Genomic DNA, 72,089 nt, shown 5'->3' with positions numbered 1-72,089 from the left:
GAAGCATAGGCCACCACCTTCCTCTCCTGCATCAAGACACACCCAAGGCCCTGATGAGAAGCATCACAGTAGACCTCAAAGGGTTTACTCACATCTGGGATTACCAACACTGGAGCACTCGTCAGCCTCTGCTTAAGCTCCCTGAAGCTCTCCTCACACCTATCAGTCCATGCAAACGGTTGGTCCTTCCTGGTTAGCTATGTCAGGGGTGCCGCTATCTTGGAGAACCCCTCTATAAACCTCCTGTAGTAGCCAGCTAAACCCATGAAGCTCCAAATCTCCGTCACTGACTTGGGACATTTCCACTGTATCACGGCCTCCACCTTAGCTGGATCCATAGCTATGCCCTGAGTTGATATCACGTGCCCCAAGAACTGCACCTCTCTCATCCAAAAGTCACACTTTGACAACTTGGCAAACAACTGCCTCTCCCTCAAGATACCAAGCACTATCCTCAGATGCTCGGCATGTTCCTCGTGCGTCCTGGAGTAGATGAGAATGTCGTCTATAAAGACCACGACAAACTTATCTAGAAACGGGCGGAAGATCCTGTTCATGTAGTCCATGAACAAAGCTGGAGCATTGGTCACACCAAACGGTACAACCACGTACTCGTAGTGCCCGTATCTGGATCTGAAAGCAGTCTTCTCTACATCTTCCGCCTTCACCGGAATCTGATGATAACCTGACTAGAGATCAATCTTGGAGAACACCGACGCCCCATGTAGCTGATCCATCAAATCATCTATTCTTGGAAAGGGGTACTTGTTTTTGATAGTCAGCTTGTTCAACTGCCTATAATCCACACACAATCTCGAGCCGTCATCCTTCTTCTTTACCAACAAGACAGGCGCTCCCCACGGCGAAGCACTCGGTCGTATAAACTGTTCCTCCAGCAATCCCTCTATCTGCTTCTTTAGCTCCACCAACTCTGCTGGGGCCATATGGTAGGGAGCTATCGACACGGGGCCAGCTCCTGGTACCAAGTCTATGGAGAACTCAACTTCTCTTCTCGGGGGCAAACCTGGTACCTCTTCGGGAAACACATCCTCAAAGTCCCTTACCATTGGTATCACGGTGATCCTCTCCTCCTTCTCAACCTCTATCCTAGCAAAGACCATAAAACACTGTGTGCCGCTATGAATTTCCTTCATAACCCCATGGGAAGACAACAACTCAGGCTCCTCTAAGTTGGAGAACAACAGCTTTTTCTCCCGACAGTCTATGAGAACATGATTGGCAGAGAGCCAATCCATTCCCAAGATCACATCTAGCCCTTACAGAGGGAGGCATATGAGACTGACTTTGTATACTCGTCCCTTTATCTCAACTGGACATCTAGCACACACCAAAGAAGTCCTAACCAACCCAAATGCCAGGGTAGATACCATGAGGTCAAACGGTAGCTCACACACTGACAGACCTAACTCCCGTACGCAAGACTCTAACACAAATGAGTCTGTCGCTCCAGAATCAAAAAGCACGCAACAAGACTTGCCGGATATCACACAACAACCAATCACAAGGTTACCTGAACTTGCCGCCTCTGACCCGGTCATCGTAAAAACTCTGCCTGTAGCCTAAGGCCTGCTACCTCCTCTCCTCTGCTGAGTCTGACCAGACGTCTGGCTCGGAGTCTGTGGTGAGGGTCGTGCCACAGTCCTCCTCAGGGTGGGACAATCTCTACCAAAGTGGCCATCCCTGCCACAATGGTTGCACCTACGGAAACATGATAGCTGCGGGCAAAAATTCTTCCCATGCGGCCCTCCGCAATGATAGCACTGGATCCTGCTGGGCGGGGAAGAAAAACCTCTAGACCCCTGTGGCTGTGGGTAAGGTCTAGCATATGGCTTCCTCTTCTCTTCAACTCGTGGCTTGGACCCAGATGGTCCGCTAACTCTCTGTTGTGGCTGCTGTTGGGCTTCCACCTCTACCTTCATACGCTCCATGACCTTGGCCTTTTCCACTAAGGTTGCAAAGTCCTTGATGGACAGCGGGGCCACCATCAAGCGGATGTCTCCTCTGAGACCATTCTCAAACTTCCTGCAGCGCCAACCCTCATCGAGCGGGATGGTGTAGAAACGCCCCAGATGCTTGAATCTCTCGGCGTACTCTGCTACTGATTTGTTCCCCTGTGTCAGCTGGAGGAACTCTACCTCCTTAGCGTACCTCACGCTATCAGGGAAATACTCTGAAAGAAACCTCCTCCTGAAGGCTTCCCATGTGATATCCTCATGCTTCTCTTCCATCACTAGCCTCATGCTGGCCCACCAATGCTCAGCCTCTCCTGTGAGCATGTAGATAGTGAAAGCAAGCTTGCTTTCATCGGGGCACCTCTTGGCATCAAAGATGCGCTCCATATCCTTCATCCACTGGTCCGCCTGATCGGGACTCGTCTTGCCATCAAACTTGGCGGGGTGGTGCTTCAAGAAGTCTTCCAAACTCCATTCAAGGGGTGAAGGTTGGGGATGAGGACCATACATCTGAGCACCAGCAGCATTCTCCCCTAACTGACGTAGAGCATCCACGTGCTGCCTCTATGCATCCTCAGCAGCCTGCCTAGCAGCATCCATCTGCTGCATCATAAAGTTCTGTTGCTCAAGAGAGGCTTCCTGGCGCTACATCGTCGCCTCGTGTTGCTGCAACATGGCATTGCTTTGTTAGGTCAAAGCAGCAGCCATTGCCTCGATTGCCCTAGCCAGATCTTGCCCATCGCCCTGAAGTGTTGGAGGAGGAGCTATACGCGGGGGTGCCATAACACTAGACACACAGAAAGAACCATCAGAACTCGGTTAGACTGGAAACTCATCTAAACACGACAAGAAAGACACAACGAAAGCTAAGCAAACACATAGCCCACAGACACATAGGAACGAAGGCTCTAATACCATAAAAATGTAACATCCTATTTGAATAGATAAAATCTACTAAATAAAACATCACACAGTCATAATAAAGAGCAGTCAGATTTGGAACAACATACATAAGGAACCCAACTGTTACAGTCATCCAAGAATGTACTTGCAAGGGTTTCTAGGCATATAACCATGCCATAGCCAAAACAGAAACAACAAGATTCACAGATAAACAAAAGAACTCCTAGAGCGAGAAATTACAATGGGCACTAGGGCCATAGAATACTCCTGAGAGGCACGCAAATAGGTCCCCTAAGCTGCACCACTGCTACCACCAGGCCTACTCCCAGAATTTCCTCCATCTGCTCCCACCAAGGGTGATCATCGCGAAAGAGAAAACGTAACAGAAACATAACAAAATGCAAGGGTAAGCTAATGTAATATAAATTTTATCGGGGTATAGCATACGAATATTTAAACAGTTCAATCATGCAGCACAGTAAGCACAGAGAATCTAATTGTAGCCAACACACTGGACACTATGACTCAATTATCCGGATACATATACTAAGATCGGATTCACTGCACGCTTGCATTCGTGGTGGCCTCTACTGCTCTGCAGAGCCATTGCCAATGGGTTTCACCCTACCACGCACAAGGTTAACCTTCAAGCATCTAAGGCCATTACCCTGCCAAAGACTAAGGCCTTCCGCCACTCTCACCACTTGGGTCAGATTGCTCTACCTGAGACTCACTGACCCTTTAGAGTTTCGGGATGCGATCCTTACTTGAATCCATATCTTAATATATACACTACACGCCACTATGAAGTCTCCCCACGAGACTCATTGAATTACGCCTATCACATACAGTTTTCATGTCTCTCATGCCACAACCACCACTTATCATCTCAACATTTAATTCTCATGCATGTTCTCAACCAACCAAATAGAATTCCACATATTACTCATGCTAACATACAACTTTCAGTGTACACAACTTATACAACTCATACAAACACACTGAAATCATGCACGTTTGAGATAAATAACCATACTCAAGGGAAATAGAAATATAACATATAAATTTGCGCTATTCTCGCCTAGGCTAGAAATCCTCGCTTAAGCCACTGCAACTCTCTCGCTTAGGCTAGGCCTTCTCGCCTAGGCGAGACCTGTAACAGTGGCACCCAACGAGCATCTCGCTTGGGCGAGACTAGCTCGCCTGGGCGAGATCGCCCTTCGCTCAAGAACAAATCCTTCACCTGAACAAGGACGCGAAGTACACCAGGTTCTCCTTCGAGAACTCGCTTGGGAGAGTCACCCTCGCTTGAGAGAGACAGCGTGTCGCTCAAAACAAGAGCCCTCCGCCTAGGCGAGATGCTCGAACAGAACCTGGGCAAGTCTCAACTATTCTCGCCTAGGCGAGACGAGCTCGCTTAGGCGAGAATAACAGTACTCATCTACTGTTACGCGCATGCAGCAGAGATACAACTCAAAAACAACATACCAAAACGCAAACAAGCCAGTTCATACCATCCAAAACATCAATCACGCATAAATTCATGGTATAGACCAAAAGCATGCAGAAATGGTTCTTAAAAACTCAAAATATAGCTTCCCTTACCTCTGTTTAAGTACTAAAAGCAAGCAGACCCTAACTAAGGGGGTATTACAGTTCCAGGAACTCGAGTAGAGTTGAAACATGAAGATCCAAACAAAACGACGTTAGAAATCTTAACCCTAACTTGACCAACGTGCTCAACAGCGAAAAATGGTGAAGAAATGGACGAAAACTCTATAGCTTGACTTACCAGGAGGTACAAAATGAGTTTGCTAGCTTGGAGGCGGGAGGAGATCGGGCGCCCTAGCAGAGCTCCTGTTTTCTTAGACTGTTTCTGAAAAGGGAACAAGAGATAATGAGAAGGCTGAGTGGGGTATTGGGTTCCTACTGTAGGGCTGGCCTTGAACCTATGAAGAGGCCAGGCCCAACACATAAAACTGAAAATGGGGCTTACACTTTTAATAACAATAAGAATCCTTTAATGTTTTTTACTCTGAAATTAAGTGTTTATTATATTAATAGTTTATTACAGTACACTAAACATCAAGTTAGTATAAAAAAAGTAAAAAGCGATAAACAGAAAGTAATTATTAGTATGAGTTTAAATATCTAGGCCAAATCACTAGTGTTATGGCTTCTTATGATATTGCTTTCACTAATCATTTTTAAAATATTAAAATACCAACAAGTCCATAATTTTTTTTTCAAATTTATCCTTTAGATATATATTTTTTAAATTAAAATGATTATTTTACTATTTCTTTAAATTTAAATATTTGTTTTAGTTTAACTGTTTTTTAGTTATAAAAAATCCTATGAAATAAATAAAATAAATTTATATAAAATATTTATTTTTAATTTTATAATTACAATAATAACAACAACAATAATAATTTACTTCTTTAATATATACTTATATAGAGGGATTAACTTCTATGGTGTCTATATATATTTTCCAAATTTATCTTTCAAATAATTGTTTTAAATTAAAATAATTATTTTAGCAATTTTACCGTTTTTTAATTGAACTATTTTTTCCAGTTTGAAACTTTTTTAAACTTAACTATTTTTTTAATTATAAAACAATCTATAAAATAAATAAAAAACTATTTAAAAAAGATAACACACTAGTATATTTAGAGGGCTTTAGAAATAATTGAAGACTTAACGAATACCTAATGTTTAGGTTCAGTAGTATTATAACTGCTTAATTTGATTACAAAATGACAAAGATTCGTGAAACGTGTCTATTTTCAAAACGAACAAGATACAGATATGTATTTTATTTTTTTATACAACATGCTTTGGTTACAAACAGACAAAATACTCTACGGAGTAGTTGTGATTTTATATTTTATACATTATAACATTATGAATGATGAATTGTAAAGTTGCGTAAGCAATGTAACATTAATGTTTTGTTTTGTATACAGATACTTCAAACACATTTTATTAATAAAAGCTAAATATTTTAATTTTTTAAGAACTGCTTAAGTGTACTGATTAACCGCTTATATTAGAAAAATTAATCGTATACAATTGTTTTATATTTTGTTTGTATAATCCATTTTATACAACGACGTTTAAATTACTCAGGAGATAGGAGAAAGTTTATAGACTCAACTTTAGGTATCACCTTTTTTACCGAAACAACTTTTTATTACTTTTTTAAAATTATATTTAATTTTACTGTATGTCTAATATCGATTAAAAATATGATCAATTTAAAATATGATCAATTTAAAATATATAAGTGAAATTTAAAATATATAAGTGAATGTAAATTTTATTTTACAAAATGATTTTGTAAAATTGAATTAGGTTTGATATTTTTTTCTTAACAAATTTTGTTTTCTGTTGGAAAAATAAATGTATTAATTTATAATTAATATCAAGTACTTATAATGATAGATTCTAATATTTTATGTTAAGTTATATGTCATATTAAGTAGAAATAACGATAGATAATATATATGTAACAAAAATACCACTAACTTATTTTCTTAAATCTTTTGGTTAGATATAGTGTTTTAGGATTAACACTCATGAATATTTTTTAAATTATTTTCTTACAAAAGCTTGCCAGTAAAACATGAAAACACGGGAATAGTTGGAGAGGAAAAATGCTTTTAACAATAATTTGAGTGAAACAAATAGTATAATGGAGAATTATTATATTTGGTGAAGACGATAAATAAAGATGAAAGGGAGACCATAGAATAGAATAACAATGTGCGTGATGATAAAGTGGGAAATTGAAATGAAGCAAATTGGACCATTAATCTTTAATGATACATGACAATTCAATGGGAGCTATATGACATTTAAAACATCCAAAGTATTAGACAACAATTAACATTAATATAAAATAGAAAGCAACTGAGACAGTGCGTGTCATTTTCCCAGTCATGTAAATTGTTGATATATGTTTCAACCGTTGAGGCTGTGATCATTTCCTTATCACCAATTTTCATCATGTGGAGTAACTTTCAAGATTTCTTTTTCGTATATTTTAGTCATCTTTAACTTCTAAACCAAGGGAACCTAAATTTTCTTCATTCATTGTGTTCTTCTCTTTTCGTACATTCTCTAATGTTAAATGTGTTCTAGGTTAGGATCTATGGCCTCAAAAGTATGTAAGTTTTTCTAACCTTTTTTTCTTATCTTCTTATATCACTCTTTCAAATCACTCACTTGGATTTGGTGTCCCTCCATTGAAAGATACTATAGTATGACAAAGAAACACTTATGGAATTAATATATTTGGTCTTACATATTTTGACTTTTTCTCTCTTTAGTTCATATATTTATATTCTCTTTAGTTCTATACAAATCGTAGAAATCATAATTCTAATAATTTTGTTTTTCAAGATTCAATTCCTATATGTTGTGTGTGTTATCTAATAAAGTAGTGTTAAATATGTTTTTGGTTCCCTAAGTTTCAGTGAAATTTGGAATTAGTTTTTCTTCAAAATTTTTGACCAATTTAGTCTTTCATCTTAAAAAATGCGTGAATTTAGTCATTTTAACCAAATTTTGTTAAGTTTATCTGATGGTTCAAAAGCATTCCATGATAGTATTTGAATTGTTTACACCGTTTCACACATTTTCGTTTCAATGTTAACTCAAATATTATCATAAAATGCGTTTAAAATATCAAATAAACTTAACAAAATTTGGTAAGAAAAACTAAATTCACACATTTCTAAAGATGAAGGACTAAATTGTTATAAAGTTTCAAAGAGGAACTAATTTCAAAATTCACTAAAACTTGAAGGATCAAAAACATATTTAACCCAATAAAATAACATATGATATTTCACAATAATTAAAATATTTTTTAAATAATGTTCATTTTATGATGTAACATACATGTCACAGAGTGTAAGAAGGAAAGAGATGTCTTTTTTTTTTTGAAGGTGTAATGTCAAATAAAAAGGACGCAAATTTGTTAAAACTTGGTTGATAGTATATATATTTAATGATGGAGATGTACACATGCATAACATCAATTTGTTACTTACTACGTCCTTTTTTTTTTGTTTCTCCTATTTGATCTTTATCTACTTGTATTGATATATTTATAAAGTATTGAATTGACATTATTGAATGCCCACAAAGGACCTTATCATTATGTGATCTCACACCATTTCAAAAAAAGTTTAAATACAATTTTTTTCTATTTAATGAGTGATAAAATAAGACCAAAAAGTTTTATTGAGATAGACTCCGATATTTTCAATAAAAAGTAAATTTAAATTTAACTTATTTTCGTAAAATCAAGTTATTTCCAGTTATATTTTATAAATTGATTATATTTTTAATGGAATATATCCGACACTTTGTTGATTTTTTTTTTCTTTTGTTCTCTTAAATTAATTGTGAGAAAAATGAAAATAATAAAGGGAACTGAATTTTGCATGGTGAAGTTGAGGTGGTCCGTTTTAAAAGTGGTCCATGGCAAGTTGCAGAGAATAGAAAGGGTGAAACTGGTCCTGTAATCGTAACTTAAAATTTCAGCATCATGTTTTTATTATATAGTTGTAATTTAAAGGAATCGAATATTTGAGGATTACATAAACTCTCATGCGAATGTCACTCTGCACGGTTTCATATACCTGTAATTATTGTCGTTTTCTCTCTCATTTCTTTTCTTTTCTTTCTTTATTTATTTAATATTTTAGACTAGGATAGGATCACATAATCAATCATATTCGAATTCACAAGACCAATTACCTCTGCTGGTTAACAAATAAATCAATAAATATCTACGTATTAATTAAATAAATGATTAAAGATTTGGGATTAAAGATCGAGTATTGTTGGATAAGTTTTGAAAAAAAGTAAATACTTTTTTAAGCTAATGAACTCCTTCAATGTTCTAGTCATCAACTTCAAATATTGAATGAAAGTTTACATGTTGAAAACTTTCTACATTCAAGTCAATAAGAATTTTATAATAATAATAATATGAGTAAAAAGAATTTAGTGTATATATTTTCTAAACTAATTGTGTGTGTATTATTGTTTTGTGCCTCCATGAATGATCTTATTGTTAGGTCTAGAATACTAGATTGGGTTTTGATCACCATGATAATAGTAATTAATGCTACGCTTATATGAGTATCTTGGAAGTTGAATAAGTATTATATATAGTTAGTTCTCCTTTATAAGGATGAACAAGTTTGTTTCATGAGGTTGGCTTTTTACAATTGCAATTAGTTTTTTTTTTATTATTAAACGATTTTGTTTTAGTTATATTATTCAATATGTTTGAATATAAGAATTTTACCTGACCAAGTGCACAAAAAATCTTTGAATTTATGAATAAATATTATAAAAAATGTCTTTTAATTGTAGTTTTTATGAGCAATCATGCGAAGAAAAGCACATGCTCATTAATGGGTATCGACAATCCCAAAATATCACAACATTTGGTTAGTAACATTTATATATATATATATATATATATATATATATATATATATATATATATATATATATATCTTTTTGCGTGACATGTATTCAATGTTTAGTATTGTGATGAGATTATTCTTAATCTCAATAAATTTTGATCTAAGATTTGAATATAACTCATAATATCGATGAAATTATATGAACAAATATGATAAAAAAATGAGATATAAAGAATGAGACTATTAATGGTTGTCCCTTAAACTTGTAGAGTTGTAAACTATAAATAATGGCTTGGAGAATTGCATTTAGAAAAAAAAAACATAAAAATAATTCCCGTAAAAAATGAAGTTTTATAAACTTTAAAAATCGTCACAAGATATAAAAAATTCTTGATAAAATCAAAATGGTTAAAGGAAAAATTCTATGAGAAAACTTCTTTCACTTCAAATGATGACAATATTTTGTCTATTCCCTTCATTCCCAAATAATTTATACTTTTTTTCTACTGAAGAAAAGAAACAACATAAATAAGTCTTCCAGGTCTTTTATTTAGAGTCTAAAATTTGGATCTTCTATTTTCATTCCAAACAAACAATACATGTGAGCAACTTCTCCCTCATGTGGGCTTCAACATGTTTGGCCACATCATGTTTTTGCACTCCATTAGATTAATCACCATCTTTTGTAAAGTTTCGTGGGCCAATTTAGTTCTTCCTCTTGTCATAGACCCTCTTAAGTCTTGTATTGGGTCTTGGATTTCTATTTGATCTTGAGTATGAACTTCATGTATGTTAAGAGCTTTAGCCTTGTCAATGATGTCCACATCATCCTCCTTTCTTCAAAGGGTTTTGTTCTCAAATTCGATCAATCATCACCTACGTGAAAAGAACAAAGATAAAGCACATTAAAAGTATTACTTACACCATACCCACCCGACAAATCTAGTTTATAGGCATTATTATTGAAAAGGGTAATCCTCTCTTGCCATAAGCTTAGATTTTCTTTGTGATGTGAACCGTTCTTTTCTGAAATGCACCATACCCAGTCACCTAGTTTAAATGTGACCTTTTTTCCTTCCTTTGTTTGCATATTTTGCACACCTTTCCATTTTATTCTCAGTTTAGGCCTGAAATTTCTCATTTAAATTTTGGACATAATTTTATTTATCTTGTTCATGTTGGTCCTTATATTGTTAAATGTTAAGTAATGGTAACAAATTCAGAGGAGTTAAACAATTAAAAACAAACAATTTCAAATTGTCACAATTGAGTAGTATTATGTAAAACCCTATTGTAAGCAAATTTAACATGTCATAAAAACTTTCCATGTTCTAAGATTTTTCTTAATTAGAGCTCTAAGAAAAGTAGAAAGTGTTTTATTGATCACCACCTCAGTTTGTCCATTTGTCTAAGGGTGAAAACAACAATTTAGTTTCAATCTTACCCGTACAAATTATTTTAGAAGTTGGTCAGAAATTTAGAATCTCGATCACTTACAATAGTTTTAGGAAAGTCATGCAAGCTTACCACTTCTTTGAAAAATAAGTCAGCAACATGACATGCATCATCTAATTTGTTGCAAGTTATAAAATGAGTCATCTTAGAAAATCTATCAACCACCACAAAATCAAATATTTTCCTCCCTTGGACTGAGGCAAACCTAAAGCAAAGTCCATAGAAATATCAATCCAAGGATGTCCTAGAATGTGTAATGGAGTGTACAAACCACGTGGCACAACTTTAGATTTAGCTTTCGTGCAAATATAATTATCACAAAATGTATGCACATCATGTTTCATATGAGGCCAATAAAATGTTCATGCAAGATTTCATATGTCTTGTGCACCTCAAAATAACCCATTAATCCTACTTCATGTGCCTCTTTAACAAAAATTCTCCTAATTAGACCATTGGGAATGCATAGTCACTTCTCCGTAATCAAATACCAATCATGTTTAAAATATTCCTTAGATGCAATATGAGAACATATATGATAAATATGAGAGAAATCATCATCATGTTCATATAATTCCTTAATGCACTCAAAGCTAAGAAATTTATTTTCAAGAGTAGATAATAAAGCATACTTGTATGATAAAGCATTAACAACCTATGGAAAACCTCTAGTCAAGAGACCAACCACCAGGGCAATGATTAAAAGGATTTAAGATAGGGCCTTAGTTGAGCCTGTAACTTGTAGAGTTGGAAAGTATAAATTCTAACCTGTAGAACTGCACTTAGACAAAGAGACAAAAAATAGGGGCTACAAGCAATGAGGTTTGATAAACCTTGAAGATTTCATAAGATATAGAAAATTCTTGAGAAGATCAAAATGGTTTAGGAAAGAACCCTAACAGAGAACTTCTTTCATTTTAAATGATAACTAAACATTTTGTCTATTCCCTTCGTTCCCAAATAAGATTTTGGGTTTCCATTTGATCTTGAGTATGGACTTTATGATTCTTAAGAGTTCAGCCTTGTCAATGATCTCCACGTAACATTGTGCCTTTTTCCTTTTCTAATTCTTTTTTTGCCATTAATAAGTTCTTACTATCAATTGGTTTTCTTAAATAAGCTTATAGTATGGTCTTTTATTTCCATCTACACCTATTTTTTAAAAAAATTGAAAATTTTTTAGAGTGAAATCATTAACAAAGGATGTAAAAGGGAATGTTCATTCAAAAAAAACACCTCAATTTCCTATCTATTAGCAAATGCCAAATAAATTTAAATATATATCCAAGTCACTATTATGAGTTGAGAAAAGGTTAGATATAAAGTTAATTAAAAAGCTTCCTCATCTTATAAATAGTCAAGATCTCCTTGACATTCCAAATGTTAATAATCCAATATCTTGATTTTTGGATACACATTTTTTTGAGTACTTTAACTTGTTTATGCTTGTTTTATTTGCTTTTCACATTTTCAATATCATGTGAAAAGGATTTTAAGTATATATTCGTAGAAAGGTCGATGCATTTTAAAAAAAATCAATTACCTTATATCTGGATGAGAAATTTCAACAATTCCAAGAAATTGAAATACCTAGTAATTGAATTACTTGCAATGGAATTTTCTTCATTTCTTAAATAACTAGTTTGGATGAAGTAATTGAAATATTTTAAATTTCAATTTTCTTGTTTGGATAAAACAATTTAATTTCTTTTCGAACTCAACTCTACCTTTGAATCTATCTTAACTTAGCCCGATCTTCAATTTGGTGCACTTGACTTTTGGTTCAAGTCGACCTAAGACTCGACTTAGCCTTCAGCACGGGCGGATTGACTCGACTTTGGCCCAACCCGACCTGACTCGACCTGTAGCAAGACTGCCCCTACTTGACCTTCGGCCCTACTCGACCATCAGCCCAAGTCATGTCGGTTCAGCCTCCGGCTTAGGTTGGCCCGACTCGACCTTTGGCCTGGCTCGAACTGGATCGATCCAACTCGACCTTTGGCCCGACCTGGGCCGGGTTGCTTCGATCTTTGGCACGATCCGAGCTGACCCACTGAAGCGCGACCCCAGAGGTCTCACTTAGAGACCCCAAGGAATTTATACGCTGACACGGACCAACATTCATAGCTCAGCAATAAACGAACATAAAATCATATTTACATTTCCATACCAACCCCTAAGATTAATTCCTCATACGCATCATATTTCGAATCCATACCTCTGATCATCACCACCCCATGAATCTAGGGCCTCATCTCATATTAATCACGTGTTCCTTTAGTTCCAAACCACTCATTCATTTCACATGCCAATATCATACCCAACCCGTCATACGCAATTCATGAATCATGCCAAACATACCTCATGTTCCATTATATACATATCACTCATCATACAATCATACTCAACCAAAACAGATCATTCAAGAACATATAGACATCCAATCGCAGCACGGTCTCGCCCAGCACCTCGCTCAGGTTGAGGGGTCTCGCTCAGGCGAGCCACCCCCTCCGCCTATGCGAGGGCACAAGAACAAGAGCATGAGCAACGAGGGATCTCGCTTAGGCGAGATCCCTCTCGCCTGGGCGAGTTGCCTGCTCGCTCAAATGCACAGCAGGTCGCCTGGGCGACCATTCGTGGAGAAAAAGGCTTAGGCGAGCCTCTATTAATCTTGCCTAGGCGAGACTAGCTCGCTTGGGCGAGTTTATCAGTGCCCGCCACTGTTTTCACCTGCAACAGACGCAAATACGTACCACAAGCAACAATCCCACCGTATCATACATCCATATCAACAGGCAAACACAAGGAGATCACCAACCACATAAAATAGCAAACTCGTACCAAACAAACTGAAGGGTCCTAGCTTCCCTTACCTGGAAATGGGTTTGCACGGGACTTCTACACTGAAACAGGGAGCACAGCAGCTCTAGAACCCAACTCGCAAACTGGAACAACAAGCTAAACGAGTCATTATAGAGTTTCCCACTGTGACTACGAAACTACACTAGACAGAGGCGATAAGGTGAAAGAGTACTTACGTGAGCAGAACAATGGCCAAGATGGAACGTGAATCGAAAGAACGTCGAAACCCTAGCAGAGGTAGAAGACGGCTGCGGCTCTAACGCAAGGATAACGATTCTCTGAAATGCCAAGAAGTGAAGAGTTTAGGGCAGACTCTAAGACTTTATCTGTTGGGCCGGCCTTAGGCCCACTTACAAGGGCAGCCCACTAACTTTTAGGGCAGAAAATAAAAAGGGGGCCTTACATTCTCCCCAATAAGAAAATTTTTGACCTCGAAAATAAAGACTCACCAGGTAAACAGATGTGGATGTGATTTTCTCATGTCCTCCTCTAACTCCCAAGTCGAGTCACCCGTCCTCCGATCCCAGATCACCTTAACAAGACTAATGGTCTTCCCACGACGTTCCTCAACCTTGTTATCCTCCAGAGCTATGGGTGGTACTTCCACTGTGAGATCCTCCTTGATCTGTATATCCTCAGCTTCCAACACGTGGGCTGGATCGAATACATACTTCCTCAGTTGCAACACATGAAACACTGGATGAAGGTTTGCCAACTGCGGGGGTAAAGCTATCTCATAGGCCACCGGTCCGATCCTCCTCGTGATCTGATATGGGCCAAGGAACTTGGGTGAAAGCTTCCTTGAGCGGAGAGCCCTCCCCACGCCCGTGGTTCGGGTCACCCTCAAGAATACATAATCTCCCGCCGCAAACTCCAAAGGCCTCCTCCTACGATCTGCATAGGCCTTCTGCCTACTCTGAGAAGCCAACATCCTATTTCTCACCATCCTCACCTTCTCGGTGGTCTGCTTTAACAACTCGGGTCCAAACAACACTGCCTCTCCGTCCTGATACCAACAGAGAGGAGTCCTACACCTCCTGCCATAAAGTGCCTCGTATGGCGCCATGCTAATGCTCGCATGAAAGCTATTGTTGTAGGTGAACTCTATCAAAGGCAATACCTCGTCCCAAGCACCCAAATGATCCAATATGCAGGTTCTCAACAAATCTTCTAACGACTGGATCGTCCTCTCAGACTGGCCATCGGTCTGAGGGTGATAAGCTGAGCTCATAGTTAACTTGGTTCCCAAAGCCTCCTGTAAGGTTTGCCAAAACCTGGATGTAAACCGTGGGTCTCTGTCGGAGACTATGCTCGAAGGTACCCCATGCAATCTCACAACCTCTTTGACGTACAGCTGGGCCAACTTGGCCATGGACATCCTCGAGTTCATCGCCAAAAAGTGTGCACTCTTGGTCAACCGATCCACTATCACCCAGATGGTGTCATGTCCTCTAAAAGTCCGTGGAAGATGAGTCACAAAGTCCATGGAGATGTTGTCCCATTTCCACACCGGTATCTCTAAAGGCTGTAGGATTCCCCCGGGTCTCTGGTGCTCCACCTTCGCCTTCTGACAAGTCAGACAGGCGGATACAAACTGTGCCACATCCTTCTTCATCCCCTGCCACCAGAAAGTTTCCTTGAGGTCCTGGTACATCTTAGTCATGCCAGGATGCAAGTTAAGACGACTCTTGTGTCCTTCCTCAAGGATTAACTTCCTCACCTCCGCATCATCAGGTACGCATACCCTACCCTAAAACCGCAGTATACCATCATCACCCAGAGCAAAATCTCTAGCCTCATCTGACCCAATCTGTTCTCTAACTCTGTTCAGGCTGACATCCAATAACTGCCTCTCTCTGAGTCCAAGAAGTCACTCGATATAGTAAGGGTACTACACCTAATGGACTCGGACCCCAACTCCACCTGTATCCTCATGTCTCTGAACTTCTCTAGTAGCTCTACCTCTTTTATCATGAGATGTGCTGTATGTACCATCTTTCTACTCAGAGCATCTGCCACCACATTTGCCTTCCCCGGATGATATAGAAGTTCGAAGTCATAATCCTTTAGGAATTCCATCCACCTCCTCTGCCTCATGTTCAGCTCCTTCTGGTCAAACAAGTACTTTAAACTCTTGTGGTCGCTGAACACCCGAAACTGAGCACCATACAAATAGTGCCTCCAGATCTTCAAGGCAAAAACTATGGCCGCCAATTCCAGGTCATGAGTGGGATAGTTACGCTCATGTACCTTAAGCTGTCGTGAAGCATACGCCACTGCCTTCTTTTCTTGCATCAAGACGCAGCCAAGTCCCAGATGAGACGCGTCGCAGTAGACCTCAAACGGTTTCCCCACATCCGGATTTACCAATATAGGAGCACTCGTCAATCTCCTCTTTAGCTCTTGGAAGCTCTCCTCACATTTATCCATCCAAGTGAAAGGTTGGTCCTTCTGAGTAAGCAAAGTTAGAGGCGCCACTATCTTGGAGAATCCCTCTATGAATCTCCTATAGTAGCCCGCTAACCCCACAAAGCTCCTGATCTCTGTGACTGATTTAGGACTTTCCCACTTTACCACTGCAACGACCTTTGCTGGGTCCACTGCAATTCCCCAGGCGGATATCACATGCCCCAAAAACTGAACTTCGTCCATCCAGAACTCACACTTGGACAACTTGGCATACAGCTGCTTCTCTCTCAAAACACCAAGCACCAACCTCAGGTGTTCTGTATGTTCTTCCTGAGTCCTGGAATAGATAAGGATGTCGTCTATGAAGACTACGACAAACTTATCTAGGAAAGGGCGGAAGATCCTGTTCATGTAGTCCATGAACACTGTTGGAGCGTTGGTCACACCAAACGGCATAACCACGTACTCATAGTGGCCATACCTCGACCTGAAGGCTGTCTTCTATACATCATCAGCCTTTACCAAAATCTGATGATAACCCGATCACAGATCTATCTTCGAGAACACTGATGACCCATGCAACTGATCCATCAAGTCATCAATCCTCGGGAGTGGATACTTGTTCTTGATAGTCACCTTGTTCAGCTGCCTGTAGTCCACACACAGACGTGAACTCCCGTCCTTCTTCTTTACCAACAACACTGGTGCTCCCCAAGGCGAAGTGCTGGGTTGGATGAACTGTTTCTCCATTAGATCTTCTATTTGTTTCTTGAGCTCTACCAACTCTGCCGGAGCCATGCGATACGGGGCCATCGAGACAGGGCCTATTCCTGGGACTAGATCAATAGAGAACTCTACCTCTCTACTGGAAGGCAACCCTGGTACCTCCTCCGGAAACACATCCACAAAATCCTGGACAACTGGTATCAAAGACGTCGCCTCTCCTCTCTCCACCTCCATATGCGTGAAGATCATGTAGCACAGCGCACCGTCATGTAGTTCCCTCATAACACCTTGGGAAGACACCAACTCAGGCTCCTCTGAGTCGGGAAACAACAACTTCTTCTCCTGACAGTCTATCAGAATGCGATTGGCAGAGAGCCAATCCATTCCTAAGATCACCTCCAACTCCTGTAGAGGTGGGCAGATTAAGTTCATCCTGTACCTGCGCCCCTCTACTTCCACTGGAAGCCTAGCACACAAGGACGACGTCTTGACCAAACCCGACGCCGGAGTAGACACCGCAAGTTCACATTGCAGCTCGCGCACCGGCAGACCCAACCGTTCCACACATGCATTTGACACAAAAGAGTGTGTCGCTCCAGAATCATATAACACATAACATCTCATCCCAGAAATCACACAATAACTCATAACAAGGTTACCTGAACCTGCAGCCTCAGCTCCGGTCATGGCATAGACTCTGCCCGTCTCCTGAGGCCTGTTGCCTCTATCTCTCCCCTAATGCTGATGGGGTGTCTGAACTGGAGGGCGGGTCGCTGCCCTAGAAAGGTTGGGACAATCCCTCCCAAAGTGGCCTTCTTGCCACAGTTGTTGCACCTACGATAGCCCTCCCTAAGTGGACAGGCGTACCTCGGGTGGGGTCCTCCACATGTGTAACACCGAACTCGGCCCTGCTGCGGAGGAAAGCTCCTAGACTCCTGAGGCTGATGGTGTGGTCTATCATATGGTCTCCTTCGCTCCTCGTGTCTGGGCCTGGACCCAGATGGTCCACCTATCCTCTAAGGTGGTTGTGGCTGTTGTGGGCGCTGGCCTTCCACCTCGCGCTTCATCTTCTCCATCACCCTGGCCTTCTCTACCAGAGCGGCAAAATCCTTAATGGACAAGGGTGCCACCATCAAGCGAATATCACCGCGAAGCCCATTCTCGAATTTCATGCATTGCCACTCCTCATCGAGTGGTAGGGTGTAGAAACGGCTGAGGTGTTTGAACCTCTCAGCATACTCTTCTACTGTTTTCCCTCCTTGGGTCAACTGGAGGAATTCCACCTTCTTGGCGTACCGGATGCTGTCGGGAAAGTACTCTGATAGGAATCTCTCCCTGAAAGTCTCCCATGACACTGGCTCATCCTTCTCCTCCAGGATAGATCGGGTGCTGCTCCACCAATGCTCCGCCTCCCCCGTCAGCATGTACACAGAGAACGCCAACCTGTTCTCTGCAGGGCACATCTTCGCATCATAAATGCACTCCAGGTCCTTCAGCCATTGGTCTGCGGCGTCAGGACTAGTCTTCCCGTCAAACTTCGTCGGGTGGTGCTTCAGAAAATCCTCTAGGCTCCACTCCCTGACTGCAGGTCATGGTTCAGGACCCAACACAGGGGCAGCCGCCCTGTTCTCCTCCAGCTGGCGGAGGGCCTCCATATGCTGCCGATGAGCATCCTCAGAAGCTACCCTCGCAGCCTCCATCTGCTGCATCACTGCCTGTTACTGCTTAAGCGACGCCGCCTGTCGCTGCATGGATGCCTCATGTTGCTGCATCATCGCAGCACTCTGCTGTGCCATCGCTGCTACTATCGCCTCTATGGTTCTGGCGATATCGGGTGCGTCCCCTGGGATGATTGAGAAGCTCGACGAGGAGGTGCCATAGTCCACTGGCACACAGAAAATCACTTGGTTAGACTTGATAAAGGCAAGAATTTTAACGGAATACTCAGAGACAGACAGAGAAAGCTAAGCGGACAACCCAAGTCCATAGACCTAAGGAATGACCGCTCTGATACCATAAATGTAACACCCTATTTAATTAAGCACGTGAAATTAAAGGAATGTCACAGTAAAAATAACATAAAAACGCGGTCTAGGATCAACTCCATACAATCCATGGCATACCACGATGCCTAAAAGAAACTAGAGGAAAAGTTAACCAGAATGCATAAACTACGGACGAACAGATACATGGGTCGCAACCCTAAATGAACTCATACAAGAATAACAACCAGTCCACACACGGACTATGCAGCAGAATCTCCACTTCCTTGCTGAGTCCTGGAACCTCGCCCATCTGCTCCCATCAATTAGATTGATGATCATCGCAAGAAAGAAGTACCACATACAAGACAATCATACAACAAACAGGGTAAGCTAGAGCCAACACATTTTCATCATACAGTCAAACACATTATCATCATCCCATATCCATATAACAACCAAACATGTCATGACTCTTCATTCAATATACTACGACTCAACTCAACTCATCCGGATACGTATAACTTAGTCGGATTCAGCGGATGCTTGCACTTGTGGTGGGTACCCCTGCTCGACCCTGAGCTGCTCAACTCCGAGCTATGTGTTACAAGTGTTACGATGAATCAAATCTCCCTCACAACAAAGTTAGCCTTAATGAATTTCAGGCCTCCTACTACTCTCACCACAGGAGTCAGTCCGCTCTAAGTGAGACTAATTGGCCCCTTAGAGTGTTAGGATGCAGTCCTTACCTTGAATCCTTACCTAGTTATACAGATGGGGCACCACCATGGACACCCACTAACAGGGGTCATGGAATTACGTCTCGACCACTGAAGCGCGACCCCAGAGGTCTCACCTAGAGACCCCAAGGAATTTATACGCTGACACGGACCAACATTCATAGCTCAGCAATAAACGAACATAAAATCATATTTACATTTCCATACCAACCCCTGAGATTAATTCCTCATACGCATCATATTTCGAATCCATACCTCTGATCATCACCACCCCATGAATCTAGGGCCTCATCTCATATTAATCACGTGTTCCTTTAGTTCCAAACCACTCATTCATTTCACATGCCAATATCATACCCAACCCGTCATACGCAATTCATGAATCATGCCAAACATACCTCATGTTCCATTATATACATATCACTCATCATACAATCATACTCAACCAAAACAGATCATTCAGGAACATACAGACATCCAATCGCAGCACGGTCAGCACCTCGCTCAGGCTGAGGGGTCTCGCTAAAGCGAGCCACCCCCTCCGCCTAGGCGAGGGCACAAGAACAAGAGCATGAGCAACGCGGGATCTCGCTTAGGCGAGATCCCTCTCGCCTGGGCGAGTTGCCTGCTCGCTCAAAAGCCACAGCGGGTCGCCTGGGCGACCATTCGTGGAGAAAAAGGCTTAGGTGAGCCTCTGTTAATCTCGCCTAGGCGAGACTAGCTCGCTTGGGCGAGTTTATCAGTGCCCGCCACTGTTTTCACCTGCAACAGACGCAAATACGTACCACAAGCAACAATCCCACCATATCATACATCCATATCAACAGGCAAACACAAGGAGATCACCAACCACATAAAATAGCAAACTCGTACCAAACAAACCGAAGGGTCCTAGCTTCCCTTACTTGGAAATGGGTTTGCACGGGACTTCTACACTGAAACAGGGAGCACAACAGCTCTAGAACCCAACTCGCAAACTGGAACAGCAAGCTAAACGAGTCATTATAAAGTTTCCCACTGTGACTACGAAACTACACTAGACAGAGGCGATAAGGTGAAAGAGTACTTACGTGAGCAGAACAATGGCCAAGATGGAACGTGAATCGGAAGAACGTCGAAACCCTAGCAGGGGTAGAAGACGGCTGCGGCTCTAACGCAAGGATAATGATTCTCTGAAATGCCAAGAAGTGAAGAGTTTAGGGCAGACTCTAAGACTTTATCTGTTGGGCCGACCTTAGGCCCACTTACAAGGGCAGCCCACTAACTTTTAGGGCAGAAAATAAAAATGGGGCCTTACATCAACCACAACTCCCACCAACAACAACATTCAAGAACGTGTACTTCACAATAGTATAAACAACAATAATAACAAAATACATGGTATAAAATAAAAATTAAAAATTAAAAATAGTTTTTCTTGAAATAGAAAAAAAGATCACCAGTACTAATACTAGTGTTGTGATGTTGGCCGTGATCTCATCAAAATATCTCGATTTCTTTTTAATGAAATTAGTTATAATAATGTTTTTATTGTGAGTAAAAATTAAACTTACCAAAAAAGAAGGTAACATTAGCTCTATATATGTTTCAATCTTGTCATAGTTATAAATCCTTCTAAATATTTCACTACTAATTCTTGTTTTAAGAAATGCTAAATAATGATTTTTTAATATGTTTTTTAGAACATTAATAGAGAAAAAAAGCAAAGAAGTTAAAGTATTGTTCATTATTGAGAAACTTAACGACACTTCTTTTAATATTATTTTTTATTTAAAGTTTTTAATTGATATTCATTCCTTAACCATTAATGCAAACTCCATAATGAAGTCATGGTGAGAATCACTAAATTTATACAGGTGCTTAAATCGTTTCCTTTAACCTTCGGAATTACAATAGTTCTTCATTTATTTCTTTGACATATTTCATTATAAACTTTTACTCTGACAATCCCCAACAAATATCTTTTAGTGTGTCCCTTCAAATATTTACGTTTGTTGTTTTATGAATTTTGGCAAAATTTTGTAACTAAATATGTCTAGTTACCATTTCACTTTTAATATATAAAACTACAAATTCATTTAATAATTTCCTTAACTTAAAAAAAATGTAATGATTGTTAGAATTATGGTGCTTGATTTAGTCCCACATTGCTTAGAATAGTGAGATGTGGTTCTCCATTTTACTATATAAGAGACTCTGTGTAAAGCTTTAAGATACACCAAAAATACAAATACTTCCTAGTGTAGTCGTGGACGTAGGCATACACATTGTAGCCGAACCACGTTAAATTCTCTGTGTCTATTTTTCTCTCCTTTATTCTTTCCTTTATTGCCTTGTTCCTAACAATTGGTATTAAGAGCCATTTTTCTTAGTATGCTCTGTGGTTGCAGCATTGTCTGATCTTCCACATCAGAAAAGATTTGGTTTCTATTTTTTTTCTTCTTGGGGATCTCAGTTTAGAGAAGTAGTGGGAGCTTTGGTCAAAGGCAACAGAAGCTTTGGTCAAAGGCAGCAGGAGCTTTGGTCAAAGGCAGCAGGAGCTTTGGTCAAAAGCCGCAGCAGGAGCTTTGGTCAAAAGCCGCAGCAGGAGCTTTGGTCAAAAGCAGCAGGAGCTTTCGTCAAAGCAGCAAGAGCAATGGCATTGGAAGAAGGGAAGGTGAGGATTGAGAAGTTTGATGGCAGTGACTTCGGGTTCTGGAAGATGCAGATAGAGGACTACCTGTATCAGAAGAAGTTGTATCTACCCTTAACAGGGCAGAAGCCAACTGACATGGAGCAGGCGGAATGGGATTTGTTAGATCGGCAGACACTCGGTGTGATCCGATTGACATTAGCCAAGAATGTTGCGTTCAACATCATGAACGAGAACACAACCGTAGATTTGATGAAGGCATTGTCAAATATGTATGAGAAGCCATCTGCAGCCAATAAAGTGTATTTGATTCGCAGACTAGTCAACCTAAAAATGGGTGAAGGTAACTCGATTACTAATCATATTAGTGAATTCAATACAATTATGCGCAGTTGACATCAGTGCAGATAACATTTGATGATGAGGTGAAAGCATTAATTTTATTATCATCTCTTCCGGAAAGTTGGAGTGCAACTGTTACTGCAGTTAGTAATTCTGCAAGTAATAGTAAGTTGAAGCTTGATAACATCCGTGACTTGATCTTAAGCGAAGATGTTCGCAGGAAAAGTTCAGGGGAATCTTCCAGTTCTAGTTCCGGTTCAGCATTGAGTACTGAAACTAGAGGAAGAAGTAGCCAGAAAGGTCGTAATCAAGGCCGAGGCAGATCAAAGTCTAGAGAGAAATCAAAACCAAAATTCCGGAATGATATCACTTGTTGGAATTGTCAGAAAAGGGGTCACTTTACAAATCAATGTAGGGCTCCAAGGAAGAACAACAACAACAAGAGGCAAGATAGTGATCAATCAGCAAATGCAGCAACTGATGAAATTGAAGATGCACTATTATGTAGTCTAGATTGTTCTATTGATTCATGGATTATGGACTCAGGTGCGTCATTTCATACTACACCTTCTTTAGAACTATTATCTAACTATGTTCCAGAAAAGTTTGGGAAGGTCTACCTTGCAGATGGGAAATCTCTTGATATTATAGGAAGAGGTGATATCAATATCAGAACCTCTAATGGAAGTGTGTGGACTTTGAAGAATGTCAGACATATTCCAGCCTTAAAGAGAAACTTAATATCTATAGGGCAGTTGGATGATGAGGGGCATTACACCACCTTTGGAGATGGACACTGGAAAGTAATGAAAGGTAATCTTGTTGTTGCTCGTGGGAAGAAGCGAGGATCTCTTTACATGATTGCAGATGAGGATATGATATCAGTTGCAGAAGTTGGCAACAGTTCCTCTTTGTGGCATCAGAGACTTGGGCATATGAGTGAGAAAGGAATGAAGCTCATGGTCTCAAAAGGTAAAATACCTAACTTGAAGCATGTTGACGTTGGACCTTGCGAACATTGTATCTTTGGAAAGCAGAAAAAGGTTAGCTTCTCCAAAACAAGTAAGTCATCTAAAGTTGAAAGACTAGCACTAGTGCATACAGATGTTTGGGGGCCAGCTCCAGTGAAATCTCTTGGAGGTTCACAGTATTACGTAACCTTCATTGATGACTCTACAAGAAAGGTATGGGTTTATTTTCTTAAAAATAAATCTGATGTGTTTTCTGTGTTTAAAAGGTGGAAACAGGAGGTTGAGACTCAAACAGGTTTAAAGATTAAATGTTTGAAGTCTGATAATGGTGAAGAATATGACAGTAATCAATTCAGGGAGTTTTGTTCAGAGAATGGGATCAGAATGATCAAGACGATTCCAGGAACACCAGAACAAAACGGTGTGGCAGAAAGAATGAACAGAACCTTGAATGAGAGAGCAAGATGTATGAGAATCCAGTCAGGATTACCCAAGGTATTTTGGGCAGATGTAATAAGCACAGCAGCCTATCTCATAAATAGAGGACCATCAGTTCCTTTAGGCTATCAGTTACCTGAAGAAGTATGGTCTGGAAATGAGGTAAACCTTTCACATCTGAAAGTTTTTGGTTGTGCTTCATATATTTTGTTGAACTCTAATAGTAGAGATAAATTGGACCCTAAGGCAAAGCGATGCTATTTCATTGGCTATGGATCTGACATGTATGGCTACAGGTTTTGGGATGACCAAAACAAGAAAATTATCAGAAGTAGAAATGTTACTTTTAATGAAAACATGTTCTATAAGGACAGGACTGCAGAATTTGCAAATGCAAATAAAAAGCCAGAGCAGGTATCATTAGAAGAAGTTTCAGAAAGTGATGTAGCCAACAGAAGGTAGAATACAGATGTAGAGCCTGAGTCAGAGCCCGAGTCAGAGTTTGGGTCAGAACCTGAACAGATAGTAGAGTCAGTAACTCCTGAATTACCGACTAGAAGGTCTAGCAGAACCATTGTAGCACCACAAAGGTACTCCCCTTCATTGCATTACTTGTTGACTGATGCTGGTGAGCCAAAGCATTTTGCTGAGGCTATGCAGGGAGGTGAATCTATTAAGTGGGAGCTAGCAATGGAAGATGAGATAAAGTCTCTTCAGAAGAATAAGACATGGTCTTTAACCAAGCTTCCAGAAGGAAAGAAGGTTTTGCAAAACAGGTGGGTCTATCGGTTAAAAGAAGAACCAGATGGCAGCAAACGATATAAGGCCAGACTCGTAGTGAAAGGGTTCCAACAGAGACAAGGAATTGACTTCACAGAAATTTTCTCTCCTGTTGTCAAGATGACTACCATCAGAGTTATCTTGAGTATAGTAGCTGCAGAAAATCTTCATCTGGAGCAGTTAGATGTGAAAACTGCATTCCTACATGGAGATCTTGAGGAAGAAATCTTTATGGCACAACCAAAAGGTTTTGAAGTACAAGGCAAAGAGAATCTTGTATGCAAGCTTCATAAAAGTTTGTATGGGTTGAAACAAGCACCGCGACAATGGTATAAGAAGTTTAATGAGTTTATGAGAAACTCAGGATTTCACAGATGTGAAGAAGATCATTGTTGTTACGTGAAGAAATATGTTGATAGTTATATCATTCTTGCCTTGTATGTTGATGACATGTTGATTGCTGGTGCTAATATGACAGAAATTGACAAGTTGAAGAAACAATTGTCAGAAAATTTTGAAATGAAGGATCTTGGTCCAGCCAAGCAAATTCTTGGTATGAGAATTTCCAGGGATAGATCTAAAGGTATTCTAAATTTATCTCAGGAAAAATATATAGAAAAGTTGCTTAGCAGGTTCAATGTTGGAAATGCTAAAACCAAGAATACACCTTTGGGAACTCACTTAAAGTTCTCAAAAAGGCAATCTTCTCAGACAGAGGAAGAAGAAAATCACATGTCTAAAGTGCCATATGCATCTGCAGTAGGGAGCTTGATGTATGCTATGGTTTGCACCAGACCTGATATAGCACATGCGGTAGGAGTTGTGAGCAGGTTTCTATCCAATCCCGGAAAGGAGCATTGGGAAGGCGTGAAGTGGATATTGAGATATTTGAAGGGCACTTCAAATATGCATTTGTCCTTTAAAAGAAGTAATCTCACTTTACAGGGGTTTTCTGATGCAGATTTGGGAGGTGATTTGGATGGTAGAAAGAGCACAACAGGTTATATTTTTACGTTGGGTGGCACAGCTATCAGTTGGAAGTCCAAACTTCAAGGAAGAGTCTCCCTTTCAACCACTGAAGCTGAATATATAGCTATCTCAGAAACAGCAAAAGAGATGATATGGTTGAAGAATCTTCTAAAAGAATTAGGAAAAGGGCAAGATGAACCTTCATTGTTCAGTGACAGTCAAAGTGCCATTTGTCTTGCTAAAAATCCAATTCTTCACTCCAGATGCAAACACATTGAATTGAAGTATCATTTTATCAGAAACTTGATAAATGATGGAGATTTGATTTTGTTGAAGATTCCAGGTGCAGAGAATCCAGCTGATATGTTAACCAAGACTGTCACAACAACTAAGTTGAGGCTTTGCATTGCCTCGACTGGCCTTCGAGAAAATTGATGATGAAGGCACTACACTAGGTGGTAATGTAAATCAAACCCCAAGTAGGAGAATTGTTAGAATTATGGTGCTTGATTTAGTCCCACATCGCTTAGAATAGTGAGATGTGGTTCTCTATTTTACTATATAAGAGACTCTGTGTAAAGCTTTAAGATACACCAAAAATACAAATACTTCCTAGTGTAGTCGTGGACGTAGGCATACACATTGTAGCCGAACCACGTTAAATTCTCTGTGTCTATTTTTCTCTCCTTTATTCTTTCCTTTATTGCCTTGTTCCTAACAATGATAACATAATGCAAGTCTTATTATGAAGTTGTGCTAATAAAAATAATTTATTTTTAATCATATCGCAACATTTTTTGAATTTTTTATATAAATTATTTTTGAATTTCTTAATTCTTTTAAAGTGTACCAAAATTATTCATAGAGTTAAAATTCACATTTTACTTAAAAGAATTGAGAAAAATTCACAGAAATTTATTAAATAGCATGTGTTATAGTGATCTAACTTTTGTGACAAAAGAAGTGATGTGAGAGTAATAGGACAAAAAAAATTGATGTGGACTTGTGGAGATGTTTTTGGAGGAGAAAGGGTGAATATAATGTACTACCGTACAGTGTGATTGAAGCAACACTCTTCATTTTCACGCCTGAAAACAAACTTTGACAGAAACATGTATAATCAAATTTTCTCAGTTTTTCTTTTTCAAACTCTCCATTCATAGCACTCAAAATTCAATGCTCTCTCTCTCTCTCCTCCTTTATTTCCTTTTTGTGTCTCCAAAATCATGTTTTGAAATTGGTAAGAGGAGATTCAAGTTAAATGAACATAAGAACTGTAAAAATGCATCATCATTTTCTAATGTTAACTTCAGTACTTCAAAACTTTCTTAAAATTCAGATAAATTTTAGTGACAGATTTACACACGAGTTAATCACACTAAAAATACAGGTTAAAAATACAAGATTACAAGTTAAAAGAAATTAATCGCAATTAAAATTATAAAATTGTGATTATTTAACTTATTTACTCTTACAAGTATTAAAAACAAAATAAAATCAGTTAATTGAACAACCGAATAATGTTAAAAAAGAGATAAGTTAATAGAATAACCAAATAATGTAAAAATAAATAAATTACATCAGTTGTTTAGCAACTACATCAACCTTTATAATAACAAGATATTTAGTCGCTTACCACCTAATATTAACAGAAATACTAGTGAAAAATTAAAAACTCATAGTACACGAATATTTTTATGTGTGTTCGTATAAGATGATTTACAAAATTGTCTAGTCTTAAATTTAAATATTTTAAATTAGATTTTTTTTACAACTCTTTCATAGTGTATCTTTTTAGATCAAACAACAATAGTAATAACATTTAATTACTAATTTGAACTTTATATTTAGTCATTTAATTTGTTCTAATTTTTCTACTTGTTTGTTTACTTAATTAAGTTATAAAAAAATATAATAGGATCTCTGTAATATCGTTTGAAAGTATCATGTATTAAAATATTAATTTATCATGTGTCAAAATATGGATAATTTTTTATTTTTATACTCCCTCTAATTTTGACACGTGACACTTTTTACAAATAGAAGACATATATTTTAATACATGACCCTTTGAAACAATGTTAATGCCAATTTAATGAAAGGAATTAGATTAAATTTTTTCTTTTAGAAAAAATAATGATTCAATTGAGTCTTTCTTATAAAAAATAATAATTTAGTTGAATCAAAATAATATATAAGAACCAAAATAAATTAAATTAAAGACGTAAGTACATGAAATGAACCTAATTTCTAATACCATGAAATGAACCTAATCTCAAAAAATGTTTGACAACTTAAGTTAGGTGTTCCTAGCTCAAGTACCTTAATGGTTCACTTCAATGTAATGTATGTGACTGTGTCGCAATGTACTTTTGTCCGTATGTATCTTTTGTATTTACTTCACATGAATATTACTTTATTGTTTCATATTACATCATTTTGTATATAGAGTCATCATCATTCTTGTCTTTCCCATTTCCTTTTCACAAAGCTAGATCCCTATATAAAACTTTATCTACAAAAAAGGAAAAAAAAAAACTTAGTTGGGGCTCGAATGTCTATTTTTAGACTTGTTAATATAATAAAATTTAATATTAAATATGTTTTTATTTCTTAATTTTTTTTTTAAATTGAAATTATTTTTCCTTAAAATTTTGATTTAATTTATTTCTCTATTTTTTTCTTATAGATACGGAAGTTTAATTATTTTAATCAAAATTTAAATATTTTTCGACTTTAATATTAATTAAAAAAGTACGTTTGAAATTTGAAATAAATTTAATAAAACTTGAAGTTAAAAAAACTAAATTAACGTATTTTTAAAAACGAGAGATTATATAAATCTAAAATTTTAAATATACATTAATTTTAATTAAAAGATAAAAGATAAAAACCATATTTAACCTGAAAATTTATATTTAAATCTATCTCAAATAGAAATGCTAATTCGTGAAATAAGAATATTTATCGTTTATGGATTATAAATTTCAATTTACAACACAAAATATTAAATAAACATTAAAGCACATTACGTCATAGAAAAATAAATTAAAAATACTGGAATATAGTGATTTATCAAACAAACATAACAGAATTTAAGAATTTTTATAAATAATTAGTTTAATAACATTTTTCAATCAAATAACTTATTTTTAGATGTTTTTATTTCCGATTGATAGAGGGAACTATTTCTTAATATGATACGAACTTTAGGTTTTACCTTCATTTTTGTATTAAAATACTTACTATATAATCTCGTATGAAAAATAAAGTAATAAAATTATAATTTATTAAAACTTAATCTAATATATATATATATATATATATATATATATTTATATTTATTTATTTATATCTATATATTAATAAATTATAATTGCATAAAATTTAAAATAAACAAAATTAAAAATGAACACGATAAGATAATAAATAAACACACACACACTGAATTAAATAAATAGTATTCAAATCATAAAATATAAACAGAAAATATAAATGTTACTACGAAATATGTAATCATACTAATTAATCAGTTAAAAATCATAAATTTTCTGACCCATTCTAGTGTCTCTTTTGAAAAATCTAACCGACAATTTTTTTTCTTAGTAAAATTCTTTTCTTCCGTCATATTCTTTTAATTTATAAGTTATTTTGACAGATTTATCCACAAAGTTTAAACGAGAAACTTTACTTTAAAAAAATGAATAAACCTATTGATTATAAAAGAGCTAAAGTTTAAATCTTGGGTATATTATTCCATTAAAATGCTTTTGTAATTTTATCACTTCAATCAAGATTTTCTTCTATTTAATTTTTTTAATTTCTTGAAAAGAAAAGAAACAGTATAATATCTTAGGGAGAGCAGTGAAGAATATAGTGACATTTACCTAATTTGATTTAGTTAGCACTATTATTCCACGTGACACATCTTATGTGTTACCCTCATCATGAATATAAAAATAATCGATGTTGGAGTACCTTTGATGCTGCTCTTGCTCCATAATTTTGCCATTTATTCTTCTGTGATATCTTTCCTTTTGTGGAATATAAGGTGCATCCTATGCAATGCATATGTTATATGAATCATTTTCCTAATTATTATTATCATTACTCTTTTTTTGACATGGCTTTTGCGAATTCAACATTTTCCTCTGCTGATGAGGTGATGATTACGTGCATGGTGGGATATGATAAGATCACTGAATCATTGTTTGTTTGGAGCATCCACACTTCAGTAAATCCAACCTTGTCAATGTATCTGTCTCTGTCTTGCCATAGTTACTGCATAGGATTTTGTTAACTCACTTTTTAACTTTTGTTTTCTTTAACAATAATATTATGACTATTAAATTTTAATAATATTTTTTTTATAATCTAAAGTGTCATTTTATAATTAATTTGAAAATATAAAAAAATAATAAAAAATAAATAATCACTTAAAAAATATCACTTCATGTTATAAAAAAAGTTATCAAAATTTAGTTCTCCTACGTTAATTTTTCTTTGTTTTTTGTTTTTTCCTTTTTCCTTTTTCCTCGCTGTTAAATTTGCGTTTGCAGAAAGGAGAAAGCAACTTTTGAGCACACGTGCATGAAAACAATGACTTAAGTTTTACGGTGTTTGTTATATTATAATTTTTTCTTATTTATATTTAATCTTTTTCTTGACTGGATTCCAATGGACCAATGTATACCTTTATGAATTAAGGAATAAATAAAATTAAAGATCCTGCAATTTATATGACAGTATATCTTAACTAGTGAGAGATCAGGTTGTATAGAATACAGGAAGTGATAGTTCAACAAATTCTATAAAGTTCACAAAAGTAAAATAAGACAAGAATAAAGTATATTTTAGTATGTAACATTTTTTTTCATTGATTTGTTAATGGCTAAAAAAAGATAACGTTTGAATTCATGATCCTTTGTTCTGATGTTCTTCAACCACGAGGTATACAAGTTGCATAAATATTTATATGACTTAAAGCAAGCACCAAAAAATGGTTCAAATCATATAGATCCCCACCTCATGAAGGAAAAAGATTTTAAAAAAAAATGCCCAAATGAGCAAAATTCGTCCATTAAAAGAAACATTGGAGGTAACTATTAATTATTAATGTTAATGATTTGATTTATGTTAATGATGATAATGGCATGCTGATTGAGTTTAAAAAGTCCATGATGCAAGCTCTTAACATAATTGAAGTAGGGAAGATGAAATTCTTACTTGAAATTAAAGTTTTGCAAAAATCGAAAGAAATTTGCACGTGTAAAATATGTGATTGATATATGGAAGAAGGCTTGAATATTTGACAGCAAACATGTAAAAAATTCAATTGTTTGAAATTTTAAGATTAACAAAGATGTTGATGGTTCAGTTGTGGAAGACACTTATTTTAAGCTAATTGTTAAAATTTTGATGTATCTTACGAGGTAAAAGTTGGGGCATTATAAGAACTACTTCAAGAAACAAACATCACATGTAGTGAGAACCAAAGTGAGACCATGAGCAGAAGAGGAGACAGCACCAAATAACACAGTTTCCTTTTATTCTATGTTTTGAAATCATAACACATCGCAATAATGGCTTTCAAGAAGCTTGTGTCTCCTACTGGGGTCTATTTTTTGTCATTGCTTCTTCTAGGGTTCCCTTTTCGTTCTCCATATTATCCAAGATATATAGGGTTAATCCACAAAAACCAAAGATAGAATAATTATTATTAGATCAAGATTTTTTATTTTTGGTTTTAATACATAAATTATGTTTTCTTAGTTTAGGTTTTTAGTAAAAAAATATTTTTTATGAAAATAATAAGGTTAGGCTTAATATATTTTTCAAAGAATACGAAGCTAAAAGTTGTTTTTTTTTTTAGTAAGAACTCATGTTTCCTTGTACCAGTTATGTGCTTAATTGTAAGTAACAGATAAAGTGGGGTTACGTAAATCTTAGGTGAATCCAGGATTTCTTGTCGTTTTGATCCCTGTTGTCATCATTTATTTGTTTTGCTAATTTGTTCCTGCTAAATCCTATCTGCAAAACTAAATAAAATAGCTTTTTATATAAAGGTGCATATATATATATATATATATATATATATATATATATATATATATATATATATATATATATATATATATATATATATATATATATATATATATATATATATATATATATTAAAGCATCATATCATAGAAATATTCCGTTAGAATAATTAGAATAAAAGAAAGTTTATTTTACGCCTTTCGTTTCTTAAAAATAGTCTCTTATTTTATTTTTTTCGTATTTTTGTTCTGTCTAAAGTGATATATAGTTTACTTTTAACATATGATATTAATTTGGATGATTAAGTGAAATAGTGTAAAATAGAACTTTCTATGACATTTACTTGTAAAAAAAAAAAGTTGACGTAGCCTAATTAACCAATGTATCATTTTGTTATTAATGTAACTCGCTTGTCTTCTCCTTCAACTTTCACATCACGGGACCTTCATTTTCCACTTATATAAATGTCAATATTAAAATATGCTAGGATTAGTATTGAATTTGCAAGCATATAATTAACTATTGTCACTATTGAAGTTAAGTTATTATGTATTGCAATTTTTCTTGGACCGAGTCATTTAACTCTAATAACTCTGACAGATCGATTTAATATGTGGACAATTTTTATGATATAATGCTTTCTGTGTTTAAGTTGTCAAGTAAGCATGAAAAGGATTTCCATGTCTAAAATAATGAGCTCTTCATCAGTGATTTTGCACACTTCTTTGGTTACCCCATAACAACCAAGAGAACATAGTCTCAGGAGCGCAACGAACTATGCATACCTGGTTTTGTATTCACTTTCTGTGTAATCTTGTAGACTGGCCAGGGAAGGTGCAATATGGGTGGCTAATCTTAAAGATTCCTACCCAGCTTGACATTGGGAAGGCATAGCTCTAGCATTGAAAGTTCAGTTTAATTGTTCTGCCAGATTATTGTAGAAGCATAGTTTTGGAGATGCAATGCATCTTTCTCTTATCTTTTTGTAAATGGGTTAGAGCACCCCTCAAATGCTCTATTATTAATTTAATTTAATTCTTTGCCGATAAAAAAAAATGAGGACAATCTTTATTGACTTTTACAACACATTACATTTATTGATATATCACTAATTTGTTTTTACACAATAATTTTGTGTGTTTTATTATATTGACAATTTTCATTTATTTATATTATTTGTTATAATACTATGAGACGTTTTGTATTAATGAATGTTTTCGTTATCCTTAAATGAATCTTATAGCATGATTAGAAATGGCATTTAAACCATTATTTTTAAAATTGTAGTATTTGAATGAATTGCACTCTAATATAGGTTTATTTTATTTGAGAAAACCATATGAAACAGAAGTTGTATTTAAAAAAAAAATGTAGAAAAGATAATTGTCTATCATAACAGTTATCATGTTGTCTCTTTTTTTAACAATAAATATTATTTAATTTTAAACCATCTTGAGAAGGTGAAATGTATGACAATTGTAGAAGTGTCATCTTGTCTTAAATATATTACAAATGATTATTTATCATCATTTGTGACCTAAAATCAACTCTAAAAGAAATAGATTCCATGATAGATAAGGTTGTGCAGAGTGGGTTAATAATTTTTTGATCGCAAGTTCGACAATGACGATAAGAAAAAAACAATAACGAGGATACACTATTGGAATGTGAATGTGAGTCACAATTGACCCACGAAAGAACTGTGATATGTAAATGTTATAAATCTATATACACACATTCATTCATTAATATCTTGTGACTTTGGCCATATAAGAAATGGAGGAACAATAAAAGAAAATGCATACAAAATAATATTGTAAGTTTATTGTATTTAAGATGAAAAGAAGAAAGGAAGAAAGTAAAATATAATAAAAATATTTACTCCTATATTTAAATCATTACTAAAAAAATTCATATTTTTTATGAGTTTTGTTTAAAAATTTTTGTAGGGAATTGTCAAAAATTTTATTATGAAAAAAAAATTACAAAAAATTATTACATTTTTTTTCAAAATATTTTATATAAAATAATTTTTGTAAAAATTTTGTAATAAATACTTATAAATTTTACAACTTTGTGAAAAATAATTATCTATAGAAAAATTATCTGTCAATTAAAATTTTCAAAAAAGAAATCTTTTTTTGATAAAATTTATTAACAAAGTAAAAAAAAATTATACAATATGAAAAATTCTAGAAATAAGTATACTGGAGGAAAAAAAAAGTAGGGGTATCAATTATCTGCATGCATAAAATTATTATAGAACCAATACTCAATTGGGACATCCGTATATTAACTCCTCTAATTTTAAAAAGTATTTTAAAATATGTATATTATATTGAATTTGTTTTCTTTGTTTATCTCGATTAATATTTATATTTTGTATTAATGAATTGTGAAGAGAAAATTAAAAGTCATAAATAACAAAGGTTAATTTATTTTACTTCAAAAAAATATATTTAAATTTAATTTAATTATATAACCTTCATAACATATTAATCTAATTTACAAAAGAAATACAATTTTAAAAATAATTTAAAGGAAAATTAAATATTTAAATTTTCTTTCTCGTAATATTTCCACCACGTCTTCCTAGTGTAGTGTCAACATCCTTATTGCTTTCATTATTTTCTTGACTGCCATCACTAAAAATATGACCACACTATTTTTATAGTCACCTCACTATTTCTTTCACAATACCCCCACTAGTGTCATATCTATTACATTTTCATGAAAAAAAAAATTGATTTCTCATTTACTTTTTTAAATTTCTAGTCAGCTTTATTTTCAACTTTTAATTTTTTTAAATTTATCATTTGAAATTTAAAAGTATATATCTTTTCTTTTATGTAAATCGACTCTCAAATGAATATAAAAGTTAAAAGTATATATATATATATATATATATATATATATATATATATATATATATATATATATATATATATATTTCGTTTTTCCTCTTGGATACTAATTTACTAATAACACGAATAGTGACTAGTACTTTTTGCTCTCCACTCTTGACTTGAAGTTAAACAATGATGTTTATATCTCTGAGCATGGTTAAGGAAAAGAGAGTAATTACAATTCGTAAATCCGTGTAGAAAGTATTGAAATTAATAATAAGTTTTTGGTTTTGCAATTTCTCACGATAATTATTTAGAGTTGGAATCTCAATAAAAAAATATTTATTTCATTTTTTTATGATTATTAGATGGTAAAATAATTTTTAAGTGAAAAAAGGATAAAATTAGATTAAATATCTTAAGTAATTTTAGATCAAAATAATATTAGTAAAAGTGCTTGTATATTACTATGAATCTCCATAATTATAGTTTTTTTTTTATTTTAAAAATTATTTATAGTAATTAATTAACGGTTAAATTGTTATTTTTTTTCAAAAATATTTACAGATTTAAAAGTCATTATTTAACCATTTGCAACGATGTATTACAAGAAAATTCTCTGTTAACATATAATTTTAGTGGCAAAAAAGTATTAACATCTAATTTTAGTGAAAAAAAAATATTAGTCACTGTGATAATCTTTTTATATATTAATTTATAAAATAATAAATTATTGATTATTAAAATAGTCATTATTATAAATAAAAAATTATAATTTAATCTTTAAATTAATTTTTTAAATTATCAAAATTTTGGTTACAAAAAATATAAATTAGTTAGTAATTAATTAGTAACTAATTTAGTAATTAATTAGTAACTAATTTAGTAATTAATTATAATTTTTTATTTATAATAATTATTATTTTAATAATCAATAAATTTTTTAAATTTATAAATTGATATTTAAATTAAGTATTATAATGACTAATAAACTTTTGACTTTAAAATTAATTATTATTTAAAATTTTCTTATGTGGATATTGTTTACATCACAAAACCATTTCAATAAAACCTAAAAAATTCTTATCATTATTATTGATTAAATTTTCTTTATTATTTAAAATCAAAATTTCAATTTATCTGTTTTCTTCCTTTTATTCTATTATTTTGATATCTTCTAATGTATTAGTTGTTTTACCGCTTTCAAGACATCAAATCGGATAAAATCTATTAAAAATTCTAAATCGATTCCTAAAGTTAAAAATATTAATAAATAAAACGAATAGTTTAATATTTAAAAGTAGGGTGTCAGATTATCAATTTTTAATCTATAATAGTTTGTAAAAGGTATTCTCCCTTTAGTGCTTACATTTTATATTCTGATTTTACTATAAATAATATTTAAAAAATAAAAGAATAATATAAAATTAAAATAAACTATATAAATTTTACAAATATTTTTCATGTAATTATCTTTTTCTTATAACCACCATTTTTAATATTATCTATTTCTTAGAATATATAAAACACAAAAATGTCTCTCTTCCAGTAGTCAATATAAAGTAAAATACTTCCATTAAGTTTATTGGCCATCTCCATTTAATAAATTGGCATTCAATTAATGAAAAAACTAAAATCTTTATATAGTTTTGAAAGTCAAATGATAATTTTTTTTTTCAGGAACAAAAGTTTAGTGACAAAATTCAAAGAAATTTTCAGGGATAAGATTCGTAAAACGAAAATTAAAATGTAATAACAAAATGTGAAAAAAAAGAAGACAATTTAATTATAGATTTTTTAATTTAAAATATAATTTATATTTACTTTTGATTGATATTTTTTTTCATATTATTAACGTCATCGCGTTATTAGAAATTTAATATCCAATTAATCAAATGGTAAAATATGTATAATTTTAAAATTCAAGAGTTAAATTCGTAAAATTTAAAGCGCTGTGATAAAATTTGCAAAAAATATAGAGAAAAACAAGTGGCAACATGTATAATCAAGTGAAAATAAACTTATATAATTTATCACTTAATGCCAACCTTTATCTTAGTGAGGTAAGATGTTATGATCTAGTTTTATCATTGCATGTATCATTATCTAACAAGTTAAACAATTAACCGTGTTTCTCCTTGCACCTCCAATAATTTCTTAAGCATCTCAAATTCTTTAAAATTATATAAAATATCCTATATATTCTTATTTCAGCCGTGAGTGTAACAAAAAAAACCAACACAAAATAATTACTCTTCATACGTTGTTAGAATACGGGCTATTTCTTTCTGTACCCTTTTTTCTCTTTCTGCACCTCCAAAATCTTACCTTTAAATAAAATATATTAAAAACCCTAAATTTAATTTTATTTCCACGTTTTCTTCCTTTCTTTTTGTTCATAAACGCTGCACCTCCTTCCATCATTTTCTCTTTTCGGATTAACCATTATGAGCTTATGATGGTGAAGGAAAATTTTGAAGAAAGAGGAGAAGCTTGAGGCAGTGAAGAGGAAGAAGAAATGGCCAACAAAAGACATTGCGGTATAAAATATTGAATGTTCCCAAGGGTATTTCTAGAGTTGAAAATGTCTTCGAAAAGATATATTTATATTCAAAAAAGAGCATTTTGGAAAATATTTATGGATCAACTTTTAAAATATTCAATCCGAAATTTGTTTTATTTATTTTTCAAAATGGGTGTTTTTGAAGATTTTTCCGAATTCAGAACTATATTTCGTAACTTCCATTCTAAAATATAAAAATATTTTTTCAAAATAAATGTTTCGAAATATATTTCTAAATTTATAAATACCTTCCAAAACATCCTATCCAAAATGTATTTCTTTATTCTACTATGTCTTTCTTCGGCCATTTCTTTTTCCTTCACCATCATCTGAATGACCAATCCGAAAGGAGGAAGAGGTGCAGTGTTTCTTAAGAAGAAGAAAGGAAGAGAAAGTGGGAATAAATAATAAATTTAGGGTTTTAATATAGTTTATTCAGGGTGAAATGGAAATATTAAGCGCAGGAAGAAAGTAGAGAAATGCAGAATAAGGCCTAGAACTTCAGAGCGGCCCAAAAAGGGAAACTGATTATGAGACTTGGGTCATAAAAGCTAAGGCCTGGGAGGCCCCAAAAGAATGACCCAATAAAGGATATTTCTTTTAGCATTTGTATATCTTCTTTCTGCACCAATGTAACTGGAAAAAGAAAATACATTTTTCAATTATACAACTTGAGAAAATCTATTATAGATTCTACAATCTACAATACATTTCTAAATTCAAAAAATATATATTTTAAATTTCACAATGGAAATGCTTTCAAAGTGTACAATCCTAAACATATTTGAAGATTGGGTTATTCATATATGCATTTCAAATCATAAATTTCATAATATTAATGTTTAGAAATACATTTTGAATATGTTTCTTGATTACTAATTAAAATATACTTTCTAAAATACATTTTAGAATTACGTAACGTAGAAATATATTTCATATGAATTTTTAATTATAAAATCTAAAAAGTATTCTATATTACGTAATCTAGAAATATATTTAGGATTACATAATTAAAAAAATATAAATGTATTTTAAATTAAGTAATGAAAGTGCATGAAATATTAATTTTAGAAATATATTTTAGATTATGCAATCAAAAATATATTTTCAAATTATACAATATAATAATTCAAAAATATATTATGAAATACACACATTTTTATCTTGGAAGACAAAATTGATAACTAATAATGTAATTCTAGATTAATTCATGATACGATATTATTTAGTGAAAATATTGAGCCGCTTCATTTTTCCTAATTTTTGATAAACATATTTATGTGCAGAGATAAAAAAAAATGTATACCACTTTATAATTCGTTTAGTAACAATCACCATGTTGAGTTTGTAGTAAGCTAAATTAAATTAAATTAATGAAGACAAAAAAAAAAAAGTATCAACTTTGTTTTCCATGAAAGTTGGTACAGGAGTGTAATTTAACAATGGACAATGATATTTTAACTACTAAATTTTAACAACTTTCTCTTGTAATATAATGTATCATTTTTTAAGTGGTTTTGGAATATTGAGAATGAGAAAATGTAGAAATAGAGAACTATTTAGAAGATGTCACCGTAAGAGAAAGTTGTCAAAATTTAGTAGTCAAAAAATCATTTTCCTTTAACAATTTTCAATAGAAAACCAATAAGCTTGTGGGTTCATTTTACTTTAATTAACAACTTTGAAAACCTTTCAATACAGTCAAAAATGATAAAATATTTTATTAAACTTTTAAAAATATTTAAAATATGGATATATGAAAGAAACAGTTGAACTTTATAAAAAAATATTTATTTTTATTAAATATGATTGATCTCATGTAAAGATGTAAATTCATCCATTGTCTGGATAAATTCTTAGAAAATGAAGTTGGTAAAATGAAAATTGTGGGAAAATCATGAAAAAAGGATAAAAATTAAAAACATTAGGTTAAAACTTATGTAAAAAGTTTAATCGTAAAATAAGAATTGTAAAATACATAAATAGAAAAGAAATCGAAACTTTAAACGTAGAATATAAGAGACTGGTAAAAAAAAACAGAAGAATTGTTTGTACTTTCTCCATTTCAACTTTTCAGCTTTTATAGAATATAATAACTATTATGTGTTTATCACTCAAAAAAAAAAAAAAAAGTTATAGTCTTACTTATAAACATCATTATAAATATTGAATAATTCCTCATTTCTTTCTTTCTACCTTTATGATTTTCATGAGTATTGAAAAATTATAACTTTTGAATAATAATTTTAGAATGTCTAATATGAAAACATATTTTAAATTATAATACATTTTGAATTGAATAATCTAAAATTCATAAATTTATTTTAGACTAAAATTTAGAAGTGTTTTTTATTATGCAATTTAAAATGTATTTTTATATTGTATATATTTTAAAATTCAAATTACAGTCTAAAATATTGTTGTCCATCTCATGAATAATCTAAATCTTTTTCACATTTTTTTTTAATTAACTCATGTTAAACATTTTGATATTTCAGTTACGCTAACGTCCACATATTTGCTAGTGTATTTAGAATACTAGTATCGTGTTATTGGATAAAATATGTGCAATTTCAAACCACTTTATCACAAAATTTGGGTAACTTCCAAGGTGGAATTTAGGTTAGGATGAACTGTAACATAAAACACGAACAAGTAATATTAGGGCAAGACAAGTTCTTGCCAAATTTTGGCACAAAGTCAATTCTAACAATATGACGATTTTTCGTTGTTGCATAAATACCCTTCTTAAATTTATATTTAAAAGCGTGTCATTGAATGTTTTCACTATCTATTATTTTTTTCACTTTTCATAAAACAAAAAATAGTAGTTTTTTATTCTAATAAAATAGCTATAGGATTTTATTTTATTTTGTTTTATTTCTAGTTATTACACAATTGCAAATTATTTTAAATAAATTATTATTACAAATAATAATTTATGTTATCTTAATATTTATTTTCAGCATAACCTAAACTTTTAGACGCACTTGGACTAAAGATCCTTTCATCCAAATTTAGAGAGTTACAATAAAACAAAATGATTGAGACAATCTTCTCAATTCATATGTTCAAGATGTATATCATTATACATGTTTTAATAGTATTTATTTTAAATAGTAAACACCTATAATTGATTAAAAATAGAAAAAAAAAACTAAAACAGATAACTGTTGAAGAGATAATATAATCAATTATATCTTATCGTTATAATATTCTTTCATATTAATTTCTTCCTCCTTTAGTTCTGCTAAACAAAAATATTCAGGAATCTTTGATATTTCTTCACCTTTTCATTCTTTCTTCCCTCTCCCCTTCTCTTCCACCATATATGAACCAAATACATCAAAGTTCGATGAATTCTAAATCAAACCCTACTTCAGGTTTTCTCAATCATCATGCATGTTATGAAAAAGGGAGAAAAAGTACACACAACATATAATGAGCACTCCATTACATCCTTCAAGAAGATCATGATTGAGGGCTTGAGTATGTGTTTTATGTATCAATTAATATAAAGCAAAAACCCTTCTATCTCTCTCTCCATATGGAAAACCAAAGACAAAAACTCAGTGGTTTAATAGTCTTTTATGATTCTGAAAGCCAGATTAAACATGTCACTTTGACCAAAAAGAACATGTTACAAATCCTTACTCTCAGGCTTAGACCACAAACTCTTCACAGTAGGCATCAACTCTATGACATGTCCAGAAAACTTTTCTTCAAAATTTGTCATATTCACATTTATCTAATGCCAGAGATTTTTTTAATATTTCTGGATAATAAGCTGATAACTATATAATCTCTTGAAGACCCTCATTCAACATTTTTCTTTTCATGTATGACAGAAATTAATTAAACCTTTGATGACATGCTTAGAGAACAGATTATATATATAGTTACATGTATATATATACAATGCAACAACTGAATGTTTAGGGTTAGAGAGTATGAGTATGTGTGTTGTTGAGCAGTGAGAAAGGAAGAGATGAACAGTGAGAAATAGAATAGCAAGGGAAAAGAAAAGGAAAAAAGGTGAGCATAAGTAGGACAAGATGATAAAGGCACCCTATGAAAAAGAGGTGGAAAAAGCTTCCACATCCTTACTTCTACTGACACTCTTCTACCTTATTGCCTGAACATATTTATACCAATCGCAGACTTGTCCTCAGCATGGCTTCAAACACAGCCATAGCCTGGTGAGGGATACAGTATATATTACTCACTACTCAGCAGCCACTCCTACTACTATGGAAAAAGAAACAAAAGGTGATTGTGCTCAGGTACTAACTTCTTGCATTGTTTTCACTTTTTTTTCTTTTTCTTTTGTATTTTCCTTTCATTTTTTGATTCATTTTCCTGCTTTTGTAGGTGGCAGATGAGAATGGCAGTGTAGGGTCGGTCCTTGGCATTTGCATCCATTCTGATGAACCCTTTTCACGTTTTTTGGAGCATTCTCTGAAGGCACTACTTAACTCCCATAAACGGCAAGACAGAAATGCCAGACATGTGTTTCAGCACATAAAAGATGTAAATTAACTTTAAAACAGAAAGCCCTTTGTAACATATAATAAAATAAACAGATGCCTGCAAAGTGTTGTATCATGTGGAACAGTTGCTAGGGTTTAGAGTCCAGAACAAAGAAAAAACTTTGCCTAACCCTGATGTTATTTTCTGTTTGTTTTTTGTTTAGAGCATTTTGTTCCACATGAAAAACTATTAAAACAAAGAAAAGACGACTTGTGTTTTCTTACAACACAATAATATCATGTGAATATATATATTTATATATAAATATATATATATATACCGAACATTAGTTATGAGTAGGGATCAAAGAAGAGAAAAGAAATGGGAAAATATTAAATGACATAATCTTGTGTAGGATAGAGTCATAGAAGGGATTTTCCTAAGGAGGACATGCATAGAATTGCTCAGCTTGGTATTAGTTTAACAACAAAAGGAAATAAACATAAAAGCTGTACTTGAGCAAACACCAAAAAGGGGGTCACTACATCTGCTTCTAGCGTGAGAGCTTCAGAGACAAATCAATATAATTAGAAGCAGAATCTCCATAGGCTGCAGCAGTGATAGAAGAAGCTTCACCACCATCTACACCAACTGAACCTATTGTGGCCAATTCCAGCTCCTTGGGAGTAGTGTCTCTGCCATCTTTTCCTGGGAAAAACTCATATTCCATGAAAACCCTGCCACTCCCTGAGTTTCCCCTCCTGTGAACCGCAACAACCTCTACACACTAACACAACAAAAAACCAACCAATTTATAACCCCATTTATTATCCAACCTTAATTTCAAAATCTACACATTTTTCTAAAAAATTACATACACTAAAGAATAATGTTACATTAAACATATGTAGCAACATCCATCATAAAATGAATCAATAGATGTGAATCTACCTCATCATTGGGAGTTGCACAAGCATAAGCACTAGCAGAATCATGCCTGCCCAGTTTGTCATACAAATCACCGGTTTCCCCAACAAGGCTTGAGACAGAAGATTGGGGCATAAATCCTAGAAAATCATGGCCATTGGACCATATCTCTAAACTCCTCTCCCTCCTTGCATTTGATCCCTTTTCATTGTCTTCATTGAAACGTGTTTTCTGAGACAAATACAGCAATATACATACACACACAAAAATGCTCAACAAACAATGAACAGATAAATATCCAGCACTAGGATCATCATCAACATTCAACAGAAATTAAACAAAAAAAAATTTAATCACAAGCCGTTAATGACAAACATGATTGGTTGACATCCAAATTAATGACCTAACATATAGTTATTTATTCATACACATGCCGTGGTGTTGAAGGGAACGATGTATACCTTGAGGCAAAAATCAAAACATTCAGGTTGAGAATGGAGATTTGGAATTGAAGAGAGCTCTTTCGAGGTCTCGAGAGGGGTTCCAACCAAAAGTGGAGGACCAGATCCGTAGGAACCATTACCAACAACCCTGTTAGGAACTATCCAGCTTCCACCAATAGTGTTGTTTCCACTGATCACATGTTGTTGAGGGCACTGAAACTGAAAGCCAAGGTTTGGTGATGGGTGGCGCTGAAAAAGTTGTTGTTGATGATGATGATGATGATGATGATGATCATGGAGGGTAGTTACTGGTGGAAGTACTCCAGAAGACCCTTCACTCATCTTTTTCCAAGACTCTTGAATCCTCAACCTTTCTAACTGAGCCACACCCAAACCTCTCTGGGGTGGCTTCTTTGGACCCTTTCCATTTGTCCTTCTGCTCCTGCTTCTGCTTCTTCCAGCTTCATCCTTTCCTTCTTCCTCATGGAACATGTTGTGCTCAGAAGCCATGGTAAGTGTTTGAAGAAAAAGGATTACTCAATGGAACAGAAGAGAGAATGTGTTTGATAAATGCTTTAGGCTTTAAGGAGGTGCTAGATATATATAGAGAGAGAGAAACAAAGAGAGAGAGTTCAGTGAAAACAAAGCAGAAACTGCCTGTGTGAAATGGTGAAAGGACAATGGTTATGCGCGTGTGTGTGTGTTTTGCTTTTGGTGTTGTATTTGGTTTTGTTTTTGCTTTGTGTTTTTGCTACCAAATGTTTCTGCTTCTCCCAGATAACAATCTCTTTTGGTTTTCTTTTTTTCAATGCTTTTGTCTTAATTAAGTAAGGATTTTGGGCACATCACCACGATGCTCATGTTATTATGAGTTTCTATGGGTCTAAGTGGTAATGCATTTAGAAAACGGTGTTTTGGCAATCATATGGAGTAAGATTTGATCATGAATTATGAGAATCTGCCTATGGAATAGGCTTGCAATGATGGCTTTTCTATTCTCATATTTGGAAATGAGAAAAAGTTGAACCCATGTGGTGCCTTCTAATGTGGGAAAATTTCTCTCCCTACACAGTTTCCACGCAATTCCCTGTGATTTCAAGATATACTTAATGTGATCTTACATGGAGAAATACTCCTACTCAAAAGAATGTTCCATTCATCCAACTAATTCTTCTATCCAAAACATACATGTCATTAGTTATATCAATCTATAATACTTCTTAAACGATCAAGGATCTCATGTACTTCTTACTTAGTTTAAAACCCTTATAAAGCAATTAAACTTGTTATTAATCGTATCATTAATATTAAAGACAAACTAAAACTCTGATTATCCCTTTTAGTTATTTGATTAGTTTGTTTCTTCTTTTTATTTAGTCAGTTCCAACATTGTTCATGTGATTCAGACCAATAAAAGTAAGTCTTACCTCTTAGTTTTACCGATATTTTAAGTATGATTTCGTGATTGTTTGTTCCATGCAATCTGGTATTTTCCTTAGCCTCTGAAATATGCAGAATCTTGCAATCCTTATCATGTAAAACGATCAATGAGTGTTACTCAAAGTTGTTGGTTTAGTAGTTTATCATGAAATTTATATAACTTATCCTATTTGCAACTTCCACTTATATCCATACTTAACTACCTCAGAATTTTTTGTGCTAGTATTTTCTTTTGTTGGAATTTTAGTATTTGATCAATGTCTTTTCCACCACCCACAACTTAGTTATGAAAGCCAAATCACGTGATATGTTGATTGAAATAGTAGGTCGCAATTAAAATGTTTCATAATTCACTGTCATTCTTTGTGGATAAAATCTTTCACCATCATTTCATCACCGCCTAATCCCTAAACCAGTCAATATCTAATGTTCCTCATCAATTAATGCGTTGCAACAAATTCATGTATTTTGCAACTCAACCTTGACCGTGTTAAACAAATTAATTAAGTAACTGAATTCAAATTAGGCGTGAATATCAAATACAATAATTCTAAATCTTTCATCATTTCTCAAATAATAGGAAGACTTACACTCTCCTTTATCATTTTTCTTTAATATCTTCAAAATAGAGTACACATTATTAATTATTTCTAATTTATTATTTATGATTATGCAAGGAGACTCTGCAATAATTGTTAGTGAAAAAAAATTAAATTGAAGTACAGTACTATAGCTAACTAACTTAGTAGTATCTGTCAATTAAATTTGACATGCACGCCAACAATGTTGTGGGGGTATTCTACAAGATATTCGCAAAAGTGAAACACCAACACGCAAATCCTATGAGACCAAACCAGTATTGCAAATCTTAACTAAGAATTGGTTTGGAGGAGTGTGTGTGTGTGTGTTTGGGACATAAAACCCAAACCGCGTGACCAACCCAAGATTTTTGTATCTGATGTACATACATTAGAAGGTGGTCTAAGAGAGAAACACTATTTTTCCTTATGTAGTAGGGCCCACTAGGAGGTGTGGTCCCATGCCACGTGGAGGGCTGGTGGGTACAGAATATAGGCGGCTGAGAGGAGAGGAGAGAGAATTGGCACGTGTGTGAGAGAGAGAGAGAGGGCATTGCTGGGATTGAGCAGACATGGGTGGATTCTTGGGTTCCTGGAAAGCAGATTGTGCCCTTCATTTGCATGGAAAAGAAAAATCATTGACATTTGTTTGTTTGGGATCACTCTCTCTTCTTGATGCTGTGGTGGGGCCTTCATTTGCCTTTTCTAACTGGGGACCACTTTATACAACAATTATTAACCTTTAAATAATCTATTACTCTATCGATTCCCAGTGTTTGGTATCACCATAATCACTAAGTTAGGTCAAATTATTATGAAAACAAAATAAACATAAGCATGAATGGTTCATTTTTTAACTACCATGCTATGGCATCAAAATTTTGGAAGGATGTTTGATGATATTTAAGTATATGTGATTGATGGAAAAGGTTAGACAGGACCAATTAGTTACATGGCTAGAAAATTAGGTAAGTTGTTAGTCTGAATAACTTGAGAAATTTAGTAGTCAAAATTCAGTCAAAAGTCAGTAATATCTGTCAAAACTAGGTCAAAGTTATTATAAACCTGGTAGCAACAGATGTGTTTTGAATTGATACTAGAAAGTGTTCCTATAGTTTTTTTTTATTCAAGGATATATAAAGTTTTATATGTAATGTATTTATTATGCAATTTTAATTATGAAAGATGTAAAATAATCATTTTATACAAATTTACCCTGCAGTCGTCCTCATTTCACGATTTTTTCATACGAAAAAATTATAAGTCCTTGCATACTTGAGTTAAAATTTTGGTTGATGGTGCTGCTTAAATTACTGAAAGTTTTTGTAAAATTGTTATAAAATTCCTGACAAGTAGCTACACCCTTTGCTGTTGAAAGAATTTTTTTACGGTTATACATCCGTTAGAAATAACTGCAATAGTTTTATAGTGTCAGAAATATCGTGTAACATTTTAACAATTCCGTCTATCAATGTTGAAATGTTAACAACAATGATATGCATGTTAGAATTCTAAAAATGATAAGCATGTTATTTTAACGCATGTGCAAGAGTTGAAATTTACAGTTTTTTCAAATACGAACACAATGTGTTATGTAAACAAAATATCAATTAAATTATTAAAAATATAGGACTAAAAACACCACAAATTTTATATTTATTTATCACTTGACAAATGATTCAATTATGATTCAACTATAATTGAATTATTGAACATCTAACTAACACTATACTAATATAACGATCAACTACAATTAAAAAATAATTGCTTCATCAGTTTTAATGGAAATTTTCATAATTTAAAAACTTATGAGCTAACCACAATGGGCATGCGTGGTGGTTAATCTGTCCACCATGGCTCGACAAATAAAGCTTGTGTTTGTAAATAAGGATGAAAAGAGGAACCGAGTGGCCATGAATGAAGTGGTCTTACCACTGTGCTCTAGACATATAACCATACTTTATTTCATAAATATAGAGGAATCCAGCATCTGAATTGAGGCTTCCCCCAGTTGTTTTTTAACTACAAAAGGGGGTGGTTTAACGAGGGAGAGGGAGAGGGAGAGAAGTGGAGGTAAGCAACTAATAAAGATTGTTTGTTTGTAGAGATTACCATAAAGGAATGGAGCAGTTAGAGTAACTGTTGGTTCTGGCTTTATGCAACTTGTGAAGGACCAATCCATTTTGGTACCCTCCCCTACAACTCCCATTCCCCTTTCCCTCACATATCCATACCAATAAGACAATCACAAGGGAAGGACCACCCGCACAGAGATCATTATTTAGATCTCAATCTGAACTGAGATTTCCTCTGCTTTCACTCTCGCATTTTACCATTCTGCCCTCACCTACCATCACAGTGGACACTTTTCTCCTTCACACAAACAACTTCATAGTGGGCAGGGAGTACAAACATAATACATAGGGTTGGATATATATAGTACATGTATCACACAAGATTTTGATGAAAGGAACAGGATCGTAGAATAGCATTTCTACTGCCTGGGCCGCCCGGCTAGTGTTACCCGGACCATCCAGGGATCACAGGATCAAACAATTGAGTGAGTAGTGCTTGAGAGAGCATTCATTGCAGAACAGAAAGGGCGTGTTTTTTTTTATGCATGAAAATGTCACTGTCACCTGGTAGTTGTGCTGGACCTGCCTAAAGCAAAACAATTATAAAACAAAAGGCCCAGACATAAAAGCAATGTGTCTGGCAGATGCCCCAGACTCCCAGTAAATAAAACCCGCACCCACAGATCCCTCAGCTGTCCTCCACCTGCGACCTATCACAGTTTTACAGATCATATACGTATATACGTACGTACATGTACATCATAAAGGTCCATCGTGTACACACACAGGTCCTATTGGGGGTGGGGATCGTCTAACAACAATAGAGTTAGTCTAGCACATTCATAGAGAGAACCTTTGTCACCAAATTGTAACTCACTCGTCCAAATATCATTTTGCTTTTCTCAATTTATGGAACAATGTACTATACAAACAGTCTTGTTAGTTTATAATCACTAAGCAAAAAGACAAGGCATTTCATAAATCGTAAATGAAACTAAATGAGTACCAACCTGTACTTCAATTGAGGTCTGAGAGGAGACATGTCAAGCAGCATGGGGCCACACCCAAGATGAGAGAGAATAGAGATGCAGTGGACCCCGTTAGCTGTGCATGAACAAGCTAAGCGTCAGCTGTACAAGAAACTTCTGGGAGCAAATTCAAGACCCACTATAAGTGACATGAAAGGATCTTCTTTGCTGTGAAACTTCAAAATCAGATTTAGTTCAAGATATTTTGGTCTTGAAATTCAAATTTAATAACATGTTATTTTTGTTGGGATTTGTCGTTGAGACTCTGCGGTGTCTTCATTCTTCCATAGGTACAAGGCACTGGGTCGCACTAGTAGTAGGTCCATTCGATAATTGTACAATAAACGTTCTTTTCCTTTGTGTTGTACAATAAACGTTCTTTTCCTTACGTTTAAAAGAATTTGAAAGCTTGAATGACATATGCCGAGATCACATTAATGATATGAAATAATCATATATAGTATAACAATTTGGTCCTATTTCAATAGGACAAAAGCAATTTAAATTAAACTCAGAACAAGCCGGTTGCAGCTCTTAGAATTCAATATTAAGGACTTGTTATTTTTTCTATATCCACTAATTAGTAATGCTAGAGACCTAGAGGTTGGAATATTAAAAAAGTAAATACCTCATGTTACCAATATATACAATATCAATTTAGACCACTAATGCAACGGAACAAAATTTACTTCGAGCAAGGAATCAAATACTGTTTAGGTATCAACTGTGGTATTAGCAAATGCTACACTTTTAGGGAGAATAAATGATGCGCACAGCATCCATTTTCCAGGAGCAACAAGTCGTACCCGTCGCACGTCTACGTTGACTGCTACTTCTACCAGAGCAATTCTTATTCTCTGCACCAGAAGAGGTTTAAGATGTTGTCTTTAGAATAAGGTTCAACATACAACAATAACACCAACAACAAAGTAAAAGATAAAAGTGATTAGCGATGTCCAATCAAAGACCCTACATAAATATACACCATATCAGCGACCAACCTCGTGAAAATCAAATTCTGGATCTCGCGCTTTGGAGAATCCATAAACATGGATCATAGGAAAAGTATATTCGCCATCCTTGGGTCTATTTTTGTATATTCCCCGAAATGCATCTGCAGAGGAAGCCAAGCATATTCAGAAATTAAATATAGATATTATCGGTGTTTACTCCTACAGAAAGTAAGTACAGCAACTCCCAACTGTCCTGATCAGTGCACGTGTTCACTTCATAAGACAACTCTAGTGACTAATCTCATTCAGAGACAAACTAATTCTCCACTAACAGATAGACAAAGAGCAAAGCAATGACCAAGCCATTAATTAAGCAATTATATGGAGAGATTTTCAAGACAAGAAAAAAGAGGGAGTATCTTGTTAGCATAAGTGTTAATGCTTTTACTCTAACCCCCATTAGGTTTATAGAGTAAGATTATCTTATGACAAAAAAATTAAAACGAGAGTAGGAATATTGGAACGAGTGATAATGCTTTTACTATCTCCTTCATAAGGAATATTTCGACTCATGATCTGTAGTTAAATCGAGAACATCATATGCAACTTCACATTCTTTTTGGCAAGGCTTTAACTATCTATACATACTGCTTTTTGCGGTTTCGAACAATTCCGCTCAATAAAGGAATATATTTATGTATGTATGCAGCAACGAGGAGTGAACAGACCATTGCAACCCTCATTCTACTCAGAACTACTTGAAACATAGTCCAGACAGTAAGGAAAAAACAGTTTGCCCCCATTCACCCTACCCTCCAAAACTATCAACCATTGCTGGAGGAAAAATTAAGAGAAGTTCCACGTATTTAAGAGTACCATCCAGAAGAGAAGTGTGGGATGGATCAAAATTGGACAGTGCAAAAAAAAATTGTCAATATAAAGAAATAGTGGTCTTGTCAAGAGAGGCAACCTAGAAATTCTGCAGCTTCACTTGGCAAGTTCATAACCACTTGCGTGATGGACTGAGAAACATCACTGGCATAAAGAGACTTAATGAACCTTCTCCCATCCATGTTGAAGACCTAGATAAACAAACAAATGACCTTAGTTGGCAGAAAATTTCATCAAGAGAAGTATTGCTGTCACATGCAGATTCAAATGCAACTTCGGCCAGGGTTTTTCCATCAATTCATGAAAAACATTAAAATAATCAGCACGTCTTTTTTAACCATTAATCACTCACGTCCTATGAATCATGATCAATTCAAGAAAGGAGTGGTGCCTGAAGACACTGATGACATACCCGATGCAGTATTTCAAATCCTAATAGGCCATTTTATATTTTATTTTTTCGTGTGTTTTTGTGTCCATTCTTCTTAACTTCACACTTTAAGATAATTCACCGCAGTTTTATGCTTAAAAAATCTACAGAAGTCCAAAAATGTTGAAGAAGAATAATTTGCAGAGCTTTTTAACATGAATGAACCAAGAAATAGCAAATCCAAATTTGGATTCCAATTCCAACATACTTTTTTCATTATTATATCTTCATGTGCAAAAGTCCATAAAACATCTTTAAGGAAATACTCATTGAACAAGCATCATACCTTAATCTTCTTCTCAAGTTTATTTAGAACGCTATTTCTTTCCAGATACTCAACTGCATATGGATTTAAGTCATTAGCAAGAACACGCTTAACTATCCTCGCGGCAGATATGGCTAGGGGACCAACTCCCGAGAAAACATCACCTGTCAAATGTTGATGCATGTATAAGCAAGCCTTGAATATTCTTTTCGTCACGATTAACATAAAGAAGAACATTCCATAATAATGCAAGGGGGAAGGATATGTTAATATTTCAAACCTCTGACAGCAACTTTTAAAAGAAGTTAGTGCAGACTTGGTATTCATTACCTAAATTAACCAAATGATTAGGGAAAATTCATAACAAGCCTCCGGAATTTTTTATCTCTGGCCAGTCTTGTATATTTCAATGTCTAAGTAGTTTCTCTAAAATACTATCCAACAGGTGATATGCACATGAATTAAATTTGGAAAACTACAAAAGAATTACATCTTCGATGACATACTTGCGTTCAGATTCTGTGTATAGGAATTTGATGATCTTATGTGTTAGAATAATTTATCTTGATTATCCAACTTCATCAGATAGGTTAAGAAGTCAGTCCCAAAAAGCTGTTTTGCCTATTAACATTAATTACTTAGATAGAGTCTTCTCTTTTTACACTATTGGTATTCCTGATGTAGTACTGTTCTATAAATAACCAGGAACAACAAAGATATCAATCAATCTTTGGAACCCTTTTCTATCATTTTTCCATTCTTAATTTGCAGTTGTCCACCGCATCAACCATCATCCTCCGTTGCTGTCTCTCCATGGACATTGTTAGAATAAGTACTAAATCTGGGTAGAAATTGACATCAGATTGCCCTGACCAGCTATATTCCACAATCAAAGAGACAATAATGAAAGAAATTGAAAGTGATGATAACATAAGTATGCATCTTGTACAAGAGTAGACACATACAGACAACATCTTTCCGTGTGAAACCACTCAGAAGCCTTTGTCTTTCAGTTCCAAGCCTAGAACTCCAATATCTGCACAAAAAGAAGAAAGGAAACAAAAGTGGTCATTCATACTCTTCAATTTATTTTTTACCTAATTTCCTGGGTATGTTTTGAAATTTGAAAAAAATAGATATTAATTTACCTTTTATTTTAGACCCCATATTCCTTGAATGAAATTTCACAACAATAATCAGTATATGCAAACGGTGAAACCAGTAACTGACTCACATGCAATACTGTAATACTGTAGGTCCGGTAAGGTTATCAATGACAGATGGCCGAAAGCCAAAGTTCTGCCACATAAACATGCAGCCTGTGCCAGCATTTTAACTGGCCTCACTTCACAAGCTGCCAATGGCAGAGGAGTCAAAAACACCATATTAAAGCGCTATTTTATTGAACAACATTGAGGTCCAGTGAGACAAAGCAACCTATCTAGTGTTTTACTCAAGATATAAACGCAGAATAATAATGGAAATAATCTTGTTTTTTTAGGCCAGATTTGGGTACAAAAACAGGGTCTCCCTACCAAAGAGTTTCCACCTTTAAAACACAGAATAACAATCTAATGCCTTAGTTGCCTTTTACAAATCTTTAGCACAACCTGTATATCACTGTAGCAGTAGCATCATTGTTCTAGTTAAAGATATTGAGAGACTCTAAGCTAGAAGCATTCAATGTGTTGTTACAATGATATTGTAGATATATATTTATCAACCTAGAAACAGTTAATATCCACCCTTTTTATTTAGGGCTAATGGGTCTTGTCAAGTAAGATGAAACAAAGTAAGGTTTCTTACCCTAAATGGGTATCGTGTCCAGCAGAGACCCGAATATATCCAACTTTAGTACTCCTCCAATAACCAAGATTCACTATCTTGGACAGACCAATCATAACATATAACTGCCTAATCCAAATCAATATAATAATAACCTAAAATCTTCCTAAAACAGAATAGTATCTGTCCAAATTATATTCTAGGCTATCAAAGCCTCCTATTACAGAAGCAGTTTAAGTTTTGTTTAATGTTTGGGACCTCGATTTGGTTTTCTAGGGGATTTTTTAATTAAGGACTGGGTTGGATCTGGTCAAACAACCCTAACCCATATTTCCACCATTTCTGCCATGGTAGCTACATCTGGTATGGGCACCACATGAGACCTGGCACGCCATCATAACTGCTTTTTAACAACACTGACTTATCTAACACTCAAACATAACGCCATTACCTAAAATTTCCTAATCTGAAATTAATATTAAAAACTTCCTAATACAGAACTATTCCTTCCTAAATAAGATTTTGGCTCATCGTCTACCTTTACTTGAAAGGTATAAATCAATCTAAACAGATAATGCCTTAGTAATCTATAACAATGAATATCGGAGATTAGTTTTGCAACTGTTTTCTGTATATACATTTTTTTGCCACTTTAACCAATGGAACCTTATCTTCAACCAACTTTTTAATTTCCATGATCTACAAGAAACTATCCATAATGAACAGTCGAGATGAAAAATTCAGAGTGTTTGTATTGTATGATTATAACAATAAAATTTAAAAGATTTTATAACTATTTTTTGTGAATATTTTATTACAATTTTACTTCTCATGTCTATGTAATTATTTTTAATTGTAATATTAGTTACATAAAAAATTTTAATTGTATCCATTGTTTTTTAATTGTCTGCCTTTAGCAATAATTTAAAGGAAAGAGATGCAGAGGGATCCAATCCCATGAGGACAGAACCAATCTATGAGGAAATGTGAGAGTGGATTCGATCCATGGCAACCGGAACCGATCCATGATAGTCCCAAATACACTTTTTTATTAAACTAATGGGTCTTCCAAATCCATTGCAGAGTGGATTTGATCCATGACAGTATGGTTTTTCTTCCTTTGGACCATGTTTGTTTTTAAAAAGCAAATAATAATAATAAAAATATATATAAATATGTATAATAATTAATGATAATTACTATATTGTTAAATTTTAATATTTTTAATTGATCTAATTATCATTTTATTTTATTTTTACCATCAAGGATATTTTAGTAATTTTCAAATTTTTATCTATTAAAACTTTTTTAATCTATTACATCAATCAATCACTCACTAACTTTTACAAAATTCATCTCCAAATCCACTCTTTTTACCCTCTAAATCCACTCAAAAAAACACATTCATCCACTCAAATTAACACAAATTCATCTTCATACTCTCTTTTAAATCTATCCTACCAAGCGAACACACCCTTAATGGTGAAGCAGCCCCACGGCCCAAGATGACTGTGGTGTATATATGGAGAGGTAAAAGGTGTGACGACCTGGTCAATTTTAGGTAGAGACAAAGAAAGATTATTTACAAACCTAGCAGCAGAGCATGAGGGGAGTGCTTATTGTGGATTTGTTGTGGAGAGAGAGAGAGATTATAAGCCAAAGAAGACAAGAAGGCAGGCTGGAATTAGGGTTGGAATGGGAACTGTCAGTCTTTTTCATTTATATACCATTGTACACAGAATATACCAGAATCTTTGATTCTGATGATACTGTAATAGAAATATTTTCATACGTAAGTCCTTCCTTTTAGTTTCTCTTTGTAGCTGGTCTCTACCTATCACATGGTTCCTAGTCTACACATAGATTTCAGATCAGGTAAGGATATAATTGTTTCACCAGTCTTACATAAACAGAATACAATCAGAGTATTTCATCAAGGTTATGCCTACACAATACCAAACAAATTTCATGAAATGACATTAATTGAGCAATTAGTAAATCAAGCCTTCTAAGTTGGTCAGGGATGGAAATAAGAGCATACACTGTTGCTAAGTCAACCTGAAAGCGAATTCCATTTTCAACTACTGTAGTCACAAGAGAGTGGTTCCCTGCTAAAACCTCAAGCTGCATAGTCCTGTACTCATTTTGAATGGAATCAATCTTGTTCACAACCGATTGTATCTTTGGCCTATTTTTATCCAGCACAACCTGAATTTGAAAGTAGCGTTTCATAAATTAACTAAGATAAGAATTTGTAATACATTTTACATTTCACATTTAATGCAATAACAAAAAATTATTTCTAAAACAAAAACCTTTGCTATTAGCCTCTTGTATGGTAAATGTTCTTCCCTCAAATTTAAGTGTGCTATATGACCAACAGTCTCAAAAGCTGAAGGAATAATCATACCCTCAGGCAGCAAGGTCTCCAAAACCTGCAACAATAATATTGACCTGATCATTTTATTTTATTCACAAGTTGAAGTTCAATAAAGAACACCAAACAGGTAAAACTGGTAACAAAAAATGTTTCTTGGTTGCATACATGAATATGAATTTAAATTTAAAATATAATTGCTGATATATATATCAGATTTTATGTTAAAACCAAGTGCAATAAAATTAAGTTGCTCAACAAATACACAAGCCACACTCTAAATTTGAGGCAGGAGCTGATGTGGGACTGCCCAAAACCCCTTCTCCCTAGATGTCTACCGGAACTGAAGAGTCTACCAGAATAGGCAATTATCAAGATGAGCTACAGGCTCTAATACCATGTCAAAATGTATACTAAACCAATGGCATTAAGCAAAGTTTCCCAATAGATAGATAAGTTATACTTGAACAATTAAGGAAGGTGATGTGAGACTTCCCGTATCCCCTCCACAAAATTCCAACTAAACCAAGTGAGCCAATCAAATAATAGACAATTACCAACATGAGCTATAAGCTCTAATACCATATCAGATTTCCTTTTAAAATCAATTGGCACTAAGTGAAGTTTCTCCAACAAATCCATAAGTTGACCTCCAAGAATTGAAACAGGCTATGAAGCTTCCCAACAATATAAACCAGACATCAATTGTAACTTAAAACCCAATCTTCAAAAGATGACAAAATTTCTAGTTGTGTTAAAAAATAGACACATGGAATGAAACAGAATTGCCATATAATTTTTATTAGAAATAAAATTAATTGGCACAAAGTTTCCCCAACAACAGCATAAGTCGCACTCCAAGAACTGAGGGGATGTAGTAGGATTTCCCAACAAAATCAAACATCGACTATAACTTTAAACTATCTTCACAAGATGACAAAATTTGTACCTGCAGTTAAAAAACATGGAATGAAACAGAAATGTCATGCTACTTTTATTAGAAGTAAATGTCCAAGTCAAGCCAATCATATGGGTGAGAAGTTCATTTTATTGTGATAGACCAACACAGATGTGACCCGGATGTACAAAGGAAAACTTAGATGTAGACACCAAAACATAGATTATGTGTATAATACTGTGTCCTTGGTATAATATACCTCTGTCATCTGCCAGTAATCATAGAATAGTGTCAGCTTGCATCTAACTAGCTCAAGGGTCAACATTGTACTCTTTTCTGCATACTCCTTCAAAACAGCCTATAGACAGGATGAAAATATAAGTGATTGGATAAAATACTAGATGCCAAAAGCACATAGAAAAAAAAATTATTAATAAAAAAAACATGCACATAATTGTGATTTATCCCATTTTAAACTAAGATGGAGCATGAAAAATGAGGAGATACCCAACATCAGGCCAATAATAGTATAAGTATCTAATGAAAATTCTAAACTAAATATAGTTTGGTAACTGCTCACTAGTTCACCTTTGACCTACCACTGTTGAAACTTGTAGATGAGCGGTTAAATAAGATTGGTACTGTGTACTTCGAGGACAAACAATATAAGCTTTCCGCAAGTATTACCAAAATAACCCTAAACTTACACCAAGGCCAAGATAGCCTGAGTAAAGCATAAACTAAAAAGAATGTCAAACAAGAGGTCATGACAGTTAGACCAATATGATTTCAGATTACATACACCATAGCATCACAATGTATTGCATATTTATGGATTGAATACCTCCTTTATTACTAATGACCATCCAATTTGACCAACAGCAGGAAAAGAAACCTCCCAGTTCCATAGAAGTGTTTGCCACGATAAATTAAAAAAGAAATCCCTCCTTACTGGGTTAGATAAGGTTGTGCACTACCAAGTAAAATGATTGCTCTTTGACCATACATACCTTCAGTCAAATGAATGACAGATTAGAACCCACACAACTCTCTCACAAAAATTTGTCAAGGGAAGCTACATTATGGCTAAACACAGAGAAGTAAATCTAGTCAACTTTGTAAACAGAAAATATGTGACTTCCCTAATTCAATGCTAGAGCATTTACAAGGAACTTCGCTGTACCAACAGCATCACCAATCACATGCATGATTTGAACATGCCTAGAACCTGTCTGGATAAACATTTTCATAATACTTTAAAGACAAGAAAATAAAAATGAAAAATTAAATGAGTTCCTTCATAAACTAAAACCAGTTTATACATAAACTAATTTGTAAACGTTCTCTCACGTCAGCTTCTATAAATGTTAATGTCTATGGTTAAACTAATTTTAGAATTTTATTTTATTTTTCAATCTCATTTTGCTACTCCCAAGAGTGTTTACTGAAATGTTTATCCAAACGTTCCTTAATCATTATAATTATAATCATCTATTTTCTTCGCCAATGTACACAAAAAAAGTTGAAAAACAAATCACACTGATAACACAACAATTGGCACAGAAAAGGCTTATATGCAAAAAGTGAAAACTCATAGAATAGAAAAGAGTGACTACTGAAACAACAGAAGCACCACCTTAATTGCCTCAGGCAGCTCCTCCACACCGCTACCCGCGTAGCGTTCGTCCAGAAGCAGCAACCTCGTCGAGCCCCTCCACTTGCTACTGACAAATTCTTCTCCTAGCAACTTCCTCATACCAACACTATCTTCTTCTTCTTCCTCCTCAACAACCTCAACCACGGCAAAATCGTTCTGCCCCACGCGCCTACCGTCTTCCACTTCCATCGCCTCCTTCCTCTTCTTCCTCTTCTTATTCCTGTTCGGCCGCGAAATCTTCGCGAGGTTCCGGAACTTTACGAATCCGCGCGAGTTGAACGTCCTTGCCAGTTTGTCGCGGTACAGAACGGGACTCAGAACGTCGCCATCTCCGTCGGCCTTGCCATGGATCCGGCGCTGCACTGAGACGAGAGTTCTTTCTTCTTCGTTTTCGAATTCGCCATCGCCACTAATTGGCTGAGGTAAGAGAGGAGCGAGGCTAGGGTCGAGGTCATCGCCGGGGACGCGAGCGATGTTGCGGACGCGGGGCCAGTTGAGGAGGTGGCCGCGGAGGCGGCTTTCGAGGGCGGAGCATTCGGCGGAGGGGATGCGGAGAGCGGCGAGGAGGAAAACGCGGGTGAAGGCTTCTTCCCGGAGGACGACATCGTTTTGGTTTTGGGATGATTGGGATTGGGAGTGGGAGGGTATGGTACCTTTGCGGAGGGAGGGTCCGTAGGAGAGAGGGGTTGTGGAGAAGTGTGGGATGAAGAAAGTTGTTGTAAGGGAAAGAGCAAGGGAGGGTTTGAATGTGTTAGGGAACAAGAATTTTGAGGGAAGGGGAATGAGATGGGGCTTTAGGAAGAAGTTGGTCATGGTCATGGTCATAGTCATGCCAACCATCACCTCTGAACTCAAAGAAGGAGAAGATTTAACGGACATTGGGACTTCATATATCATACTCATATACATTACACGTTAAGACTTAAGCACACCATACTCACCCAAAAATTAATATTCATCGGATTTCAAAATATAGACTAAAACCTATATAATATGTCAAAAATAAATAAAACCAAAATGTTATTTCAACACATTTTCTTACACATTATACCTAGGCGGACTAAGGCAATTACACGACCAAAACCGTCTAGACATAGCCCCATAAATAAAAGTAATATATCAATACCCATTCAAGTAGAATATAGCGGCCCAAGCCGCCCCCTATAAAGGACTGTACGTAATGAACCGGTAACACCTAATTTAGAATATCGCAAATAAGGCCTCTAGTACCAACATACGTTGACCCAGGGCCTGGGCCAAGCCTAGGCCCATCTAGAATCCAAGTGTTGGCCCAGTCCATAAAGGTGGTAGCCACGATTAATGACTCTATAAATACACGTGAACCCCAGCAATTAAGGGGTATGCTTTCATTAATTCCCTAATACAATATTTGATTTTTTGAGAGCCTTTTTTGCTGACTTGATCGTCGGAGCCCTCTCCGCAGGTAACCCCATAACGGTCCAAGTCGTGTACGCTATCAAATGACATGTGCAAACCGGGAAGGAGCTAGCTCGAGAGATCAAGGATTGGGGTAAGGCATTATTTGTGTCCCTAATGTCTTTTATTTGTCTCCGCAAGAACTCACACATTTGACACAAATTACCTACGAGCCTTTTTCTTGAAACATTTTTTCTTTATTTTCTTTTAAGTCTTGACCGGTTTGTTTCTTCTTTAAGGTAGAGACGAAATTGGGTGTGTTTAATTGGATGAATTTCAAATAGAAGGAAGCAAAAGAAAAACCTAGGTCACCATCCTTTGTCGTTTTTATTCGTCCATCGTCTGTGAACCAAGCATACCTCTGTTTTAATTAGTTGGCTTCTAAATTGAAGGAAGCATAGGAAAAGCATAGGTCAGCATCCAATGCTTCGTCCTTGGTTTGTGAATGAAGCATACATCTGATTATGTGATTCTTCCTTCTCTTGTGTTGGTTGTCGTCAGTGTTTGGAGTAAAAGAATGATAAATAAAAGTGGTGAAGTTGGTGAATGTAGTCATGAGAATAATTGATTGAAGAGAGTGCGATTTTGAAACATTACATTAAAGTTTTCTTTAAAGAACCAACGAATTGTACTTCTTAGCCACCACCAATGTCGTTAAAATTAATTGCTTATGAACCCCAAGTGCTTCAATAGGTCGAGTGTTCTCCGGAAAAAATGTCAGAATAGATTTGATAATAATGGTTGCACATGTGTAAATAAGTGAGGAGCGGGGAAGAAGTGTTTGTACAATATTTTAAACATGGTTACATTAAAGTTTTCTTTAAAGAACTAATGACCTGTACTTGTTAGCCAACACCAATGTCATTAGAATTAATTGCTTAGGAACCCTAAGTGCTTCAATAGGCTGATTGTTCTAAAAAAAATATTAGAACAAATTTAATAGATAATTGTTATACAATATTTTGAAATGTTGTTACATTAAACTTTTCTTTAAAGAGCTAGTGACTTGTACTTGTTATCCATTATCAATGTCATTATAATTCACTGTCTATGAACCCTAACATTTTCAATGGCCTGAGTGTTTTCCAAAACAAAAGTCAGAACTTATATGATAGATAAGTGTTGCACATGTGTAAATAAGTGGGGAGGAGAAAAGAGTTTTTGTACAATTATGTCAAATGTTACATTAAACTTTTTTCTTAACAAGCCAATGACTTGTACTTGTTATCCATCACCAATGTCATTACAATTCAATGCTTATGAACCCTAAGTGGTTGAATAGGTTGAGTGTTTTCCAAAATAAAAGTCCAACAGATCTCATAGATAATTGTTGCATGTATAAATAAGGCTTAATTATTATTTTGGTCTCCTAATTTATTGGTTTTATTCATTTTGGTTCCTTTTTATTTTTTGGTTTAATTTGGTCCTCTAATTCTTTAAAAAGGTTCAATTTAGTCTCTGCCGTTAAGTTGACGTTAACACCGTTTCCATACATGCCACGTATCATTTTGTGGAATTTTCAATTTTTTAAATTTTTTAAAATTTTTTTTAAAATTTTTAATTTTTTTTATTATTTTAAAAAAATTTGTCACGTGTCACGTCATGGTTCTGCCATGTGTCAACTTGATAATTTTTTTTTTTAATTTTAATTATTTTAATTTTAAAAAAAAGTGTCACTAGGCATATCACGATTGTGCCATGTGTCAAACTAACATTGATTGTTTTCAATTTAGTCCCTCTATTTACAATTTGGATTCAATTTAGTCCCCCAATTTTTTTAAATGATTCAATTTTGTCCTCTCTAATTTGAGACCAAATTAGTAATTAAGCTTAATTACAACTTATATATACATGTTAAAATAATTTTTATTATATTTATACATCAAATTACTCCATCTAACTATTGAAATTATTATTTTTTACATGTGTACAAAATTTTAAGTGTAAAAAATTACAAGTGAAAAATGTAAGAAATAAAATAATATGAGTATTTAGGGAGTGATTTGATGTATAAATGATAAAAAAATATTTTAACATGAATGTATAAATTGTAATTAAGCTTAATTATTAATTTAGTCTCAAATTGGAGAGCACAAAATTGAATCATTTTAAAAAATTGGGAGACTAAATTGAATCAAAAATTCAAATAGAGGACTAAATTGAAAACAACCAATGTTAGCTTGACATGTGGCACAATCATGACATGCCACGTGGCAATATATTTTTTTAAATAAAACAATCTCAAATTGACACGTGTCATAACCATAAAGTGACACGTGACGGTTTATTATTATTATTTTTAATAAAAATAAAAAAAATAAAAAAATTTACAAAATTCCACAAAATGACACGTGACATGTACGAAGACAGTGTTAACGTCAACTTAACGGCAGAGACCAAATTGAACCTTTTTGAATAATTAGAGGACAATATTGAACAAAAAAATAATAAGGGGACCAAAATGAACAAAACCAACAAATTAGGGGACCAAAATGATAATTAAGCCTATAAATAAATGGGGACCAAGAAAGGACTTTTTGTACTATTTTTTAAAACCTTTTGACCATCTACTTTTTTTTAATAAGCAATGGGTTGTAGTTCCTATCCACCACCAATTTCATTACAGGCCCACCAAAGTGCTTGAATAGGTTGACTATTGTTGAAACAAAATTAACGAACCAAATTTGACACATGTGTGGACCACATGGGTCAATAATTAGGGTGATGGGAAAGAATCTTTGTACAATTTTTGTAAATTTTGTTCCAATTGTAGAAATATAAGACCAAACCAGATATTGAAACTACTTTTCTAGTATACATCAAAAAGAATTCCTTATAGCATAACTTAACATCTTCTACAACCTATACATCATCTACCTTCTACATTAGTATGGTCCAATAAATAACAATGTACATGAATAACTTTTAACAAATAAATTTCAGTCTTAAAGCACTCTTCCATGAAGATTCAAAAACACCACCAAGCCTAAGAGAACAACTACATGTGAATGTTATTATGAGTATGCTCCACAATTTTCATGTACTTCACACAACCCTTTTTCCAACATCATAAAATAGTTTTCTTTTCTTTTTTCTTTTTTCCCGGGGTAGGGCTTTTACAAAAGCCTACTTGAGACCATTGCTTTTGAAAGTAAGGGGACACAATAGTTGTCATGAATTTTTTTTCCGTACTCTAGTATAAATTTTTTCTAAATTTGAAATCAAAGAAACTAGAATACGTCTTTTGGATAATATTATATTTCCTTTGTCGTGACTTTTTTTATAAAAATTAATTAATATTAAAATAGTAAGAAAACAGGTACAAACACAAGTACGAGTATACTGGTACCCATTGGGGATGGAAAAAAACTTTATATTCATTGGGTATGGGTATGTAGATGAATATTTTATTTGGTAATGAGTATGAGATAATGAAACTCGTCCTTGTCCCATCCCTAACCACCACCACCATTCCATTGTTACAATGTTACCACCTTGTTGCCATTGGCATCGACTTCTCCACCTCCTCCTCCTTTTTTTCTTATTCTTCTTTCCATTCATCACACTTAATTTTATATATATATATATATATATATATATATATATATATATATATATATATATATATATATATATATATATATATATCTATAAAACTTATTAGATTTGGCAAAAAATTTGCTATTTTTTTTACCAATGGATTTATCGACATACAAAGTCGTCGATAATAAGAATTATAAATTATTAATGGATTTTACAAGAATTGGTCAAAACCCAAAACAAAAAGTGTGCCACTATTTTTATCGACAAAATTTATCGATGAACAAATTCTTCAATAGCAACAGTTATAAATTATTAACATAATTTACAAATAGAATTTATTGATAGATATGTTACATAAAGGAATAAAATGGTTAAAAAATTTAAATTTAGTAATGAATATTCTTGTCAATAATTAAAATTCTAAATTTATTGATAAAATTCATCGATAATACTATAAGAAAACTTTTAAATAATGATCAATTCTAGTGACCAATAATTATTAGTGATTATAATGACCACTTTAAATATTAATTTACAAACTAAAAATTATTGGTTACTAAAATAGTAACTATTATGAATAAAAAAATTATAATTGATAATTAAATTGATTTTTAAAATTAGCTAATTTTTAGTGATCAATTTTCATTGGTAGCTAAAACCATGGTAGCTAATTTTAAAGATTAATTACAATTTTTTATTTATAATAGTGACTATTTTAGCAATAACTTTTAATTTAATAAATTGATATCTAAATTGGTCACTATAATGACTAATTATTTTTAGTTTCTAAAATTGATTTTTAATTGAAGATAGTTTTGTAATGTAAATTTGATTTTATCAACATATTTATTTTCATCAGTCAAATTTTGATAGTAATTATGTAAATTCTTTTAATGATTTTAAACATATTTTCAAGTTCATCCAAAACTAAAAATATGAACCATTTAATTTTAATGGGGACAACTTATTTTAAAATATAAATTAAATAATCTTATGTATTAAATCGGAGGATTTTTGTATTTTAATGATTTTTGGTGTTTATGAATATAATTCCTAGACTCGTATCAAAGCATAAAAAATTATAGTTTGGCACCATAAAAGTTATTTATAACTTTGATTTGACTATTTTAATTATAAAAAATATTTATAATAAACAATTATTTATTTAGAATTAAATGTTATAAAAAGTTATTATAGCAGTAATATTAAGAGTTGTGAGGTGGATGTAAGAGAAAGAATCGTTGTTGCCAAGACATAAAGATTTGACATAGGCATATACAAAGAGATTCTCAGTGTAATATTAAAGTGTTGTTATAAATGAGAAACATGTTAGTAATATTAGATTATGTGGTTAGTAGTATTAGATTATGTGGTGATATTAGTGAATGATAGACAATGATACACGTATAAACTCCATTTGATTCCACAGGAAATTTAGTTTTCATTTATGATACCATCGAAAATGATACTAAATTATTTATGATACATATTTTGGTATTAATTTTACAATTAAGAATTATTTTTAGGAGAGAAAGGAAGGTGTAGAGTTGCATTTTATTGGAGTAAGAGAAATTTATGGTAATGGTTTATTGCACGTTTTAGGAGAGAAAGATAATATAAACATATTATATTATCTATAAATAATTTTATTAATTGAATGTTATAATTAAAAATTAGGAACTTTAATTTCAGATTTTAATTAAAAAATATTTAAAGTATCGATGAATCTTTTAAATAAATAAGGGTGGAAAATTAGGAAAAATATATTAGGGGATTAAGGAGTCCAAATTTTTTTTTTCACATTTGATAATGATTTTAACAAAATAAAGAGCGTTTGTCTATGCTTATATTTCAATTTGCCCCTAATTTTATATATTTTTTATATATGTATTAAGTATTTATATTTACTTTTTATCTCTTTTTTTTTTACACATATAGATGTATTTAAAATGTTGATGAATATTTTAGGTGTCCAGTAATTATTTTTTAAAAATTATTTAGATGATTATGATTTTTTAGTTAATAACTATGAAGCAAAAATCAGAGTTTAGTTCAATTATTATGGCTTTTATGGTGTTTTTAATTATTATGACTTTTAAGAAGGTGTTTTGGGTTGATCGGCGAGTTTGGAGTAGATGGAATAGGTGTAATCACAAGTGTAATCAATTCTTTGCATCTTATATCCATAAAAAATTTTAACTTCATATTTTATTTACCAAAAGAGTTTAAATCCTGAAATAAATTGTAAAAAATCTAGGAAATTAATTAAAATAGGAGAATAGATATTGAACTAAGAAACCATATCTTGCACAATCAATTGATTAAATTCTAAACCAAGATCATGAACAAGGTTTTCCCATATCCCACGAATAAACATTACCATACCCCCCACCCCTATCTGACTTCGAAACTTCGAAGAGATCGAGCCTGAAGAAGGTAAGAGAGAGATAACTATGGCTCCTCACAATCCTAATCACCTATTCCATAGATAACAACCTTCTTCTTAGTACTATTACTTTTAGCCATCTCTAACTCACTCCCCTCACACAAATCACCCTGGTTGCATCTCGCTCTTCTTCCACAACGAGGCACAAGATACAACCACAACGAAGTGAATAGTATAGCAATAAATTTTCCCCACACCATCAAAATCAACAGAATAAATGAAAGCACAAAACACAGAGCCATGTTTGAATCATAGACTACTTTCTTATCTTGATCGATGCCACGTTGCTTCGGCTTCGCCACAACATTTGGTGATGGCAGTGCTTGCGGAGCGGAAAACCTCGAAACGTGACCGGTGCTCAGTGAAGAAACGGAGGAGGTTAGACGATAAGAGGCGCGTGAAGATGAAGAGCAAATAGGGGATGCAACGTTTGAACAAGTTCCGTAACCGCTTTTATTAGGTTTAGGGGCTGAGATCTTTTCAGTGTTTTCTTTGTGCACTGATGTTGATGACAAGGATAATCTGTTCTTATTTGCTTTCCTTCTTTTAACAACCAACCTCATCTACGAAAACCATAAAAAACAAATTGAGATTATCGGAGCGAGAAGAGGAAATTAATATATATGAGAAATGAAAAGAAGAAGAAAGGATACCAAAGAGGTTTCGTTCAAAGCAGATCTGATGGCCTTCCACTTTCTCCGGCGAATTTGAAACATATCTCCGACTCCGAACATGGAGGAAAGCATGGCGGGCAAAACGGCGCCGTGCTTGTCAGCGACGGCGAGATAGGAGAGAAAGGGATCCCTGGCGCTGCGTTTGGGCGCAGGGGGTGATGAAGGCAACACATCCATGAGACACGTGGCTGGTTTGAGACACGTGAATAAGGACCTCTTGGGTTTGTTCTTCGATTCCATGACCCTCGCAAGGAAAAGAAAAAGAAGAAGATGGATGAAGAATGATCAGGAATACGAAAGCGGAGCCATGAGACGAGGGTGAACGTACGCGGGTGATGAGATTACATAATATTACAAGACACAATAGAGAACCGAGGGGAAATCGTGCGTTACGTCAAGGGATTCAGGAAAGAGAAACCTATATATACATGTATAACCGTGCGATTCAATGGCTCCTATTATGATGCTGTTTTGTATATACTATGGACACACAACACATGGATAACGCCAGAGTGTTTCTTCAAAGCCACCTATGGAAAAAGAAAAAAAAGAGAGAGGCTAATTTGATACCATGTTAAAAATTACCAATTTAACAACCTCTTTCATACTATTAAGGTAAACATAGACATTATATTATTATTCTGTGTGTATATATATTTTTTAAATATCTATAATATTATATTAATAAGTGATAATATTTTGAATAAAGTGTAATATAGATTATGTATTATTATATTAGAAGCTCATAATTATGTATCAATTATTTTTTTATTGGAAGATCAAACACTACAATAAAATGTTCCATTAGCAAAGTGATTAAAAGTTGTTAGTTATTATAGTGACTAATTTAAATATTAATTTATAAAATAAAAAATTATTGATTATTAAAATTGTCACTATTGTGAATAAAAAATTATAATTGGTCGCTAAATTGATCACTAATTAATTAGAAACTTTATAAACTAATTTTTTTGGTAGTAAAAACTAAGATAGTTAATGTATAGTGATCAATTTTTTTTTGTAACTAAAACCTTGGTAGTTAAACTTTAGAAATCAATTTTTAGACCAATTATAATTTTTCATTCATAATAGTGAGTATTTTGATAACTAATAATTTTTTATTTTGTAAATTGGTAAGTAAATTGATCATTATAGTTACTAATAAATTTTGACCACTAAAATTAGTTACTAATAAATATATATATTTTTCAATGAAATAAGATTATGTTCAGAATGTGCTTGAGCTTCCCTGTAATGCATAAGAATATTAGACTCATGAGTCATGCATTTATAAGTGTGATATTTCATAAAAAAATATAAATTCTTATGATAGCAAACAATTCTTTTTACAAACTTTATTATCGGATAAGATAAAATAAAATAAAGTTTATCCTTCTTCTCTCTAAAAATGTCAAGTATAATATATATATATATATATATATATATATTAATGATTTATATTATTGAAATATAAACAAATATTATTAAAATATTAACATATTTAATTATGAATTAACCTTGCTTCCTTATTTATTTGCAACTTTCACTCATTTTTTAGCTTTTATATTTTTTCTTTTTTTTATCATCTGAAAAATATATTTATTTTAGATTTAATTATTCGTTTTGTCTTTGTTTTTGTTCAAAAATATTATTTTAGTCCTTTCTAATTTTGAAAAATTGATACAATTTAATATTTTTTGTTGAATATCTTAGAATGGATTCATAATTTTTCATCAAAATTGAAAGAGTTAATAATGATGATTTATTTTTTTGTGTAATTAATATAATTCTAATATCAGTTTTTATAAAAACTCATTAATTTTTCAAAATTCAAAACTAAATTAAATTAAGACAAAAGATTGAGTGATCAATTTAACACTTTTTTTTGACAAAAATAGAAACAAACAAGTAATTAAACATTATTTTATATAATTATATTTTAATCCATCCGTTCAATAATGCAGAAAGATGTATGTTCAGAAAAAAATCTATTTTAAAACCTTTTTAATAATAAAAATAAATATATTAAATAAAAACAATTAAATTGTCTGACTCATACACAAATAAATACATACAAAAAATAAAAGATAATAATATAACTCCTTAGCAAAAAGAAATGTTTAGTTTTTATAATATTGAACATCAATCTTATCTAAAATAAAATTTTATATTAGAATTCATATTTTATAACAATTCCAATAATATATATCGATAAAATCCATTAAATAAAATAAAACTTTATATCATATATAATTCATACTGTATAACAATTCTAATAGTAAAGAATATAAACATTTATGTAAAATATTTGGAATAATAAACTCATTAGCTGAAGAAAAAATGACAGAAAAAAATGTTAAAAAATTACATAGACAACTAAATTATTCTGTCTTACATATTATGTCAAATCAATTACTTACCATAAAAATAAATTAAAAAAAATCATAATTATATATAGTTTTTCATAATTAAATATGATATTCATACATCTGGTAAAATCCATATATAAATTAAACAATATTTTCACTAAAGAAGTTAGAAGTAAAGATTGAGGAATCATATTAAAGTAGTTATTAAAACTACAGAAAAGTCATAAGTGAACACCTTATATAAAAATGGAGTTCACAAATAAAATAAAATTTCAAAGTAAAAAGTACTTCTAACTTAAGAAATTATTTTCTAAATTTCACTTATATTGATATTCAATTAGATTATTTCACTTCTATACTAGGTTGAATATTGTAGAATGAAATTTACACGAATTAAATGGATCATATACACTAAATTAACGTCTTAAATATTTAAGACAACAAATACTTATAAAACTGAAAGATGTTGAGATTAAGATTCAATCATAGCTATAATACAAGTTTCACATGGCAATTAAAGGATTAGTAGGATACTTTATGTACTCTACAAAAAGAAAAATCTTAAATAATATTAAATTATAAACTAATTAAGAAGAAGATATTGTAACAACTTTAATATATACACCAAGTGCAAGTTATATAAGAGATGTAAATATATTTGAGAAAAGGTTTTAAGTTAATTGAATGTCTAATAATGTTTCACTTATAAGTGGATAAAGACAACTTTTATTAAAAGAAACTCTTAAAGAAATAAATAGACAAAAATTTTGGAAAGAAAAAGATTTTTATTCCAAAATTATTTTTGTGAAAAAAAATAAAATTACTTTATAAAGAATATATGAAATTTCAATATAAAAATATAACTAGCGTAACACAGGCGCGATAAGCGCTATCGCGCCTGTGTGTATACAATTTTTAAATATGCGTGATATTATATTAATAGGTGATAATATTATAATGTTATTAAGTTTATATATATATATATATATATATATATTAAAATTATATTTATTAAAAATAAAGTGAAATATATCAGAACAAATAAAAGAATAACCATTAATAAATAAAGAAGAAGAGAAGAAATAGAAACATATGATTTTATAAAAAATTTGTAAAAGTAACCGTCAATTTTTTAAAATTTAATAAATTATTATATTTAAAGGGGTAAAATCGATATTTTGAAAAATGGACACAAAAAGGGGAATCACTTCTATATATTGTTATAAATTATTGTTATAGATTTATTATGTAAGTTAGTACTAGGTTATTTCATTAACAAATATTTTGAACTTATAAATACAATGAATTTGTGCAATTGACGTCGGCTATCACTAACACAAAAAAGCCTTTTAACGTCCGATATTTTCGATCTTTGACGTCTGTCCAAACACCGACGTCGTAGCGGGTGACGTCAAAATAACGTCAGAAAAATAGCAGACGTCACTTGACGTCGGTCCATTAAGAGTTTGACGTTATTCAACGTCGGGCCAATAACAGCAGACGTCAATTTTCGCGCTGAAATGAGCCAAAAATCTGAGCAATTTAACGTCTGTCAGAGCCCATCAGACATTAAATAACGTCGGCCCTGGTACGGTCAGACGTTAAATAAAGTCTGTCAGAGCACACCAGACGTTAAACTGCTCTATTTTAAAAAAAAATTGACTGTTTTTACAACATCCATACACCTGAAATTTTTTACATGGGATGATCATGTGAAATTTAACATAAAAGGATTTATTCCCATCACTTGATGAGAACAACCATCAATCCAATCTAAACACTAAATCATTTTACTAAGGTTGGCAGAGATAACTAGATGATTAACCATCAATCAAACATATTTAAGCAATATATGACATGAAGTAAAAGGATTGGCATGATGATTGTTGATCAAGTTTTTGCAGTATATAATTGTATTTTTGGTTAAATATTTTTTAATCCCACGTGAACAAGATATATAAAGCATTTTTCATATGCACAAATAATAATTGTCCTATATACTTAGTTTCTTTCCAGGAACAAACATAAAATAGATAAATTCAAGTAATGATACACCACTCATTTTAATAAAATGCAAAACAACTTGAAATTAAAAGTTATTTCTCAAAGGGGAAAAGTACAAGAAAGAAAAATGAAAACTGCAGCTGTCATAAAAACTATTTAAAGTGAATTTAATGTATCTCTAGTCAAAGTAATAGTGATAGAGTTCCTAGTATGACTAAACGTACTATATTCACAAATACAAAAAAGCCGCAGGGCTTCAATTGTTTTTATCCATCTTTAAATGAGTAAATTACCTGTGATTTAGGGGATGGGAATACATTCCAGAACCTAAGTGTTTCATCTCCAGCTCTAGTTACAATAGTCTGAAACAGTATAACTCATCACAAGCAGAAACACAACATATAGATGATACGACAAAGAACTCATTTTCATAATCAAAGACAGAGTGATGAAAAAGGAATAGGTTAAAGAACTGAAATACCTGTCCATCTGGAGAAATGGCAAGATAGAGAACTCTGTATGTGTGGCCAGTAAGAGTGGCCAGCTGCATCAAAGGACCAAAAATGGTGGTAAAGCAGGTTTGAATAAAGTAAAAATAAGAAAAGAGATACATCTTATCATAGTAGATGGTGTACCTTTGACATTGTGGGGTATCTCCAAACAATTATCTGGATCTGGGAGTAACCATGTGTGCTTACTAGTTCGTTGATATTTTTAGACCACACGAGATTGCAAACCTGCCAAATATAAAGGTTGAACACCATTTTATTTGTATTAAGAAAATGGAAAGCGCAGAGCAGGTATTGTTTAAGAAAATGTATCTCTAAATGTCTTAATATTTGAAGTGGTAAATGCCACAAGTTCTTAAAACAATTTATAGGCCGAAAGAAACTTAAAGAATCATACCTCCCAACTATGAATGGTCAACTAAAATGACATTTAATTTAGGCATTTTTTACAACTTTACAGTAGTATAATAAACTCTAGATAAGCTATTTTCATTGTAATGTCTCAGTTTCTATACAATGATAGAGCAAATAATGATTTTACCGCCAGAACTGGATTTCTAAGGGTGACGGGAGATGACTGACTCCATGTAAGAGGAAAGGCTGAGTTGAGTGTTGATTCCATACAAACAACTGCCAAAAAAATTATTAGTACTTGTGCATGAGAATAAAGAATAATAGTTCAAAAGAATGCTTAAGTTTGCACTTGCATACTCTGTTGTCATTTCCTCCAGATGCCAACTCACGGTTATCATAAGACCACTTCAGTCCACAAACCTTTAAAGAAACAAAAAGGAAAATCAATATGTTGTTGGATATCATGTACAGTAGAATAGTTAGACAAGATGAAACTGTAAGAAATAAAAACAAGATTGACCTTTGATTTGTGCCTTGACAGTTTACTGACAAAATCGTCTTGTGCACGGATATCTCTTTGATAAATATTCTTATCCCTGCCGCCAGAAGACAAAAGAGATGAACTCCAGGCCAAGGCTCCAACACGTAACCGATGACCCTCCATAGACCTTATCTTCTTGCAACGAGAAGCATCCCAAATCTACATGGACAATAATTAGACTAAGGTATTGTTTAATTGGTGGGTGGGAAAAAACATAAAATGAACTAGCAAGTGGGACGAACTAACCTCTTCTAATTAAAAGACGAACTTTGAGAGGAAGTCTAGGGTCTCCACACATTGCTGGCCAAATGGGAACAAAGAGCAAGTGGGACGAATCTCAAAACGCTGCAAATGGGGATGAAAATGGAAAATAATCGGTTCAAAACGCGTAAAATCAACCCATAATCAAACCCCAACAAGTTTGATGGCGAAAACCTTTCAAAACTCACCTGGAGGGGGTTGGAAATGGCGTCGCCGGCGGGAACTCTCGCGGAAACGATGAACAGCGCGAGGGTTTCTGCGTTTCACGCAGAGATAAACTAAAGCTTAACGTCGGGGGTGTTATGTCCGACGTTAAGTGACGTCGGGGGTGGGAGGGGCCGACGTAAAGGGACGTCTGGCGCGCGCTGGTCCGACGTCAAGGGACGTCCTTTTTTGAGTGACGTCGGGGTATTTTTTAACAGACGTTAAGTAACGTCTGCCCGCTCCACGTCAGACGTTAAAAAGGTCTCGTTATTTACAAAAATGCCACCGGTCATTTTTAACGTTGGGCTTTTTTTAGGCAGACGTTATTGGGGTGACGTTAAAGGCCTTTTTTGTGTTAGTGTATGTCTGTTATGTCTGCTACAAATCATGCATGTTGTCACTGCTATGGACCATTGAAGTTCGGTAATAGCCATTG

General features: G+C 33.6%; 4 protein-coding genes across 4 annotated transcripts; all 4 read right to left on the bottom strand.

Annotated features, from left to right (window-relative positions):
- Positions 1-1,580: 1,580 nt before the first annotated feature.
- Positions 1,581-2,483, bottom strand: LOC114184693. The gene has a single exon (XM_028072008.1). The coding sequence runs from the start codon at positions 2,481-2,483 to the stop codon at positions 1,581-1,583; it is 903 nt and encodes a 300-aa protein (XP_027927809.1).
- A 39,634-nt stretch (positions 2,484-42,117) lies between these two features.
- LOC114184692 (protein SPOROCYTELESS-like) lies at positions 42,118-43,444 on the bottom strand. Its single transcript, XM_028072006.1, has 3 exons — positions 42,953-43,444; positions 42,516-42,722; positions 42,118-42,351 (listed from the first exon to the last, which is right to left on the bottom strand). The coding sequence occupies exons 1-3, from the start codon at positions 43,442-43,444 to the stop codon at positions 42,118-42,120; spliced, it is 933 nt and encodes a 310-aa protein (XP_027927807.1).
- A 5,116-nt stretch (positions 43,445-48,560) lies between these two features.
- On the bottom strand, positions 48,561-58,206 carry LOC114185348 (tRNA (guanine(37)-N1)-methyltransferase 1). Its single transcript, XM_028073017.1, has 9 exons — positions 57,291-58,206; positions 55,914-56,012; positions 54,695-54,814; positions 54,421-54,587; positions 51,560-51,630; positions 50,616-50,758; positions 49,979-50,090; positions 49,057-49,169; positions 48,561-48,912 (listed from the first exon to the last, which is right to left on the bottom strand). Exons 1-9 carry the CDS (start codon positions 58,188-58,190, stop codon positions 48,769-48,771), a joined length of 1,869 nt encoding a protein of 622 aa, XP_027928818.1. The 5' UTR covers positions 58,191-58,206; the 3' UTR covers positions 48,561-48,768.
- Positions 58,207-64,631: 6,425 nt separating this feature from the next.
- LOC114184691 (protein FIZZY-RELATED 2-like) lies at positions 64,632-71,354 on the bottom strand. Its single transcript, XM_028072005.1, has 9 exons — positions 71,168-71,354; positions 71,005-71,067; positions 70,895-70,923; positions 70,835-70,850; positions 70,420-70,521; positions 70,266-70,328; positions 70,078-70,146; positions 65,391-65,941; positions 64,632-65,300 (listed from the first exon to the last, which is right to left on the bottom strand). The coding sequence occupies exons 1-8, from the start codon at positions 71,309-71,311 to the stop codon at positions 65,870-65,872; spliced, it is 558 nt and encodes a 185-aa protein (XP_027927806.1). The 5' UTR covers positions 71,312-71,354; the 3' UTR covers positions 64,632-65,300; positions 65,391-65,869.
- Positions 71,355-72,089: the final 735 nt, after the last annotated feature.

Source organism: Vigna unguiculata, chromosome 5 (assembly GCF_004118075.2).
Source record: "Vigna unguiculata cultivar IT97K-499-35 chromosome 5, ASM411807v1, whole genome shotgun sequence".
NCBI classification, from domain to species: domain Eukaryota; kingdom Viridiplantae; phylum Streptophyta; class Magnoliopsida; order Fabales; family Fabaceae; genus Vigna; species Vigna unguiculata.
This window is presented reverse-complemented; position numbering and strand designations above follow the sequence as displayed.

What these genes read in the sequence shown, in the direction of transcription:
- LOC114185348 (XM_028073017.1), bottom strand. Translation starts at nt 58,190, where the DNA reads ATGTCCGTTAAATCTTCTCCTTCTTTGAGTTCAGAGGTGATGGTTGGC. An exon ending in AGCTGCCTGAGGCAATTAAG is followed by an intron (nt 56,013 to 57,290) that starts GTGGTGCTTCTG and finishes TCCTGTCTATAG; the next exon opens with GCTGTTTTGAAGGAGTATGC. An exon ending in CAGGTTGACTTAGCAACAGT is followed by an intron (nt 51,631 to 54,420) that starts GTATGCTCTTAT and finishes CTTTTTGTGCAG; the next exon opens with ATATTGGAGTTCTAGGCTTG.
- LOC114184691 (XM_028072005.1), bottom strand. Translation starts at nt 71,311, where the DNA reads ATGGAGGGTCATCGGTTACGTGTTGGAGCCTTGGCCTGGAGTTCATCT. An exon ending in TGTCAAGGCACAAATCAAAG is followed by an intron (nt 71,068 to 71,167) that starts GTCAATCTTGTT and finishes GTTTCTTTAAAG; the next exon opens with GTTTGTGGACTGAAGTGGTC. An exon ending in CCATTTCTCCAGATGGACAG is followed by an intron (nt 70,147 to 70,265) that starts GTATTTCAGTTC and finishes ATACTGTTTCAG; the next exon opens with ACTATTGTAACTAGAGCTGG.
- LOC114184693 (XM_028072008.1), bottom strand. Translation starts at nt 2,483, where the DNA reads ATGTATGGTCCTCATCCCCAACCTTCACCCCTTGAATGGAGTTTGGAA.
- LOC114184692 (XM_028072006.1), bottom strand. Translation starts at nt 43,444, where the DNA reads ATGGCTTCTGAGCACAACATGTTCCATGAGGAAGAAGGAAAGGATGAA. An exon ending in GTTTTGATTTTTGCCTCAAG is followed by an intron (nt 42,723 to 42,952) that starts GTATACATCGTT and finishes TATTTGTCTCAG; the next exon opens with AAAACACGTTTCAATGAAGA. An exon ending in GTGCAACTCCCAATGATGAG is followed by an intron (nt 42,352 to 42,515) that starts GTAGATTCACAT and finishes TTGTTGTGTTAG; the next exon opens with TGTGTAGAGGTTGTTGCGGT.